General features: G+C 38.9%; 4 protein-coding genes across 7 annotated transcripts; all 4 read right to left on the reverse strand.

The window, feature by feature from the left end:
* Nucleotides 1-14,705: 14,705 nt before the first annotated feature.
* asmtl (acetylserotonin O-methyltransferase like) lies at nucleotides 14,706-23,511 on the reverse strand. Of its 2 annotated transcripts, none has more exons than XM_014473207.2 (15): nucleotides 23,456-23,511; nucleotides 22,711-22,822; nucleotides 21,903-22,034; nucleotides 21,767-21,814; nucleotides 21,605-21,669; nucleotides 21,453-21,517; nucleotides 21,168-21,276; nucleotides 19,662-19,926; nucleotides 19,382-19,585; nucleotides 16,833-16,995; nucleotides 15,959-16,152; nucleotides 15,746-15,857; nucleotides 15,519-15,659; nucleotides 15,286-15,408; nucleotides 14,706-15,006 (listed from the first exon to the last, which is right to left on the reverse strand). In XM_014473207.2, the coding sequence occupies exons 2-15, from the start codon at nucleotides 22,801-22,803 to the stop codon at nucleotides 14,801-14,803; spliced, it is 1,920 nt and encodes a 639-aa protein (XP_014328693.1). In that variant the 5' UTR covers nucleotides 22,804-22,822; nucleotides 23,456-23,511; the 3' UTR covers nucleotides 14,706-14,800. The 2 variants fall into 2 exon arrangements, with proteins under 2 accessions (XP_014328693.1, XP_023193113.1); XM_023337345.1 differs by having other exon boundaries at nucleotides 15,959-16,155.
* A 1,949-nt stretch (nucleotides 23,512-25,460) lies between these two features.
* p2ry8 (P2Y receptor family member 8) lies at nucleotides 25,461-32,842 on the reverse strand. Its single transcript, XM_005810810.3, has 3 exons — nucleotides 30,185-32,842; nucleotides 27,671-27,989; nucleotides 25,461-27,354 (listed from the first exon to the last, which is right to left on the reverse strand). The coding sequence occupies exons 2-3, from the start codon at nucleotides 27,961-27,963 to the stop codon at nucleotides 26,658-26,660; spliced, it is 990 nt and encodes a 329-aa protein (XP_005810867.1). The 5' UTR covers nucleotides 27,964-27,989; nucleotides 30,185-32,842; the 3' UTR covers nucleotides 25,461-26,657.
* A 98-nt stretch (nucleotides 32,843-32,940) lies between these two features.
* On the reverse strand, nucleotides 32,941-38,126 carry LOC102218128 (UPF3A, regulator of nonsense mediated mRNA decay). 3 transcript variants are annotated; one of them, XM_005810813.2, is made up of 10 exons: nucleotides 37,929-38,126; nucleotides 36,560-36,666; nucleotides 36,366-36,472; nucleotides 36,059-36,157; nucleotides 35,769-35,879; nucleotides 34,996-35,051; nucleotides 34,758-34,916; nucleotides 34,521-34,654; nucleotides 33,562-33,862; nucleotides 32,941-33,181 (listed from the first exon to the last, which is right to left on the reverse strand). In XM_005810813.2, exons 1-10 carry the CDS (start codon nucleotides 38,067-38,069, stop codon nucleotides 32,993-32,995), a joined length of 1,404 nt encoding a protein of 467 aa, XP_005810870.1. In that variant the 5' UTR covers nucleotides 38,070-38,126; the 3' UTR covers nucleotides 32,941-32,992. The 3 variants fall into 3 exon arrangements, with proteins under 3 accessions (XP_005810870.1, XP_005810871.1, XP_005810869.1); XM_005810814.2 differs by having other exon boundaries at nucleotides 33,574-33,865; XM_005810812.2 differs by having other exon boundaries at nucleotides 33,562-33,865.
* Nucleotides 38,127-39,132: 1,006 nt separating this feature from the next.
* On the reverse strand, nucleotides 39,133-47,612 carry cdc16 (cell division cycle 16). Its single transcript, XM_005810809.2, has 18 exons — nucleotides 47,422-47,612; nucleotides 47,190-47,244; nucleotides 46,151-46,248; nucleotides 46,014-46,052; nucleotides 45,769-45,906; nucleotides 44,987-45,146; nucleotides 44,794-44,888; nucleotides 43,633-43,766; nucleotides 43,212-43,291; nucleotides 43,073-43,122; nucleotides 42,919-42,992; nucleotides 42,717-42,842; nucleotides 41,900-42,052; nucleotides 41,623-41,686; nucleotides 41,475-41,536; nucleotides 41,059-41,194; nucleotides 40,616-40,706; nucleotides 39,133-39,924 (listed from the first exon to the last, which is right to left on the reverse strand). Exons 1-18 carry the CDS (start codon nucleotides 47,467-47,469, stop codon nucleotides 39,671-39,673), a joined length of 1,857 nt encoding a protein of 618 aa, XP_005810866.1. The 5' UTR covers nucleotides 47,470-47,612; the 3' UTR covers nucleotides 39,133-39,670.
* Nucleotides 47,613-60,948: the final 13,336 nt, after the last annotated feature.

The following is a 60,948-nucleotide window of genomic DNA, read 5'->3' on the forward strand; positions in this document are numbered from 1 at the left end:
GCTGTAGCATTATGTAAATTTTGGCATAATAAGAGCATCCTGAATGTTTTGAACATTGCCTAACATGAAATAGAACAAATGCATGAAGAAGACAGTTTTTTGATTGGTTTTGTTTTTGTTGCTATTTTGGACAAAAATATGAGCAACAACAGAAAACTCTGGTCCTAACGATATGATACTTTCAAATCACTCGAACAACCCCAATTTTTGTAAAAGAATTATAAATACCTAAAGCCCCAACATAATTTCAAGAGTTTTTCATATAGAAGTTGAAAAACAAGAGAAGCACTTTATGGAAAACTAAAAATGACATAAGCCTAACTTCACCAACAGTCTATATACAACAGTCCTTGGAGGGCATCTCCAGCTGTCACAGACTGAAATGCTGGACGGACATGTCAGTCACAGGACAACATGGACAAACAGAGGTCAAGTGGACACCATAAAAGTCACAAATTAGACATAAATATATGTATTTTTCGACAACCTGAAATTATATGTTTTGCCACGGAGGACCAGCAAAACACTGCATGAGTTAATGGTCACTGAAGCATCACTAATTGCTACCTATTTAATCAGAATATATGAGCAGGCTGTAAACATTCAGACACCGAAATACGTGACATATAACAACGTCTAGCAATTTGTATGAGTTGCTTGGTTATGAACATCACCTGTTTTTGCTAGCAGGGACATCGCTACTTGAGCCTTTTTCCTTAAGATGTCTTTTTTTTTTTGGCGCTTAAACTGTTTCTTGCAGATAAACTGTACAACAAGTCAAGAAGTGAACCTTCGTGACAACAAGCATCAGACTTGCTTTGGTTTTCAGCAGAGCCGCGTTTCTCCGGGTGTCTCCTCGTATGACCAACGGCGGACGATGATAGCCCGCCGCGCCGCGATGCGCCGCGCCGCGCCGCGCCGCGATGACGAGCGCCGAGCTGAGCACGTGAGGTCACAGCCAATTGTCGCTAATGGGAGCGAGATCAGCCGCAGCAACTAGCAACTGTGCGGAAACTCTAACCTTATTATTTACAAAGCCGCACCTCGCTCCTCATCTGTCTCAAACAGAGGTTCGCCGTCAGTGCGCGCGGGCTGAGCAGATTATCACAGTGAAGGGGAAAAAGAAAAAAAAAGATAAGAGGGGGTAAACAAGCTATACTGTAGCTGTCAAAATATCATCCTGTCTGATTTCTCTCCTTTGCTAGCGCCTGACTATATGTAAACACAAACACACACCCACACAAAGACGCCGCATCTGAACACACAACCACAAAAAGTACACCCCTACACACACACTTGTAATTTTACCCGTCAAAAATGTTGGAAAACCTGTCAGACTTTCACAAAGGGAAGCAAATATATTTATTTATTTGACTTCAGAGTAATTACCGGCGTCACCGCGGTGCTCGGCGGTGACGTCTCTTTATGAAATCAGGTGTCAGAGTGCGCCGCGCAGGTAGAGGAGAGACGTGTCAGGGAGGAAATGTGACTCTTTTTCTCTCCTAAATCTTTAATCAAATTAAAGAGGTGAGCATTTTCTCCTGCTTACTCCTCGTCGTCTCTATCACTCTCTCTCTTTTTTTTTTTTCCTTCCTGCCTTCCCCGTCATAAGAGATGGGTAGAATACCGAAACTGCCAAGTATACATCCAGATGCCATAAAAAATATTGCTTGTCAGCGCTTCCACAATCTTTGGTGCCGAGGAGTTCTTTCCGCCACAGTGCGCGCGCGTACACACACACACACACACACACCCTCACACACGCACACACTACAGCAGCTCAAGGAAAACGTCAGAGCCGGGAATTCAATTGAAGGTATTTGTTTCCATTTCCGGCTATTTGGCAAAGATGAGCCTAGATAAATATGTAACTCGCTGCTGCCCGAACAGAAGCGGTGGCTTCAGAGGAAACACGTTACTCCTTCCTCTTTTTTTCTTTGACTCTAAATAATTGAACAGAGGGGCGGGGAAAGGCCTCTGCAGGGTTCATATTGAGTTTTTAACTTACTTTACCAGCATCTGCCTTCCTTTACGCACGCTTGCACACGCGCGCAGATCCGATGGCAACGAGACTGTGTAAAACGCACTACACTTTGAACTTTTTTTTTTTTTGAAAAACAAAATAAGCGTGGAGGAGGATGAGTGCAGGTACAGTATGGCCAAACTCCGCTGGGTTTGCAGTTGCGCGCGCTCCTCCTCCCCCTTCCTCCGCCTCCTTTTCCTCTTTCGCGCGAACACCACCAGGCGCCCCGGGGCCCTGATAGAAAAGATATGACATATTAAAAAAAAAAAAAGAAGAAGAGAGGAAAAAAATAGAAGTAGGGAATGAAAACAACTTCCCTCATAAAGAGAGAGAGAGAGAGAAAAAAAATAATCTCTTGTGTTTTACATCCCTCTCAACAACGACAGCTTCAGGGACAGTTTATGTGCGCGAGACAAAGACACTTTGACACTGTCAGCTTCTGTCACTGAAGCGCGCGCTGGTTGGCGGCGAGAGGCAAAGTCGGAGCAAAGCGGCCTGCTCAACTCCCGTCGACGCGCGCACGCACGACGGCTCGGTCTTTTGTGTGCGATTCAATGTCTAGAGGGCCTTTATGGTAATGAACGCGAGGTCTTCCCCTTGCTAAAACACATCAATAAATAAAACATAGGAGCGCCGCCATTGTGGCTGATTCACAGGCACTGCCACTTTAAGGGAGCATAGCTTAGCTGTGATGCAAACACACCATCATAAACACTTAAGATGAACAATCCACCTGAGACTGAGCAGCAGCCCTTTCATCCACAGAGAGGGAGAGAGATCCATAATTAAGAGAGGAAAGTGTAAAGATGTAATTGCTACGTTGTTGATAATCTTGATTACCATTATTAAGTAGTTTTAAAAGATACATGACTCTGAGCCATATTTAGAGGATCTGACTTATTAATCAGGCAGCTGTTTGCAGTGGCGCTTTAGAGAATTACAGGAGAGGTACAATAATAACTCAGCATGAGCGTGTGTGTGTGTGTGTGTGGGTGTGTGTGTGTGTATGAGTGAAGAAAATGTCCCTGATGTGCAGCTGGAGGAATTTCATTGGACATTTAAAACAAAAACAAAAAACAAAAAAGCAAAACCTTCACGAGGTCGTAAAGATCTCTGCAGTGAGGAACTGAGCTGACTCAAACAATTAACACAATCAAAGTCCGTTTAAATCCAAAGTCCGTTTAAATCCATGCCATACAAGCTCCCATTTGTGTGTTTAAGATTTTAACACAAGCGCTCGCTTCTCTGGTCATATTTTCCCTCTCGCTAAAAGCAGAGGTTGTGCTGTGGGGGGTCTCACCCTCAGGTGTGAGCTTAGCTCACATGGGTTGTTTTTGGATTTAACCCACCTTCCTTAAGCCACCTGTAGGCTCTTTAAACAACAACACTGAAAAGGGTTCAGTAGAAGAATAAATACGGTTTAATTTCAAGGGAAAAAATATGTCTTGAAAGAAATGAAGTCTAAACACGTTGAATTCAATTTAACATGAAGTAATGATAGTCTATGTCTGAAAGGTTTTGTCTAATTCTGTTGAAGCTTCAGCTATTTCATGTAAAAGTATCTCAGCATAATAAATCAGTTTATCTGGTATAAATAAGGAGACCCCAACCCCTACATCCATGCGTGTGTGTGTGTGTGTATATGTGTGTGCTATGCAATGATAAAGTTTGTAAAAAGAAAACATGTATACCATAAATAGTCATAAAGGCTGATACAGAAACATACCATAAGGGTAGTGTGTTCATGGTTTCCTGTTAATTCTTGCAGAATATTTTCCATTCATCAGCCACAGTCATGCGAAGGATCAAAACCTGTTAGAGTGTCACATCTGAATGGCAGAAGACACGCAGTGTAATTCATAGATCATGTTCTTTATCCTCCCACAGCAGGATGTTGAACGAAACATTTTGGATCTTTGTGATCAGGCTTCATCATAGTCACACTGCCCTCCATTGGTCAGTGATTGAACTGCAACAGCTGTGCGGAAAGTAAAGCCATAGCGCTGATGCACAAGTTGTGGATTTGTTGCAATTCAAGTTGGCTGCGTATAAGTTTGGTTAATTGATGCGTAGCTCTGAAGACTCAAGATTGGTGAGGTACGAATGTGAACTTTCAAACGTGTTGTTCCCAGTGGGATGTAAAGTGTGGCTCATGTTTGTCAGATGGAGGCACAGCAGATTACATTTTGTCCCGGGACTACAGAATTAATTCTGTATTTCCTTCTTTTAAAGTGTTCAGACAAACCTCATTTTCTTTCTTCAGGGTATAATGTGCACTAGTTTTTTTTTTTTATATGTACCACTTTTAACAAAGGTATATTGCATAAGGAACTTTAGATTGCGCGCACACAGTAGCTAAGCAGAAACTAACATTTATACTGTTTTGATGTTTAGTTAACTTTGATACTGGTAAACAGTCCAGTATCTTATGCAAACATCAAAGATTTAGTTCTTCCTCTATAAGTGTGTAATTTGCGAGACTATGTCTTAAAGTCCATCAGATTTATCAAACTTCCCTTTTTGAGCTAGGTCCACCCTAAGAAGCTATCAAAATTGATATCACAAGATATTACTTGAGATCAATATATGACTTTTAGTTCCTAACTTTAACCACCCTTTAAGTCCATTAAGCTAGTACGTTGGTAAAACTTTTGCTTTAAGTGTTTTTTAACACAGTAATGCTGTATTGATAATTTAGCTCCATAAACTCCTCCTGGACTGCCTTTAATTCTGCCCCCTGATTTGCAAAGAGAAGAACTCACGAAGGAACGCAAGACAAAACGACGTGCAGCAACTATTTGCATAAAAGGTAAAAGTCTAATATATATTCAAGTGGCCCCCACTGCTTTCAAGCAATGAAAAACTTTGAAAACTAACGGAAGAAAATTGGTCGCTTTTTTTCTCTCTCTCTCTCTCTCATTAAGCTGCGGTATTCACTAAAGCAAATTTGAAAATACATTTAAGTGCTCATGGCCTGAAGGGAATTAGGAAAGCTGCAATTTTAAATTCTTCCCCATCAGTGTCAGAACTTCTGCTTCAGACTTATGTTGCTCTTGGAGCCATTTGATGCTGCTGGATGGATGTTTCTCGTTTGCTTTTTGGGGAAGTATACCCGGCTCTAGACAAGCGGCAAAGACACAAGAGCTGAGAAGAAAGTATAGAACCAAAAGACGGGTGTTTTAAAGATTAGTGCGACAGCGACGAATGTATGAGTGAAAGGCTGATTAAGCTGGAGTTTGACTGACGTCCCCGTATTATTCACTGCACCTGTTTGCACGGGAAACGTTGTTATGAGCGCAGACGATGGCCGAGTTCACGTAATTCTCAGAACAGCCAGTCCACCTATAACCCAAGCAGATTAGTGGCCAGAAGTGAAAACAGTGTGTGTAGAGGTTCAAGAGATCAGCCTGGTAGAGATTGAGAGCAAATCTGTCTCAAGAAACCAAAAGGAAATGCTGAAGAGAATGCTTTTTTAAAAAAAAATTTATTTGACTTTGAAATAAAATACTTGGTCGGGTTAATTATGTAAATCCCTGAAAGAAAAAATGTTTAATATTTAAGCTTCTAACATGTGACGGCAGCCTTTTCACTGCAGTTTTTGTGGTGACATTTATAGGATGTGTGATGCTGATTTAATAGCCCATCTGGCATATGTGAGAAAGACATTTAGAATACTCAGGCGGTACAGTAGCAGTAATATATGAACTGCTTTCATCCAAAACAAATAAATAGCTCTGATTTCAGATATATTTAGTTGTGAAGGCTTTAGAGCCAGGAAGTATGTTTCTCCCAACTTATGAAAAGTGCAGCTTCTGCCTCAGTTTGCGTCTCTGATGTGCACTGATCAGCTACAAACATATGTTTATAGATTTTTGTAAATGCATTCATGCCATATTAACCTTTTCACAGGAAAAAAAAAAATCACACCACATTTTGCATATTTTCATTGGGAAAATTAATAAAACACGCAGCCTTTTCCTTACCCTTCACAATTATGCATCATTTAGTGTTGGTCTTTAACGTTAAATGCAGACACATCCAATACATTTGATTATTATTGAAGAGATACTTTATCTTAGTAACTCAAATCTCTAAGAGAAGCACATTATATAAATTAATAGAAAAGACTCTTTGCCTTTTATTACTTACTGGTAATACAAAACGACATTTAAGATTACACCTGATCTATGGGGTGGGGGGAAAAAAGTAATTCACAAATGTGGGCTTAATGAGCAGCATGTCTAATCCCTGGTTAAACATTGTTATTTTCTGAAGATACATTGAATCTGACAAATTCGCCTCATCTGAACTCATTTTCTAACTTATTGAATACGACCGTCCATCGGGCTTGTATCTCGACAAAAGTTCAAAGGGGTGCTTTTGGAAATGGACAGCTAAGCATGGAAACAATCTGCATTCATATTCGCGATCATTGCTCTTATGGTTTCAGTAGCGTAGTATGTTTTCTGCAATTTCAGCCAGACACGAAGAATAACTGCGCAATAAAGGCCGGAGGAAAAAAAAAAATCCCACATCACCTAACACATCTTCCTTTTCCAGCTTGGAATATTGCTCTTATTGACAGTGACAGACTTAACTAGTCCCAGACTTTTCCATCAAAGACACTTATTTCTGCTGCTGCACATGCACAGGACCCGGCAGCACATATATTTGAATTTACAGGCCGGACTCGAAAAACGCGAGGGTGGTATTAGTTGACATAACGAAAGCAGAGCAACTTTCTGAAAGGTTATATTCATCTCCTGTTGTTCTTGTTGCCTGAAATATATGGAGGTCATCTTAAGGCTTCGACCAGAACATGTGTCACGACTATTAAAACGTCATATTGCGATTGCATGCAAGCGTTTTGTCAATGTGAGCAACACATGCGCGCACATAAAGTCAATTAGAGAGCCCACAATGCCATTCTGAGAGCTTAAAACAAAGAGCACAGTGATTACGAAGGGAATATCAACAGATTTCAGTGGTGGAAAAAAAAAAAAAAAGCTAGAAATCCCGCGTAGCTGTCGCAGACGCCTGACTAGAATAATGAGTGGCCGATGTCTGGGAGGCAGGTTGAGGCTAGGCTGATTTAAAAAACCGGCCGTGTTTAGGATATTGTCCTGATCGAAACCAGATGGTGCTAAAAAAACATACTCGTTTTCATTTTTCATTACGAACTCATTGGGTAAAAGTCCTCCCAGTTTACGGCCGCACTCATTGGAAGGAAGTTTAAGACCATGTCAGGATGCCAACAATGAGTTTCTCAATGAAAACTCAAAAGTGTGGAGTTTACGAGGAGCTTGGCAGGGCATCTAAAGCCCCCTCGACAAAACCCATAAAATCTAACGAGAACGTGCTAATTTAACTTGATTCTCCATGAGACTTCGTCATGCTAAAGAACGCGCTATTAAAAGTGTTTTAAATAAACGTCTGAAACCCGGTGCCCCTTGTTAACATGTATGCCTGTACTTGTACGGTGTTGGTCCCTCAGGACCAGGAAGATGGTTTGGCAGGAGGGTTTTGGGGGGCGGGAGAGATCACGAGGAACAGGTCAATACGGGGAGTAGAGGGGAGAGAAGCAAGCCAAGGCAGACGGAGGAGTCAAAAGCAGCCCGTCGAAGTGCTTTGAATCCGGTGGAATTCCTCTCCTCCTCCGCGGCTCCTCTGGGAGGCGTCAGGAGCCTGTGGAGAGAGCGAGGTAAGACGGGGCCTGTCAGGAACAAAGCTCCAAATTCACATGATATGTTTAGCTAAAAGGGTGAAAGAGAAATGAATCAAAGCTTGGCGGGATCAAAGAAGCGCAACAATAAAGTCGAGGCGGTTGCCATGGGACCAGCAGGAGATGCATATCATTTATAAGTTGCTCTCCGGCTCTGTCAGATGTGGAGGGAATTGGCTGTTATTGTTTGGAGGGGCGAGGTGCCGCTGGAGGGGGTTAGGAGCAGGGGGTCATCGTCACGCAGCGGGAGGAATGTATCTTCCCGCTTGTTTTAAACAGTGGTTGCCTGTGATCGGTGTCAGGGGCCACACCGGAAGCACCTTCAAGCCTTGTGATAGCAGACAGCAAGACAGGCACAACAACAACTCCGCTACACACACACACACACACCCGGCGAATATCGCATCACCACAAAACCATTCGGGGGCTGAGCATTTGCTTTCCATGTTACATCGTCAGGGCTTGTGATCAGTCATTTTGCATGAATGGAGAATCAAATAGATGTTAACCAGAGAATTACGTTTTTGACTTAAAAGTTGTAACAACGGATGTGAGAGCCATGTTCAAGAATAGCCGTGATGAGGATGACATCTCAGTGAGCAGATTTAATCCTCATATTTAAAAAAAATAGACATTTACTTCAATGCAAAGATAAACCGCAAATATTTACAGATGACCTAAATCTAACTGATTTATCAGTGGATCTACACCATAATAGATGATGAATGTTTTTTTTTTAAAATATGTTTAACTTTCTGTTTGATATAAATCTTTGTCTATTATTCAGACCAATTTCTGCTATTTTGAAAACGAGACATTTTCCAGGTTTCACTTGGTTTGGGGTATTGTGTATTTTTGCATGCTGGATGCATCAGGTCTGGACACAAGGCTGTATTAGTAGCACCTGGACTATTTAACTCTGAGCCAATTCTGAGCCAAGCTGTTGTACAATACGCTTTAGGTGTTGTCTTGAAAAAAAAAAATAAAAAATCATACATGCCTGGTTAATAGTTTATTGATGTTTTCATCGATGTGAAAGTTACCAATTCTTTCTGCTAAAAAAAACAAACAAAAAACACTCAAAATCACAGATGGTGACAAAAAGCCAGATGATCCCTTTTTCTCATCAAGGAGTTTCCAGCACCTTTTATATCAATCTATTTTGCACCGGATAAATAATGTTCAATGTTTTACGGCGGCTTTCAGCTTCGAAAACGTAGAATTTTTATCTTGCATTTCTGCGTGGATCTCGTGGTTCGTTCCTTATAGATTTTCTTCCAACGTTTTCTTGAATCTTTCGAGTGCCACAGATGAAGTGAGCTTTAAACGGTAAAAGATCGGTGTTGTATTTCTACTATTGTTCCTCGGTTGGCAATTTCGTGGGGTCCTCACAAAATATCTGCAGTTTGACTTTGCACATGTTTGGCAAAAAGCTTAGAGAAAAGTAGATGAGATGAACTGAGAGGTTCATACTGAACCCTTGCCTTAAAAAAAAGCAGTCTATACACTGAGCTCTTCACCTCTGAGCCTGGTTTAATAATGAATGCAGCTTTCTGTAGCTGGCAACACAATAGTTTGTGTAGATTGCTGTATTGTTCCACAGCACAGCGTCTAACATACAAGATAATAAATAATCATCAGTTTTAGTCAACTATTCACTGTTTGCAATAAAACCTTAGAAATGCTCAAAGCACAATTTAGAATAATAAAAACAAAATTTATTTAAAGTTGCAAAGTGTGTTTATGTAACATGCAGCCTGTCAGTTAGTGGAGCAAATAAATCCTCTGAACTGAAATACTCATTCTCTGAAAACATTTTACGTTTTACTAAATTCACATTTCTTCTTCTTCTTAAAAAAAAAAAAAAAAAAGGAGTTAGTCAATGCGATTGACATGAGCATAAGCATCCCAATGTTATCTTCTATTTCTTGGTGTCTGCTCTGTGTCTGTGTATGTGCACCCATGTAATGATGGAGCCCACTCGTCTGCTCTTTCAGACGGCACCCATGAGGAATCCTAAAATAACAACAAAGCGCCCTCAGTCGGTTTGATAAAAGCTGATAAAAGCTCAGTCACCAACCATTTTGGCTCAGAGAGCTTCCGGCCCAACCGCATCGCTGAACGACAAGTCGCACCTCGCTAAGTCACAAAAAGGGGTGAGACGCTTTCATATCTGACCACAACAATAATTGTCTTATCGCAATGTGATTCTTGTTGATATTTTGTCAGGGTTAGATGTGCTTTTGTTTTCATCCGAATGGTAACCTCTCCGTTACTTCACTGTTGATTCTGACAAATATGCACGGCTGCTTTAAATACATGTTTTCTGTGGGATCCAACATTATCTGTATGTTTAAAAAAATAAAATAAAAAATGCACTGGAAGATTTGATGTTGCTCTCGTAGACATGCCCCCACAGGACCAACTGCTGCTAAAGCTACAAGGCCCAATCAACATCCAGCTGTGTCTTACAGATGTAAAGTTAGATCAATACAAATGGGTAAACACACAGATTATATAATGACCTCCGAAAATCACAAATTAGTAAGTCTTTGCACATTTTCAAGGAAACCTGCTAAAGCTGCTATCTGCCTTTGTCATCTCTTTACTGCTTCTATGACTTATGATGTATTCCCACTACATTTATCTCATGTGTGGCTAATGGGATTAAAAATGGATGTAAAAATTTATACTGTGCCACTGTGTAAGTACAGAGTCAGTAATTTTGCTGTGACATAAATTCCTTTATTCTTTTTAATGTTCTATCTGCAATGTATGAGTTGTCCCAAGTGGTCAAAAAATTATAAGCTCAATTAACCAGATTAAAGTCATGTCTACACTGCCATCTTCAGCCACTTCAAGCATTCGCCATGCCGAGGTGAGTGAATCTCAGTAGAAACACAGTGCATGACCAGCATAGCACGAGATTAGGTAATTAATATGAGAGCTTGTTTGTGGGGTTTTTTTTTTCTCAAATTAAAAGTTAGTAGAAATTTAATAGCTGACTTAGCTGGGATCACATCCCATTTGCTAGAGTGTCAAATGTGTAGAATTGTTGCTCGTATTTCCAATACATCAAAACACACTCTTTAATTAAACTAAATTTCCATTCATATATTATATTTATCGATGTTCTGATTGATCAAAACTAATACAATGAGCATTAACTTAATCTAAAAAAACATTGTTTTAATTTCCAGTTTCACTTCCGGCATTTTTCATATGACAAATGCAGCATTTCAGCAAAAATACACAACATTTTGCAAATAACCACACGGAACAGTGTTTTATAACCTCCCCTAACCTCGTGTTATTGAAATTCTATGTGCCAAAATAAAACTACTTCAATGAGGAGCATCTAGTTTATTTTACCCAGTCCCCAACTACTAGTTAAATCCACAGTGAACATCCCTCTGCTTTACCACTGATGTCAAGCCAGCAAGCGGCAAGAAGCAGAGAAGGACTCCATTGTTATTTCTAACTGGTAGAAGCCCTCAGGTTATTTTTCCTCTGCCTTGAAACAAATCAATGAAGCACAACTCACTTTGAACAATTGCACATTTGCTGAAATCAGATGTGGGCCGAGGAGCCAGCCGTCATCACGTTCGCTCCTGTTTGTTGACAGAGGGGGACTTTGATAAACAAGCTCTTTGAAACAGGTGCCCAAGCATGAGTTTAGTTTTTTAAAAGGCAATTCCTAAAAATGTGTTGATTAGAAGATATTTGTTATTCTGGATCCAAGCATTTGGACTCCGCAGACCCTTCCTGAAGTAGCTGAAAGATTCTGGCAATAAACAAATATTGTTTATTTTTAAGATGCCGCAAATGAAATCGAGATGGGCAATTAAAAAAAAAAAAAAAAAAATCAAACATAATTATTTAATCAAATTATTTGTTCTGGCTGTTAAGCAAAGTCCTCATAAAAAATGTAACGGTAGAGCTGTGGATGTTTTATTTAGCTAACGTTGCCCTCAAGTGGCGTCCTTGCAAATTGCATAACATTTCAATTTGATGTCAAAAACAAACATAATAAATCTAAACCCTTGCTCCTGGTGTTATCTAAAAGGTTCTGATCACATCATTCATGATAAATGTGAGTTTGCTTTCATAACTGCTCTATTACTATGCACAGGACGTGTTATCACTGGCCGCTCGGCAACACGCAGTCAAGCCAGTTCACAAACTCGGCTTATCCTCTCTATCAACATATGGAAGCGCTTAAAGGCCCCTATCTGCTAGCAGCAAATGGTCTTAAATCAGTCATTTTAATATCAAAGCACTTAACACTAGAATGATGATTACTTGCAGGTGCATAGCCATGCTGCTTGTCAAGACTGCATTTGAAGAAAATGACTGAGCTCTTATCCGACACGTACAGTACAGCCAGCGCTCAATACGCAAGATCACATTACAGAAGATTACTTTGGAGTTTCAGCAATTTTCCCAAATTACACTGGCCTTTGGTCTCCGCTAAACTTGATTGACTTGAATGGTTTTCATTAGGACGCGCAGCAGAGTGTTTGCTGTGGATGCCGGTACACGAGGGGAGAGGCATTTTGGAGGGTGAAGCGGGTCCAGCTGCTGGGACACTCAAGAGTGGACAGATATGCAAAATACCCTTTCTTGGAAATGCTTCATCGTGTTTTCAGGGGGTGAAAGGAGGGGGTGGAAACAGACTTTGCTTTGATTTGTGACGCTCATCTGTATTTCAAAGGCCTGAAATTTTCCCACAACATTTAACCCGTTTTGCTCTGGTTTCGTTTGATGCCTTTAAAAGTGAGAAGCGACACGACCTCGAGTTGCTCAGTCCATTTCACGACACAAGAAAAGCATTGCAAACATGTGATTTTTGAAATGGCCATGGTTGGCTTTGTCAATAAAAAAGAAAGAAAGCAAAAAAAATGCATCTTGTGAATTACTTTGGTGTCATGTTTGAACTTGAGTCCACCCTTCTCCTGTCTCTCCTTATCCACGCACTGAAACCTGAGAAATGGAAATCAGTTGGATGTCACGGAGAGCCTGGATACGAAATGACAAGGAAATAGCAGTGAATAACACTGACCACCCTTCTTACCCTCCTAGGAAAATACTTTAAAAAGCGATCCAAAATGATCCACGTTGTTTATCAAAGCCAGTGATTCTCCCTGCGGCTCTTTGGCTGCTTTAACTGCTGCCTCCAAACTGAAATCCAAGAAGAAGATCTGTAAGGAATTAGGGGATGGTGTCCTACCCTTTTACAGATTACAAGGCTGTTCTTCCAGACCAAATGCACACAATGCACATTAATATCCCCAACATGGCAGCATCAACCTCAATTCTGATAGTTCTCTGTCGTTCTTTATTAATTTGAGCCCAGCAACAGATATGCAGACGTTGTGGGGTAGGGCAATTATTCTGTCAATAGGGATCTCCATATGTTCCTTTGCTACTCTCACGCAGATGCAGTGGTTTTTTAGCGCCATCTTGAGGAGATTACTTGACCCTGCGAGAAACTCATGGACACATCATCACAAGTGATGAGTCGATCAACAGGAAGGATGTCAAACGGTGAAAGAGGTGCGGAGACAACATACTGGTTCTCTATGAGAAAAACAAGGAAGGGGACGATCAGCTCCTGGGGGTCATGACCTGAATGCAAGTCCTTCACGCTAAGCAACCGTTCAATAGAGAAGGAAACTGACACATCCATCGCTCCGGACACTTTTTGCAGATCTGTTGTGGAGTGTGTTGAAGTATCGCATCTCAGTGTGGTGCTCCAGCTGCACTGTTTCATGCAACAGGGCCCTGCAGAGGACAAGAAGCTGAGCTGAGAGGATCACTACCCTGGTCAGAAACAGACTCTACATCGTCTACATGAACTACCTGCTAACATCAAGTGAACAAAACCGCAGCAGTCAAGCCCCAAACTGCTACGCAGCTTATTTATTTGCACTTTATATCATTTTTTTATGTAATTAACGCTGCATTTCAAGCCCTTAACTGTGAGTGTGTGTGTCTCTGGGCTGCCCCTGTCCAGGGTGTACCCCACCTCTCACCCAATGTATCAATGTATGCTGGCGATAGGCACCACCTCCCCAAGGATAAGTCTGTATGGACAGCTTAGGTACAAAGTTGCAGAGGTCTAATATGGAGCTAAAATTGATTCTGTTGATATATCATTAAAAGTATTAAAAAATTAAATGACCCCAACCACCTTTTTAATTTACATCCTGTTTGTTTCACATGCATGTTCACAAATAATATCATAGTAATAACTGCAAATTGTTATTTCTGATGACAGCTCTGTTTTTAAAGTCTGAAGTGTTGCATTAAGCTGTGGTGAGATGCGGTATAAATGCAATGCTCATCAATTCCATGAGGCAAGGCGAGATCAGGATTCAATTTAACAACTCAAACTTTAAATGCTTCTAACATTTTTTGCGGACTGTGTTCCCCGCTTTGTCCTTAAATTTTTTAACATTAACAAGTTAAAAAATTTTACTTGACAAAATTTGTGCCCTCCAGTCAAATTATATTATTACTCATTCTAATACTAATTATTTTTCAATTGCGCAAACATGTTCCTATCATTTGAGTTTGCTCCAAATACATTTAAGTGCAAAACATTAATTCTGCTGCTGTGCATTTCCTAACCTCATTTCTGACATAAGGGAATTTTACATTATTATTGAATCAAAACAAATATTACTTCCAGCAGATATAGTTGCGAAAAGACTCATTATGTAACAAAATGTTTGATGAATAATGAGAATTTTCAAAGTCTGGATAAAGTTACTGGATATAGGAAAGTGTTATGGAAGGACATGCAACTGTAAATGTCTTCATATTTAGAGTTGGCATAACAGAATAATCTTAATTCAATAATCTTCAGAATAGTACAAAATCTGACATCCCATACATAAAGAGTTCAGCCTGAAAAAAGGAAATCTTTCACTTGTTTTCATATTTAACAAAAAAACAGAAGAGTTAAGTGTTTAATATTGGCAAAGTTCAATGACAACCCACATCATAACCTACATCACAAAGGTCTAAATGTAGGTAAGGGTGCAAGTCTGTTATGCTTTGGTGCACAGCATTGCATCCAGAAGGCTGTTTGTGTGCTTCACTTGTGCCGTTATGAAACCGTGGCCCTTTAAAAGCCGACTGTACTCCGCCGCACTTCGCTGTTTCCCCTCGCTCATGCTGAGAGCCTGCAGCAGCCCTCGGCTCGGGCCGCTTCTGTTTTCATCCAGAAAGATCTCGCTCAGCAGGAGGCCGCAGCCTGGCAGCAGAAAGTATATGCAAACATGCAACGTTAAGAGCACAAACAGAAAGAATAAATCACTGTACAAGCACGTAGGCGCTGTAGCTCGGCTGTTTCCTTACACGGGTCTCACAGAGAGCAACTCCGTTATGCTAACAAAGCAGGGGTTGATTTTTTTTTATTTTATATTCCAACAATAGCTTAGTGCTTCTAATTGTTTTTTAGCAGTATCACAACATTAAAGAAAAAGAAACTAGCTCCAATTTGCCTTGTTTTAAATGACTTCAGCTTTTATACCTGGAGTGCATGCTTCTGAAATTCTCCTCAGCAGAATATGCAGCTTCTCATCGGTCAGATCATGGAGAATCCTCACCAGGACGTACAGGTCTGCTTTAGGCAATTCGTCCTTTAAGAAGTCTCCTGTCCGAACAGCAGGGAAACAGGGAGTTTACAGTCCAGATGAGAGCTCTAACTCTATTACACATACAATACAACATCTAGTAACTGAAATTACACGGTTAATAACTAACCAGCTTTGAAAGTGACCCTTTTGTCCGTGTGTTGCCGCTGAAACGGTGCACTCATCTCCACAACGGCAGGCAAATCGAGCACAGCTACAGACAGGTCGGGGTGGATTTTAATCAACTCGTACGCGATGGCGCCAGTGCATCCTGGAAAACCGAGAAAGTCGTAAGCAGAGGAACCTTTTCTCATTGGGAAAACGGTGAGCTCGTTTCCTCATCCCTTCATTTCTTACCCCCCACGTCGCAGGCTGTTTTGTAGCTGGAGAGGTCAAAGGCCGTTGCCACGGCTGTAGCTGCAACTTTAGCAGAGCTGTGCATGGCATGCATGAATCTCAGTCTGGGTTCCTTTGAAAAAAAAGGCAAGCCGTAAATCAGTGCGTTAAGCTTTTTTGCAGAAGGTTTCATCTGCACCGCATCAATCAGATAGTGAACTGCAAGATAATCACCTGACAGATCTCTGTAGATGACTTGACCTTCCCACGCTGGCTAGTTCCCTCCCGCACCGCGCTTTCGAGGTGAGCGAAAACAGGCCACAATGTGTCGTTACAGTGCTGAATGTAGGCGTGCAGCGAGAAATGAGAATCTGAGCGCAGGAAACATGAAGCCGCATCTGTGTTCTCAAATCCAGGTTTTGGGCATCCTGCTTTAACAAACAAACAAACAAAAAAACTGTATCTCAAAAGATATCATTGAAACATAAATTCCGTAACTAAATTCTAACAATGAAACTTATATGTAGATTTATTACACACAGAGTAACTTATTTTAGTATGTTGCAGCCCTAAATAGGGCAACATGTGGTTGATCTTTCAAGTATTCACGACTGAGAGTCCGTGCCTTCTGAATGCGCTTCATAATCCTCTCAAGGGAGGCGTCATCTCTGCATCTTATATGTGCCTTTTTCTACCACATTTTTTCCATCCACTCAATTTTCCATTGGTAAACCTTGGCATGGTACTCTGAACAGCCAGCTTCTTTACCATCAGCTTTTATAGATTACCCTCCGTTTGAAGGATGGCAAAGACTTGATTACTTTTTGTGTGACATTCAAATTTTCTAAGAGGCCGAATATTTGAGTGTTTATCAACTGTGAGGAATAAATACATGTTGACTGGAGCAGGCTGATTGTGAAAGTGGTCACAGATAATATAACAATACAACAGAAAACAAAAACAAAAAAAAAACATTTGAGATACATCACTGTGTTAAATGAATCTAGATAGCATATACTTTTTGAACTAAATTAGCCAATTTAGCCATTTTAAACCTAATTAGTAAAGCTGCTTAGGCAATATAAAGAACGTCAGAGGAATGACTAACCTGTATCTCTGGTCTTCAGCAGTCCCAGTGACACACAAGCTTCCAGCAGCGTCTCTGTCCCCTTCACAGAGGCTTTGATCTCCTGGGCTATCTGCTCTGCGTCCAGCCCAGGCTTCTTGTGCAGAACGTCAAACAAGCCGAACTTCGATGCTGTGAACAGCGCCTGGGACGTTTTTGGGAGATACAGCAACGATGCGTGGATTACGAGATGTAATAGCATTTAGGATAGTCTGGTAGGCGAAAAGATCTACAGATGAATTAAGTAGCGCACTTTCAAAATGACACTCGGCAAACGAATGCACAAAAAGCAAGAACAGATGACACCAAAATAAGAGCAGGAACAGGCACGGACTGAAGAACCACCAATTCTCCTCTTGCAGCAGCAATATTATTGAGACCCTTAGTTTAAAAAAAAGCAATCTATGAACAGCATCGATAAATCAGACACTGATGTCTGGGTCAAATTAAACCCTTTTAGAAACTCCTGATGAAAATGTTTCCACAGAAAAAACAAAGATGTTGGATCACGACTCAGGAAAATAACAGGCAGTCAATATCAGGTGATAAAAAATGTTAAAAAAGACATACATATTTGTGCTGCTCTGTTAATTTCAACATTATTTATTCTTTGTGTTCTTCTTTCATAGCTTGCTTGTTAGCATACATAATGAAGCTGCAAGTGTTTTACAGCAGAACACTTTTAAATAATGAAGCGCTGATTTATCAGAGTCATGGTTAAAGTTTAAATGATTTCATTGTACACGATGAGAAAAAAGAAAAAAAGCAACCAGAATACTACAAAAAGTGGGATATTGGTATCATACAAATCCATTATTTTTTAAAAATAATATAGGACTTTGCAAAAAAAAACAAAACTGTAAAATTTATATCCAAAGCAAGAAATTGTTAACCTCCACACAATATTCAAGAAATGTTTTGTGACAGGGAGAAGGGTTATAATTTAAGAAAAAGGAAAAAAAAAACAACACACACACACACACACACAATGTATTAGAACAACCGAAAAGAGTTCTGTATATCAGTGGGTGAAAAGATTAAATGATGACCGCTAGCAAAATACAAATACACACCAGCTTAAAAAAATGACACAAAAAAGGAAAAGATGTTGCGTCAGTTAATCAGCCGGTGATTGAAATTAGCAAAATTTTCCACGAGCGTCAAGTCAAACAGAAAAATGATCATGAAGGGCATCAAAGCCACAACGTCCCACTTACTGAAGTCTTTAAACAAACCAGCGAAGCGCATGCTCTTTTTCGGCGTACGGAGTGAAAAATCAGATAAGACTGTTCACACTTTTAACGCCAAGTGTGAAGAGTCAAGCTTCACACTGTTCACTTTTACATGAATTTCCAAGAACAAAGTAAAAAAAAAAAAAACAGGTTTGAAATGGGCCCCAGTTCAAGTTGTACCCTGCCTCTTTTCCAATGCGCTGCACTATTTAAACACAAGCTTGAGTTGTAAAATGCAATAAATAAATGAACCCTGGTATGCATTGTTTTTGCATTAACTTCAAAACAGAAACGTATAAAAGCAAAAAAAGGTGTGACTTGCTCACCAGCTGTGAGCTTCCAGAGCACCCACCAAGCCATAGATGGTATAATTACAAATGCAAGACAAGTAAGACATTGTGTGGTGTTGACAAAGGTGATGCCCTGTGTAAAAAAAAAAAAAAAGAAAGTTTTTTATAAGTGCTACCTAACGGAAAGTGAGAACTAGAGGAACAGGCGTGATCTGTTGAAGCATGAGAGTTTTTAATGTGGGGTGCCAGGAAGAAGAAAAATGTCCGTGTGACTGCGGAGGTGTTAAGTAAATCTTTGACATAAGAGTGCAGCACTGATTGAGTGACATACTTCTACACCAATGACATGGACCACATTTTGGAAACAACATAAATCAAGTCATAACTACCAGGCTGAAAGAGATCAAAAGGGCTGAGCAAAAATGAAGCAGCATTTGATGAAAGAAGTGAGAGATGAGATTGATGCAACATGAAAAAAAAAAAAAACATTTTGTGGGAACCAGTGTTGCAGCAAGCACTCTATAGAAAGCAAAAGAGAAAGAAATGTGCAAATCTGTAGGGGGATTTCTGAAACATTTTACAAAAACAGTTTGTCCCCCCCCCCCCATTTTGTCATTATCCTCTTTGAAAAACCCGAAATATCTAACTTACTCATCAAGAGACACAGAGATATCAATCTCAGTCGTGTTTTATCACCATAAGCGTGTTTTGATAAGCACAATGAAGTTGCTAGGAAACTTAAAAAAAAAACAAACAAAAAAAAAAAAAACAGGAAGCAACACAACTAAAATATACGCGCAAAAGTGCAACTTGTAAACCACATTTTGGCACCTGGCTCAGTGTTCTCACCAAAACGGCAACGTTTTGCTTTAAAATTAGAACAAATTTGCAGAAAAAAAAAAAGAAAGAAAGAAAGACAAAAAGAGTGACCAATAGTCTTTACTGCACAAATACTCTCAATGAAAACTATAAGCTAGAAGGTAAAATGTATGCTGGAAACTCCTGTTACCTTTGAGGCTTTGAATCCATCCATTAGCTCACAAATCAGCCCCAAGTCTCCCTTTTTAGGCTCGGTTTGGTCAATGACGGCTCCATCTCTACTCCTCATTACGGACAACATGGTAGTTTCAGAATTATGAAGCTTGATCTCCCCGGCATCCTGTTTCGACAACCTATTGACCTTTGCCTCACTTTCTCTGTCTTTCTTTTTTACCTGTAAGAAGCACAGTTTCTGTAGCAAAATTAACAAAAGACGAACAGCACTTGTACGCACAGCGGCATTGACGAACCTTATGAAGTGGGCTGGCCGAAGGGCTGCTGTGTCTGGGGATGGATGTGGAGGTGTCTTTCTGCTCAATTAGAATTGGGGTGGAATGACGGTCGTAGACAGATTCAGTTGTCTCAGGGTTGACGAAAGAGCAGTGGTTGTAAATAATGTCTAATTGTTTGCAGAAGTGGTTGAGGGGAAACCCGACAACGTTTAAGAAGTCTCCATGGACGTACTCCACCAGCATGCCGCCGAGAGCTTGAATGCCGTAGCCACCAGCTTTGTCCCTGACACACACACACACACCCACACACACAGAAAACATTTTACTTTACAGTATTACATATACTGAAAGCAGAAATATATGATTAGATAGAGTGTGTGTTTAAAACTAAAAGTGCACACCACCTTGTGCAGACCTTTTTCCAAGGTGAAACATGGTGGTGGCAGCATCATTCTATGTAGGATGCTTTCCTCCAGCAAGAACATGAAAACTGGCCAGACTTGCTAAAACAGGGCAATCCTGAAGGAAACCCTGGAAAGCAACCCTGAACATATAATCTGAGCTCTAGACCAAAAGCAAATGTATCCTTTGCAGTGGCCCAGTCAAAGTCCAGGTATAAATCTGATTAACAATCTGTGGCAGGACTTGGAAGTTGATGTTCACGAATGCTCTCCCATCCACTCTGACTCATTTTATCTTTCTTGCAAAAAGGAAATACCACGTAAAAATCTACATGTAACACTGGAAGTGACACGAACCATGTTTAGGGTCAGTCTCTGTCTTGGTGTCTTCTGAACAAGATGACGGTTGGATGAAGCAGGAAATGGACTGACAGATTGATGTTTTGTTTGCAGCAGTACTTGCGCTGATCTGATCTGCTGTGGTGAAGAAAGAGCTGCGCTTTCAATTTACATCTACGGTCCGACCATCACAGACGGTTATGAGGCATAGATCATAATTGGACCAAAGAGGTGGTGGAAACAAGCAGCCGAAATGAGTTTCTTCTGGAGGGCTGCTGGATTCAGCTTTAGAGAAAAAGGGTGAGATCATTAGCGGAGCGCTCAAAGTAGAGTTGATGATTCTCCACATGGGAAAGCGTCAGTGAAGGTAGTTCAAGGTGTCTCCCTTTGGAGGTTTTCTAGGTTTGTCCCATCGAGAGGAAACCCCAGGCAAGACCCAAAACTCGCTGGAGGGATCATATAGTCCATTTGGCCAGTGGATGCCTTGGAATACCCCTGGATGGTGCTTAGGAGAGGCATGTTCAGGGTTCCCGCTTGGTCCTGTTGCCCTCGTGACCCAGTTTCAGATAACTGATTGATGGATGGGAGGATAGAAAAACCTTGCCAAATCAAACGAGGTGAACGCAGCCTTAACAAATTTCAAAGTCCAGAAACGGACGAGTTCATGCACCTCACAGTGAGTTAAAAAAAAAACAAAAAAAGAACGATGGACTGCTGGGTGATGTTACCACACAGTGAGTAGATATGACATACTGAATCCCAGAGTTCAAATTTCTATACTCACATGGGCTCACCACTATTGATGTACTCCCATAGCATATCTTGTGAGAGATCTGCAAACTTAACCTTTGTTTCTTCATAGAAGTCTATCATCTGGTAGTCCAGTTCATCGTCTGGGAGGGGAGCAGGAAAGGTTAAAAATGACTTTTAAACATTACTTTGAAATAATAATAAAAAAAAATTTTCAAAGTTAAAAATAAAAAAATCTCCTCAACTAGACTTTTTTTTTCTTTTACTTTAAGTTTAAGAAATGTGCCAAAAGCCAAACGGTTAGAATGTTAAAACATACCGTCTTTTTCATGACACAAGACAATGGCAACTCCAGTAAATACACTGTGCTCTTTACCACTCAAACTGAAAAATAAAAATGAAATAAAAATAAAAATCATACTTTTTTTTTCTGTTTTCAATGTAAATTGTAAGACAGTATAAAGTCTATACCTAGATAGCATCCTGTACGCATCCTGTTTGTCCACCGGCTTTTCCAGAATCATACCATCGACAGTCTGCGAATTATGGCCCAAAAACATGTTAGCAGCTAGATCCAAACAAGTTTAAGATAACATCATGTGGGTAAATTCTGCAACGCTTTCCTCGTCTTACCACAATTGTATCTGCTCCGATCACCATGTCAGGAGTTTTCAAGTGTTTCTGAAGCAAGTTAGGTCAGAATATGTACATGAGAACATTTGCTTAAAGGCAATTTTGCATATTATAATAAGAAAATAGCCAAACTCACAACTGGCATCCTCCTGGCCACCTCCAGGGCCTTCTGCTTGGCTGTCTCAACAGCATACTCATGAGGGGCTTTGAAAAGTCCCTTATTGAGAGTTTCTTTAAACCAAGATGGCACCACCTCAAAACGTAAACCCTACCATGCAAGAGAGAAAAATATGATTGAACAATTTAGAGCGTAAGCATGTGTGTGTCTAAATTAATAAAAAATAAAAATAAAAAATGAAAGCAGGATGTCTTTATCTCTGAGGCAAACTTGTAGAAACCGCACAATTTTTTCACAGTCTCTTAAAAAGACAATCCATTTGAACAGAACGTAATTTTATTATATAACTGACAGCACGAGAGCAATATAATTCACACATGTGCTGTGATACTTTTAATAAATTTTGTAAATCTGGTATTTGTAATTGTATTTTCAATACAATCTGCTCTGCATCCCCAGAACCAGAACCAAACGAGGAGAAGCAGCTTTCAGCATCTATGCACCACAAATTTGGAACAAACTTCCAGAAAACTGTAAAACAGCTGAAACACTGACTTCTTATATATCTCGACTAAAAACCCACCTGTTTAGGATTGTATTTGAAATGTAATCAATTACAAATTTATTGATGGAACTTGACTTAATGCTGTGTTTTGATTGTTGATTCTATGTTGCATTGTGTTTCTGTGTTTGTAATGATGTAAAGCACTTTGGAATGCCTATAGCTGAAATGTGCTATACAAATAAAATTTGATTGATTGATTGATTTAATAATAGTAGTTTTGGGGGCTGCTTTACTTAACCAAATACATACACAAGCACTTACCGCATTGCGGAGTATCTCCAGTCTTCGAGGAGAGGAACTGGCCAATACAACCAGTTTACCAGAGAGCTTGGAAATGACTGGATTTAGAACCATGGTGGCCTTAGAGTTTCACCTGAGAGGTGAAAGGAAAGAGTTAAGTGTTATAGATGAGGCCACAGATCTATCAGACACACAGTCACCGTTTAAATAATCGATCAACATGACTTCACCCTTTGCCTTCAGCTCATCGATTAAACTATAGAAGTATATCGCAATAGATGCTGCGCCTTTAGTGTGCGATTTTATTTAAACGTTTCTATCCTATTTTTACTTATTTCATTTTACACACATCATCAATGAATATGTTGCCATAACAACAAACCTTCAGCTTCATCACATGATGTTCAGCAGTGAAATAAAACCAGTGGTCTGCTGTAAGATTTGCATAGTTTGGACAGGTTGTTTATAGCATCTTTGTAAGGTTCTGAATAAACAGACTAGCATTTGCGGCCACTGAAATCAGTTAACTATACCTGTGTAAAGTCATTTATGTATTTATGTAAAGTTATTTGTGTAAATTTATGGTTCATAACTCCCACACTCACACAGTTCAAGCAGCACTAGCTCATATCAGCTAACTTAACAGAAACCGTGACAAAACCAGCAAGGTTCACTTCTGTGACTCGCTCTGCTTAGCAAGCAAGAATTAATTTGAAAAATTACGCATCATTTAATTCAACAGCTGTTCGCTGGTCTCCCGTCTTACCTGCAGAAGCCAGGAAACATGGAAAGAGCGACTAGCTAAGATGACCCGAATGACGGCTGCGACGTGATGACGTAGCCTACACGTGAAATGCCTTTGGGTGCGCGCCATTCCTTAGCCGGCGTCTAATGGAGCAGATTCACCGGCGAAAGCGGGGAACTCCGGCTTTTGTTGATCGAGTAAATATATGAAAATATTGCCAGGCAGCGAGCGGAGGCTGAAAACACTCCACTCCATAACATTTTATATATGTGTAATATATATGACATATAAATTGATCAAATTTGTTGAATGTCATACCCTATGCGGTAACACTTTATTTGACGGGCTGTAAATAAGACTGTCATGACACTGTCATAAACATGACACAACACCTGTCATGAACATGAGTAAGTCTTCATGAATATTTATGACCGTTGTCATAAAGTGTCATTCGATAAATCATGACACTTTTAATACAAAGTTGACATTATTTTTATAACATAAAGTTACATAATTTTTAAAGTTTAATCGGTAATACTTTTATAACAAATTTATGTCAGATCATGATTTCTTGGTTATTGTCAAGTTGTCATAACGAAGACATTTTGAATAATGTCAACTTTGTATTAAAAAGTGTCATGAATTACCAAATGACTCTTTATGACAGCAGTTATAAATATTCACAAAGACTTACCCATGTTCAAGTTTATGACGGTGTCACGACAGTCTAATTCACAACCCGTCAAATAAAGTGTTACCCAAAAGGGTTTATTGATCCCCACGGGTGAAATGCTTATTTCAGTTCAGCTCGCTGGCCTTGTGGATCAGTCTGTTCAGACTGTTGGTGTCCTCCACTTTCAGCCTGTTGCCCCAGAACACCACAGCAAACAGGATAGCACCTTCAACCACAGACTCAGAAAACATCCTGCACAAGGTCAAGCAGATGTTGGAGGACCTCAGCCACTTCAGAAAACAGAGGCAACCGTGGCCCTTCCTGTAGAGAACATCAGTGTTTTTAATTCAGTTCAATTTACAATCAATATGGAGTTCCAGATATTTATACTCCTCCACAATGTCCACACTGACGCCCTGGATGAAAACAGGGATCACCCACATCCTAGTCCTCCTCCTCAGATCCACCACCAGCTCCTTGGTCTTTGTCACATTGATCTGCGGGTGGTTCAGTCCACATCATGTGACATAGTTGCCCACAGCAGCTTTCCACTCAACCTCATCATCACCCTCACTAATACCACCAACCGCAGTTGAGTCATCTAAGAGCTTCCGTAGATGACAGGCATCAGTGAAATAGTTGAAGACCAAACTATAAAGGGTGAACAGGAAGGGGGTAGAGAAAGTCCCTTGCGGAGCCCCTGCGTTGCTGACAACGCTGTCTGACACACAGCGCTGCAGGTGCATTAACTGTGGTCTGCCAGTCAGCTAGTCCACAATCTGGGACACAAGCAGGAAAGCCACCTGCATCAGCGTCAGTTCTCATCAAGTAGACCTGGACTGATAGCATTGAGGGCACTAGAGAAGTCAAAAAAAATAGTCCTTCACATTTTATGTTAAAAGAAAAACTTTAAAAACAACATAAAATTATGAAAATGGATTCAGAATATTGGGTGATAGTATAACGCCTGGAAATTGAATTAAAACCTCAAGACAACCACTGCCATGCAGCTGTTTATCTACTTCGATGAGCTTTGGCCCCTTCATTCAAAGTATTTAAATATGACTTTGGTGCTGCGTTATACAATTTCTTTTTACTTGTCTGGCACAATATTTGAGCACCTAAACCTTGTCAAATACCTCTATTTGCATATTTTTAACTCCTCAGCACATCTCTAGTCTCACTGTTAAGGTACACATCCACTCTACTGTTTACTAACGAAAAAAGTAATATTAATAATGACGAAGATAATATTAACAGCAATAATAAAAAAAAAGAGAAATCACTTTATGCAAAAAATCCTGAAAACAGAGAGGAAATCATTTAATATATTTTAATGAAACATAAGGACAACATTGCCAATTTCATACATTTATACACCACAAAACACTGACATTTTTATAAACAGATAAAAAAAAACAACAACCTTAAGATAAAACTTATTTGGGATGTTAGGCTAACATAATATGTACATTTTTACAACAGTCCACATTTCTGGATGCTACATATTTTTGCAAAAATAACAGCCATAATGTGATGTTAAATATCAGCACATGCTGTTGGTTGACGTTTATCACTCTTTCATTTAAACAGCAGCAAATCCTATTGTAACGTAAAAAGTTCAAAATCTTATTTTAGTTAGTATGTATTCAATAACAAGGTTCTACACTCAGCAAACTTTGAAGATCTCACTGTCTGAACGTTGTTCAAAAACCTACAGTATGACTCCATTATACGTATTTTTGAACAAATTTAAAAACAAGCCATCTGAGTACAGAGTTTGCTTATAATAAAGTATAATCATAAAACAGTGAAAAGAATTTGTTTTATGAAGGCTTGACTATAAAGTGATGTTACGGGGTTTGAAGTTGCTTGTTTACAGTAAGCAGGGTAAGGATTAGTGGACACAGATAACTAATTTCTGACCTTTATGCTTGATACATTTTATTTCATTGTACTACCATATAACTTCTTAAGACACTTTTTGACATCCATACTTGTTCAGCCCAATTTATATACCGATATTTGGATAGATTTTTCATAGGATTTTTGTAAAATACATTCTGTCTGTGTAAGCTGAGGAACTGCCCGTTTTATGCAACAATACTAACAGTCACTAATTCATATGAGTGTGTATTATTGCAACATCTGCAGATATCAGGTTACAATTTGCAACACCTATGGAAGATCTGATGATTGGTGAACAAGCTAAATGACTGTGGGACAAACATACATGCTTGTGGCACTCCGCAATTTTCCAACCACTTGATTACATTTAAAATGGAGAAAACACCCAAAACTATGATTGGACCAATAACATTTTAGTCCCTATCCAACAGCTTAAACCTTAAAAGCTATTGTTAAGGGAAGAAATAGATGTATGAATATTTTGCAATATGGACCAAGAACGTATGTTGCAAGATCCCAAAACCCCTCCTTTCCTTTAGTGACTTGTTTTCTTTCGCAAGTCTTTCTTTAGTTTTCACATTGTTAGGGTAGTTACGGCATCGCAAAGGCACCTGAACATGTTTCTTCACCTTCTAAATCTGCTTATCCAGAGTACAAAGTCTCTTTGTTCTCCATCCTTATAGAGTCTGCACTACTCACGCTCTGCAGATTCATTATCTCTCTCAGCTTCTGCCTGAAATCCTTTGAAGCAAAGTAATAAATGAAAGGATCCAAACAGCTATTCAGACAGCTAAAACAGAGAGAAAGCTTGTAGGCCATGTACACAGACTTGTCATAGAAGAGTCTAAGGACACTGTGAACCAATAAGAGGATGTTGTTTGGAGCAAAGCAGAGCACGAAGACCAGCAGAACGACAACAGCCAGACGTATGGCTCTCCCTTTCTGGACAGTCTTGGAATCACTGGACAGCTTGTGTATGACGCTAATGTAGCAGAACATTGTGACACAGAAAGGAAAAAGGAAAAGAAAAACCACCATGCTGAACAGGAAAGTAGCCCAGGCACCCACGGACGGCAGCATGCTTTTTTTCAGCACGTCAAAGCATGTGGTGATCTGGAGCTCCGGGACCTCAAAGGTCAGGTCGGTGGTCATAAGAGGGTACAAAACACCCAGGACCAAACCCCACATCAGAAGGCAGCTGAAGACAGCAATAGATTTTCTCCTCTTGTTCTTCCGGAACCTCATGGGCTTCACGATGCCCAGGTAGCGGTCAATGCCGATGGCCATCATCGTCAGGATAGAACAATACATGTTGGTGTAGAAAACGAGGGTCATGAAGCTGCAAGGGGGATGCAAAAAAAAAAAAAAAAAAAAGCAAAAGACTGTGTTTGATTACAGGGTGTGACACACACAGCAGGGTGTGACATTTTCGCAACAATTAAGAGACTTAATCTGCTTTCAAATAAAACAAAGTTACTTTCAGAGTTCAGATGGTTAAACATTAGAAGTAGATTGATAAGTCAAATGACTAACCTGCTAATTTTATCTGACCAAATATTAGTTTTTAAAACAGCAATTTTATTGTAGTGATAAAGTCTAACCATTTTTTTTTCCAGTGGAAAAGAAATAGAAAGTTCTTCTTGAAGCATTAATACCTGCACATATTGGACCCCAATTTCCAGTTGTATCCTTGGAGCTGGTAGGCGATTTGAAAGGGGAGGGCGGAGCCAAGAGCCAAGTCGGTGAGAGTTAGATTAATCATGAATATGATGGAGGGTGTTTTTGGGGAGGTACGAAACAGCAGGAGCCACATTGATAGGCCATTTCCCACCCAGTTGATGATGGTGACAAGCACGTATATAACAGATATGATAGTGCTGGTGTTCACATCCCGAAACAGTGTCAGGGTGGCGTTATCGAGCTGCGTCCTGCTGGTATTCCCCTTCATGATGGGGTGGAATGGTCACCTATTACCTGTGTGTCAGAAATCAACATGAGAGTTGTTTTTATTTATTTAGTCCTTGGTAGTTATGTTCATTTTTCCTACAAGATAACATCAGAAATATAACGATGACAAGCAGATCTTTTCACGAACATCTTGTTACTTTCGTAAAATCAGAATGAAAAGGCAGAAAGAAAACATGACGTACCAGAAACCACAAGAGCGGGGGGGAATAAAAAAAAAAAGACAACTTCTCTGATGTGTTGCACGCAATGCATATGTTTCTTGGAGCTAAGGTGTGAAAATGAGATTTAGGTTCTATCAGCCTGGGTTGTTTGTGTGCGAGAAGAAAGCACATGCAAACGGGTGGAGTTTTCACACAGGAAAAGGGCATGCATGATTTGTGGTAAGGTATGCAAACTCTGAGCACCTTTTGTACAACTGCAAAGTTTTAAAATGTGGATTTCAAATTAAATCTGGCTCTGACATGTCTTCAACTAACAAGAGAAAATCATATCTTTAAGTCCCAGCGAGTGGTTTGAAGTCAGGATGTCCGCATGGGTATGGTACGCAAACACTTTCTCTCCTATGCGGTGGGTATGGTGTAGGTGGTACAGGAGGTTCCAGGTTGTCAAAAAAGCTGAGACACATCCTTGTTAACTTTGTTTCTTATTAATCATCACCGGCTCTCCTCTTAGTTCCCTTAACCATTTGCAGTCTACGCTGCCTTAGATTGAGTAGATTGCATTTTCTCGCAACACTGTCCCTTGGGGTAAGTAAGCCAATAAGGTGTTACGGGTATTTGGAGAAACATAGTGACAATTAGTTTTAGTGCACTGTAACACATGGACCATTTATTGTTTCCTTTTATTTGAAATAATTCAAAATCTAAATTGAGTGTATTGTTGCCGTCAAGCAGATCGTAAAACAAGCTCAGATTCTTAATTTGAACTTAGCCCATTTAATAGAAAAAAGTGTCTGTTGTAAATTAGAGACAACAGGCTAAACAGAGTATACAAGTTTCATTTATGGACACTATTTTGTTTATGCTGCTAATACTAAAGAGAGCTTTAAAACTGAACTACAACTAATGATTTGTGCAGTAACTTCTGGCCTATCGTCTATACTTACAGGGACAATTTTATGTATTTTCCAGCCACAAAGTGCCATTTTATAGCACAATCAAGTAACTACGTTTCCCTAAGTTGTCCTAAAAGTGCTGTATATCTCAAACATAACTTAAAAGGAATTTGATATTGCCTTGAAATTGGGCGTCTGTCTCTTTAAGAAGCTCCTGCTCTTTTTGACACCGCCTTCAGCATGTCATCACAACAATGTTTTTCATCAAGTTTTTAACAACATTCTTAAGAGCGCTTGCACTGAGAAGTAGTTCATCTGATAGGCTCAGCAAATGTGCAGTTCTGTCTGGTGTTTGTTAATTGCTGCTGATGCTAGTCTGTAGGACTCCTCCTCTCACCCGGGGCAGAGGTGCTCTGTGAGGCAGAAGCTCCTCTTGGAGACTGCAGCTCCAAGGGGGAGGGGGGGAGTTTAGGCGCCCTGAATGGCTGTCATGGGAGAATTAAGGATTTCTCAAACATTCATGAAAGAGTGAAAGCAACACTCCCGAGTCTGTTTTTGATGAGGGAATAACATTGTATCAGGAAGTCAATTTCACATAACAATTGAGGAACCAGGCTTGTAGTATTTTAAGTACACAGACGAAAAATAAGTTAAAAACAGACAACCGTGAAAACCTGATGAAAATTCTTTGAAAGCTATTCAGAAATCTTTGATCTATATCACTCCAAAGCAAAATCTGGCAAAAAAAAAAAAGAAAAGAAGAGCAATGACTCAATACTATAACATCACGACAGTAACATCTTTGATTTCCTCATAATATTCAAACTAACTCACTTTGGCTGTTTACTTATCATCATTGTGCCCGGTTGAGTAGATGTTATATATAAAAAAAAAGTACATTACAAAAAGTTAACTTCTCTGTTGTTCATGTTGAGTAACTCAGTACAAACAAGAATATCACATGTTGTCCAAGTTAGACTCCCTAAGTAATTACATCACAAATTGATACAATAACACAATGTACGGATGATAAAAGCAAAGAATTAAAAGCAAACAAAAGGTGCCACGGAGGACACATTAACACTAACACTGAATTGTAAGTAACACAAAGTTTTGGTACTGTTGAAATTTGTAGTTTAAGACCTACCTTTGTAAGCAGCGAGGCAAATTAGGCAGGTGGGCACGTGTGTGGCAGTTGTAGATGGAGGGACAGATGCTTTGACTGAGGAAGGCTGGTGAGGAAATGGGGTCTAAACTTGATAGAGTGCCACTGAGAGGAAATGCACCATGTGACAACCGTCATCCTCTCAACTGTAGTAACGGCCACATGTTTGATTCACGGGTGAAATCGAAGCTGGAGGCACAGTCATATCGAAGGCTTCCTACACAACAGATCTTCATATGTAGAACACTCGCACTCCATCATTCATCTTGCATTATTTCTCCCATGATGTCAATATTTTCCACTCCTAAGTATCTTGTAAATTTTCCGAGCACATCATACAAAAGTACAACACAGTGGATCCTTATAAAGAGCTAATGCTGAACCACAATGGAAACGAAAAACAAAAAAAACAAAAACACAAATATGTATTGTTAGGGAAATCCCAACATGCCATGTGTGATGATGTCACTTTCTGTTATGAGTACCTGCTTAACTAATACAAAAAAAGAGTGTGAGTTCACACCGGTTCAGCAATAGTATGCGCATGCAAACAATATACAGTAGATTATAACAGTGAAGTTATTTACCTTCTAAGCTTCTAAGTACACACCCAGATAAACTATACACACAAATATAAGTGTTCTGTGAGAAAGTCTGCTTTAAAGTGCGATAGTTGGGGCTTGCTCACGAGTTCATGCAACGTGTGCTCTGATGTGACTGGTTTCCTGTTGATTTTCATAGTTCTGCTTTATCTCGGGGAAAGTTTGTCAGGCACAGTTCATGTTTATCTCTCTGAAAAGGACAAACGTTAACACAGAGAATAATAATAATTTGTTGTAACACAGAATGATTTACAAGGAAGGTCTGTGTATGGCAGCACACCTGCTATACACGCTATGCCAGCCTTCAGAGTGAGAAGGGCAGGTCTGTCCTCGACAGCTCTGACTGTAAGTGACTCATTTCATGTGCAGAATAAGCAGTTTTGGAGCTAAAACAGCCTCACCCAAAAACAACCAAAATAACCGAATCCAAGCTAAACGCGTCTTAACTGCAGACATTTATTTTCTTACAGTTCAACACACAAAAAAAAAAAAAAAAAACAGAAAGCAGAAAGACAAAATCAATCACATACCGTCTATTCACATAATGGAAGGCTTTTAAAATTAATTTATTGACAGTTTATTTTGTTGACAGCAATAAAATAATATATATATACAGTATATATATATATATATATATTTTACATCACGTCACTAATCAATCCAAAATGTTTTAAATGTTATTTATTCATAACTTGTAAGGCTGTTATTTTCATCTGTTACAGTGCCACCGGAAAATATTCACAACAGCTTGTCTGTTCCACATTTGACTACAGCTTCATTTTAAAACCAATATGAGTTTAGTTCCCCTTTTTAACCTGCTCAATATAGTCCATTGCAACATAGTGACAACATTTTTTCAGACATTTTGCATATTCATAAAACATTCATTTTAATATAGTAAGTACATAAGCACGGTACCACTGTTTTGGGAGTATTTCCACCACGTTTTTAATGCATATGTCCTCTCAGGCTGAGTCAGGTTGGATGGGTCGTGTTGGTCGGCAGTCATTTTCAGGTATTTCAAGAAATATTCAGCTGGATTCAAGTCCGGGTTCTGTCTGGGTGACTCGAGAACATTCACAGTTCCCCCCCACCGACGCTCCTTCCTTGGTATTTTGACTGTGTGCTTTGTGTCATTGTTTTGCTGGAAGATTTGCTTTTTTTACCTTTGTCTGAGGTTCAGAGTATCGGGTCGGGGGGCCAAATCTATGAAAGGTCCTGGACAAGGCTTCCGTGGATGCATTACTAAAAAATGACGGTGGTGATGCGTGCCAGTTTTTGTGTTTTAATAGAATCCAGTCTTTGGGGGTCTTACAGAAAACTCCTTTGACTTCACTGCTTGGTTTTTGCTCTGCTCTGTCAACTGTAGGACCTTGTATGGACAAATGTGTTCTACTAGCAATCACGTTCAGCCACAACATTCATCAAATGTTACTGCCGCTCATCAGTTGTGATCCGATGTAGTGAATACTTATGCACCTACTATATTTGTTTGTTTTCTTTTCTTACTTACAAAATTGTCGGAAAATGTGTTTTAACATTTTTATAGAAAACTATAACTAAACTAAATATAGTAAGGTATTTAAAAAAAAAAACTACACTCAAATCAGTTTTAAGACAAATCTAATGCAATAAAATATGGAAAAGCATAAAATGATACTTTCTTGTGGCACTGTAGTTGATTATGTACAAATAATTACTGACAAAAATAAATAAATAAATCGTGGCATTGAAATTTGATTTTATAATCAATTTATAGTCTGCTGGTTGCCTGCACATATAATAAAGGACATTTCTTACCCTACTTTTTAAAAGATCTGTTGTCTGTCAGTTTTACCAACAATAGCTTTATGTTAATAGAAATATATATGACAACTAAAAACAACACAAATCACAAAATATACTAGATGTTGGAAAGAAGTTCTCATGCAGAAGGCAAGGTCATTGCCTTGAAAGTAAATTTTTCCTGGATGTCTTAACTGAGACGCTTCTTTACCACAAAGAGCGAGAGTAGAGTACCTTAAAAGTTGACAGGCCTGAAAGCCAGATAGTAGGAAGAAAGTTCCACAGATACAATTTCATTACCAACCTACAAACAGGAAGAAAGAAATCAGTCAGCCATTGACAGCAGCTTCCTTTCAATACTGATTTTTATGCCCCATTACTTTCCTCTTGAGACCTAGAGTATTCACTGCTCGTCTTTGCTTTTCTCAAACCCCCTTTCGATCCCCGCTGTCATGGCAACAACCTCATAACAATGCTCCGTCCTGCATTCGGGGGAATGGCCGATAGGGAGGCAGTCATAGCCTTTATTAGCCGAACTCATGCGCTTCCTGTTGCGCGCGCCGGGCTGATAAAGCTGCATGGCAGGACGGTCCTGCAGGATGGGAGAGAGAGCGATGTCAAAGTCAGTATTCACAGATGCACATAGTGTGTAATGCAAAAACTACTTGTAGATCTTGAACTCTTTCACATTTTGTCTCACTTGTGACCTGACATAGGTATCTCTCTCAGTGTGTTCAAGATCACTGCCCTGGAAGGTAAACTTCCACCTTAGTCTTTTGCAACTCTATGCATTTTGCCATTAATTCTCACCCTTTGCCCTAAAATACCACAGAACCTTCTGAAAAACATGTTGGAGATTTAGTGAATCAGAAAACCAAACACGAGTATTTGTGTTCCAATGCGATTTCCTCACAGTCGTTCAGCATCACGAGAGACATCTGGAACCACCTTCCTGTTCAATCTCATGCTCACCTTCTCGCTCACCTTGTTTCGGAGGCGTTCCTTTCTGTTGCTCAGGTCCTCCCTGTCCTCCTTTCCCATTTTGTCTGCCCCGTCAGGACAGTAAGAATAGCCATGATGATGGCCCTCTTTCTTGGCTCGGTCCTGGCAGTAGCCCTTCCCCCATTTGGTCTCGTCTTTCCGCCGCATGAACTTATCAAACTCGTAGTGGTGTCGTTGCCGTTTTCTCTCCTCGTCCTTACCGCGGTGATCCTTATCTCTCTGCCTGCGGCCGTGCTGATCTCTCTGCTCTTTGTCGCTCTCAGCCTGACCTCTGCTGGTCAAATGTATATTGAAACGTGTATTACAGCAAAGCTAGCAGTAACACAAAGGAGCATTTCAGGGTCATCGCTCAAGCCAATCAAATACCAGTATAAAATCAATAAAAGGTTTGTACAAGCAAATAACATAAAATTGACGGATATTTAATGAAGATATTAGCTTCACAGCTGTACCCTTAATGCTTAATGTAACTTATTGCACTTCAGCCTAAAATTTAAAGATTGATAACCATAATTTTTCTTTCATTGTGGAAATATTTACAGCTGTTTTGAAATACTGAAAATACAGTAACAGTAAAAAAAGTAGCTAGTAGTGAATTATGTCCACTTTAGTAATCAAAAAATTGTTTTCAAAATTCTCACATTTTCCTAAAAGTTACATCAATACTTTCTTTAAATATTAGCAAGACTTTGCTATGTTGGTTTAAAGAAGATTAAATTAGTTGGACAGTAAGTGACACACTCAGATCAAATGAGGTGGTGTTTATGCAAATATATCATTAACACAAATACAACTACAAGAGAAGTACTTTTTGAAAACTTTTCCAATGTGGGGAAGGGAGGAAGTTGGGTTGTCCTTTGGCTTTCATTAAGAATAAAAATCAACTTTTGCAAACTACTTGTTCATTTCATGGATTAGGTGTTTCTTACTTTTCTTTTGGTTCTTTTGACTTCATTTGCCCTCCCGTTTTCTCCCACTTGCCCACACCTGCATCACAAGGCTCACTTTTTTCCTTCATTCGGTCTGAATCAACGTCATCGTCTCTGTCGCTCTTCTTTAGGAGCTATCAATGCAAATATCACAAAATACATTGCTCTGAGATATTTAGTTGAAATGGAGAGACAAAAAGCTGGTAAAAGGTATTTTCTTCAGAAATGATGAGCAACCTTAATTTTGATGTCTTTATCGGACAGTTTCTTCTGCTTCTCTGCCTCTTTTCGCTTGCGTCTCTCCTCCTCTCGCCGCTTTCGTTTCTCCTCCTCCCGTTGCCTTTTCTTTTCAAGCTCCCTTCTTCTTCTCTCTTCCCTCTTCTCCTCTCTTATCCTCTGGTGAAAGCGCGATGCACAGAAAATGATTTCTTTGTTTGTTTCAGCTCTCGCCTTTACAAACATGCTTCTGTCTCACCTGTTTTTCGATTTTCTTATTTTTGATGTACTCCAGGAGAGGTGTTGTTCGTTTGGCTAAAAGCAAACGGAGAAAGAGTCAAAAATTGAGTTGATTTTTTAGAGTAACATTAACTTTAAGTAAACTGCAAAGAAATGCAATAATTATTTTGTAAATTTTGGACATGAGGTAACTTTTAGTATTTTGGATGCAAAAGATAAGGAGGAGCTGGTGAGTGCATTGTCCAAATAAGCTTATTAAATAAGCTTTGTTATTAGTACTTGGAATTAGAGTCACTCACATAAAATTGATGTGGATATTAAAAAATATACCTGAAGTAAAACCTTTGACATGTCTAGAGAAATACTTTTCAATTAAAACAACACAAATTAATTCCAACAGAAAAAAAGAGCAGATAAAAATCTGTCCTGCAAATACAGATCGGTGTTTTTCTTTCTTCGTTTCCCAACATTTAAACTTTAAAAACAAAACAAAGCATCACCTGTCAGGCAACAAACAAATATTAAACACATAAAGTAAATATAGTGAAATGTAATTTATCATATAATATTAATATCATCTTACTGTTGGTATTTGGGATATGAATTTTATTGAAAAAAGTAAGTATGATAGGATTGTGCTTTTCAGTTTACTTATTTCTCTACTGTATATATTGTCTACTTGCTATTGAATTATTTTTTTCCTGATTGTAGTAATATTAAAAATGATAAGACCAGAAAAAGGCTAAAGTCAAAATAAAAAATATAAAATGTCCAAAATGTGTGATATTGTACCAATGAGCTCTCTGGTCTTAGCTTCTATCTCCCCAAGAAGTATCTCAGGATTAGCCATGGACTTCTCCTCATCACAGGAGTAGTTTTCCAAAAATCGCTTGTATTCTGGATCTAAGTGAAATTCAACGAAGAAGAAGGAAAAAATAAGGGACATGAAATACAGTTTAAAAAGTCCATATGCTAAACTTGTCTGTGCTGAAGTCATTCTAAATTCATGCAAGAATAATGTAAATGCCACACAAGATTAGTACATTTAATGAGAATTGATCTATTTTCTTCTATTTTCCTACCTTCTTCAATGCTTCCGGCTTTGGCATCTTTCTTCTTCAGCTTCTTTTTGGAAATCTTCTGGAAAGGCGCAAACTCTACCACAGCAGGATATTCCTGACCTGGGTAAATATTGAAATACGAGTCGAATTAAATAGACCAGCTGTCAAAAGGTAACAATGGCAACAAATGTTCTAATTCACCTTCATAAAAGTCAACATTTAGCTCCAAAGATTCTGTTTGTTTTTCTTATAGCTGAACGCCGCAAGTCAACATTCAAGGCTAAAGCCGTCAACGCAGTCAAAATGGGCTTAGAAAGACTTAAAATACCCTTGTTGTCAATAAAGACATAGCCATCAAATCGATCCCTGAACAGCAGGATGTCTTCTGTGCTTTTAAAGTTGATATAAGCTCGGGAGAAGAGGTGGGGATAGAGACTGTAAAGGCAAAAACAAAAACCGGTCAATAAACAAGGATGAAAAAAGTGGACTATTGAACCACAGGACTATAAAACCTCATCATACCTTTGATCTGCTGGGAAAAACTCAAAGTAGTCATAAGACGGAAGAGGACTGAGATGCTCTTCCAGTTGTTCCTTTGACAGGTTAGGAGGGAGTCTTCGAATAACCACCTAAAAAAAGTGGAGGAAATGAATTTTACATCAAAGCAACTGGAGCTTTGACCTCCATAATTTAAACCTTCACAGTGAACGTCACAGTCACGATACGATCTATGCCTTAAAGGTCTTTCTGATGACCTTCTTTGGTGTAAGAATGACTGTCACGGTTGCGATCAGTTCATCTGATAACAAGTCAGTAACCCCATGTTACTGATAAGAAGGGACGTGACTGAACACAATCATTATTTGGATGATATATACATCTCTGCTGTTTGGAAAGCTGCTATTTATTGTCTCCCCTGGTAAACATGTAAAAAGCCTTCAAATAAATTAAGCTCTTTTCTAGAGAGATTGTGGAAAGTAGAATGGTGGAAAACATACTGAAAAATGTCACAGAACAACATTAAGTGTTGTTTTGGCAGAAGGCTGCACAAGCCAGTGATAGCATTGATGCATTTTTAACACATACTGTAAATATAATAATAATAATCATATGGAATGACAAAGACTCAACACACAAAGAAAAAAAGCAAATACTAATCAGACTTAATGTCGATGGCAATTTTCATAATTCATAAGATTGGAAAATCAATGCCACCGTACTGATACACGATATTTCTTGTGTATCAATACATAAACATCAATAGCCTTATGTTCAATGCACAGAAGTGGAGCTCAAAATGAAAGGACTCACAATGCTTTACAATATATCAATGCATGTCAGTTTGTTTAAAAGCTGAGATTCTTTAAAAGGTGGTTCATTAACTACAAACAACATTAAAACTGCTGTTTTAACAGATTTTGATTTACATATTGTGTGAGACATCAAGAGCTCCTGGGTTCCCCCTGCTGTTCCGGGATGCTAAACAGTGACTTAGTTATACATCGGCTGGTTCTGGACAGTATGGTAGAATACGATGCAGTTTGCCACTTCTTGAAATAAAGAGGGGGGGGGGGGGGGGGGGGGAATTAATAAATAAGCTTCGTATTTATTTATTTTTTTTTATGAAGGAATAACAGGATATTCCTCTGTGCAGCGTTGACAGGATTCCACTCGACTGTCACCTGTTAATGTTAGCCTCATAGCAGAAACATGCCCAATAACTGCAGCACAGAAACAATTCAAAAGGAAAAAAAAAAACAGAGCCGTAGTTTTCCCACTGCTTCCTAAAAGTCCCCTCTTCTGATCCTGTTGCTATCCTTGGTGCTGAAACATCCTTTCCTCCCCCTCGAGTCTCCATGTCTGTTCGTAAACAACAAGCTCGGCTACGTACCTTGGTGAAAACCTCCTTCTTCTCTTCTTTCGGCTTAGCGTTGGCGGGAATGTTTTCTTGCTCTCTTGGGACGTCTTTTAATTGTATCTCGAAGATGCTTTTCTCCTTACCCGCGGTCATTTGGTCCTTATCAGACCTCATTTCTTCCCACCGCCCTCAAATTCGCTTGGTGTTAAGCGTTACCGCGTCCTCGCGAGACTACAAGGGTCAAATATCGCGAGTAGTAAGAAAATGCTTTTTTTAATTTAACGGTTTTTACAACGCTTTCTGGTTATTTAATGGTGTGGAACATTTTCTGAATTCTCTGTTTACACTCTATGTGAAGGAATACTCATCCTCTGAAAAAAATAAAAACGAACTTCACCTGAACTTATCCGGTTTGAGGTCAGTCTGTATCAGCTGCCTGGAGACTGGTGGTTCTGTTTGGCTCTCGGATCGAACAGGAAGAGCTATACGGAGCAGAGCTGCAGGAGCCAAGGCCTCCAGACTGGCTCCTCACCTGCCTGTAGGAATCTCGGAAGGGAACTGGAAATAAATGCTCCTCTGTCACAACCCCTTACAAGGTTGCATTTCACCAAAACAAAAAAAAAAAAAGTCAAGTTTTCTACCTCTAATTTTTCACTGTGCCCATAAACTCACCATTAAGTAATGTATTCTTTCCACTGTTGGTATCGAGACGCTGCCGGGGCCCCTCAGGTGTGGATACCGAGTTCTTCAAGTTGGGGACAACAGAGGAACAGGTTTCCGGATCTTAACAGATCCGATCGTTGGTGTAAATGCCGGTCGACTTAGACGGAGTACAGCCCGTTTCTAATCCAAATAACAGGTATGACATCCATTGAAAGGCCTGCTAATCTCGGTTTGCACACAGGATTTCGGATTGTTGTCACCAGTGGCGGTTTTTGTATGAATGAATCCCTAGGTGAGCCCCTTCTTCCGTTGCCCCATTCACAATTGAACACACGCCTTCTCACCGATAAAACATCAATAATATTGATCAATATTGAATAGGATTTGGATATACGGGTGAATGAATGAATTGATTTCAACAAACCCAAGAATATATATATATATTTTTTTCCAAATAAAGGTTTCTTAAATCACAACCCGTTTTAAACATCTATGTATTTAATCCAGATTTAACCAGTTGGCATAATGCGTTTCCACGCTTTTCTAAATTTTACTAAATCACATTGTACACACAGGGACAGACAAAAACAAGGCATACTAAGATTTTAAGATAAATGCATGGTTTATTGTAGTAATAACCAAAAATCAAATCTGATTTTTCTCAGCCAGCTCTTTCTTCAGAGTGAAGATCCACAGGTTAATCAGCAGGGAGGATCCTGCCTCAGGCATTAGGCAAGTGACTTCAAACGTCCTTGCGTTGCGAGGTGTGTGGCTGTGTTTGTTCCTGTCAGGGGGCCACATGTTCCCAGTGTTTTTAACCCCCAAGTAAAACATATTCAACCCTTGAAACAAGGCATGTGTTCACTTCCCCCTCCTTTAAAGTGCATTCTTGTGAAATTGTGGTAAACGCCATGTGCTGCATACAAATTCAGTCACTTATGTTAAAAATTTTCACAAGAGCATTCTGATACAAAAATAACACACAGAATGAGGAGTCCACATGGTGGAGGACATCTGCTAGAGTTTTTGACCGACTGTTGTCCTCGGGGCGTGGACATGTGTAGCTATGACGACCAGTTGCTACAACAGTTCCACCGCCTGAAGGGATGAAATCATGTGCTGGTGTCTGATAGGGTGTCCAGCATCACGTCGCTCTCGTACATGTCGCACTCCAGCGTTAATGAGAGCCGGAGAGGCGTCTCCAGCATCATCTTTTCCTGATTGGACGCCGGCGTCTCCAACATCGACAGGTTAGTCTCTTCCGACCTTGGCGTGGCTTGAAGGTCAATCGACTCCGACGTGTTCAACATCTTCATCAGCGTCGGGGTGTTAAAGCTGCCTCGCACTTTGTCATTGATGTCGGTGCCTTTTTGAAAAAAAATATATATGTATATATATGTATATATATTTTAAATTTGCAGAATTAATGCAAGTATTGTTCATATTTATTGTTTTATATGTTTTTATGGGTATTTGAATTCAACAACTGAACTAAGATAAAACCATTTTTAACCACTGCTAATATTTTCCTACAGTGCTTTGTCTGGTAGATATTCTAGAAAATATTATTGCTACTTAAATTGTGGACGTTTACAGAATGTGATAGAGTGGGAACAACTGTTAACAAATGGGCTAATGTGACATAATCGTCAGCAAAAAGTGAAACATTCTAAGGCTTTACTACCGTATCTAATCGTGGGGCCCTATGAAATCTGTTTTATTACTTTACTGATATATGTTTTTCCTGAATTTCACTCCCTTTTCTCCATTTTACATTCTAACTATATTAATTATCCAAAATGTGTGTAGATTTTTGAATGGACAAAATCTAACAAAGCAGCAATCATAGGACCCTATCTAGCCATCTAAAGTCATTCTTAGCACATTATATCTACATGTCTTACATTAATGTGAACATTTATGACATTTTATTTTGTTAAAACAGCTCCTTAAAACATGAAGAAGATTTGGTCTTTCAGACTGAGTGAAATTGCTGAAAATATTCAAGAGTAAAAAAAAAAATATATATATTTATTTATTTTCGATATAACACAAACCTATATATGCGTCCGTGTCCCCGATGTACATCTCAATACAATGGCCAAGCATCGTCACTGAGAAAGTGTCGTCCCTTTTCAAACCGAGTGCCTATCATAGAAAAGAACAAAAAAAATAAAAAATAACTCTGGCAACAGAAAAACAAAAAATAATCTACTTCAATCCAATCCCAAGCCACTTTTTTATACCCCTGTTAAAACTGTAACCACGCACCAATAAAAACATTTTATGAATTTTCTATAGTTTACTTGAAATATTTTGCTTAAAACTAATTTGAGAGCACATTACTATAGATACTTGTTCAAACTAAAGTGCTGTGATGTACACGTCCTTACAAATACTTCTTACACACTTAAAACAACCTCTCTGGTTTAAACAACAATGAACTATCAACCACAATGAAACTGCACCAAGTTGAGAAATCAATGTCTTTTAAACCCACCGTGTGAAAGTAGTCGATAGCACTTTCAAAGTCCCCCATGAGGCTGTGCACATATCCTATGGCAGAATAGGTGGAAGCATGCTGTGGGATCAACACTAGAGCTTGACGATGGTACTCCAGAGCCTGGTCGTACTTTCTAAAACATTAAGCACGTTTCAAGAAGCTGTTATTCAAAGACTGAATTTAATAAGTCCTGTATTTATCACATGACACAAAGCATTCGTTCAATACTTTCAACTGTTCCAAGTTTCAATTTTTTAAACAAGGATGCTTTTTTCCCCACAACCTTAGCAGAAGCTTAGCAGTTAACAGATTAAAAAGAAATCTATAGTAGGTTCAAATACAGCTTACAAGATGTTGATCAGTTTATATTAGGACATAGAACCCCCCACACACAATTTATTGACTCTACTTACTTCAGTTTTCTACACACGTGACCCAAGTTGTTCAACAAAGGCTCCCACTTGTCCACGGTAACCTTAAATTAAGTCAAAAAACAAATTATAAGCAACGCTTACGCAGAACGTGAATTTTAAAGCCATGTATTAAATTGAAATGAATCACCTCATTCCCTATGGCTTTGATTTTCTCCATTGCATCCAGAAATAACCTTTCTGCCGTCTTCCACCTGCGCCAGTCGAGGAGGCAAAACATGCAGATATTTTATAAAACAGCAGCTTATGCTAGCAATGTTTGCAGAGCATTGTTTGGTTATTTCGTCAGCAGTGGTAAATTCAGTAAAAAGGATCATCAAAAAAGCTGCACATAGACTAAAAATTACTTTTAAAAAATAGATCTATTAGGAATACTGCGTCTTGTTTGACTGGATCAATATACTCACTCTCCATTTTGAAATGCAACCACTGCCACCTCATGTATGACAAACGGGTCTTCTGGGGCGATACTAAGCGCCTGGCTGAAAAACCGTTCCGCCAGTTTGGAGTTGTTAGTTAGACCGTACTCCAGCCCGATGTAGAGCATGGGTAAGTGACATCTGTGGAAATCAAACAGATTTAATGTAAAAGGAAAATATGTAGTATTGTAAAAGAAAGTAAAACTTGGCAAGACAAAAAAAAAGAAAAGAAAAAAAAAATGGGACCATGACAATGTAAATAAACTTGTTTTCAAACTGTTTAAAGTGATCAGGAGGAGCCATTGTAATGGGTCTGAGTTTGATATCATCATCTTGCAGATTTGAGAACTTATTTTCTTGAGATGGAAAGCTAATGATCCAATAAATTAAAATCCAAAAAAACATTTCTAAATATGTCTGTTTCTTATACATCCCTTGAGGTATTTAAAACTTGCTTTGTTGTTGCCTTTTAGCGTATCCATGTAAGAAAACGTCTGAGTAAATATTTTACTAATTATCCCTGCTCAATTGCTTGTTACCACAGAGACCAAACCATATGGCAGCAATTCAATACATTTAGGCATGAAGGTGTACTGAAGAGAATTTACTGAAGTTCATACTGACCATAAAAATCAGGGGAAAAAAAAAAAATCAGGGGGGGGAAAAAAACAAGATTTAATGCGACATGATTATTGGTGTGAGTAATACAGAATCTGTTGATCAGATTCAACAGATGTTTTTAGGCCAGTAAGAAACTGGCCTAAAAACAAGAAACAATATCCAGTGGGAACCGGTTGCTACCTACCCTTTCATCAGCTGAGCAGCAGTGAAGTATGCAGCCATGGCTTGGTCATGCTCACTTTCCACTGCAAAGGAGTGACCATAGGCGATCCACGCAGGTCCATAAGTTCTCTCTAGAGTGGTGGCTTTGCTGCAGGAAATAAAAGTTAAAAAGAAACCCAATTTCAAGAGGAACGAAGCCTTTTCTTTTGACTGCAAATACCTACCTAAGGTATCGCCTAGCGTGTTCATTTTTGTTGCCAACCATGAGATAATAGCACCCAACCGCAAACCATGAAACCTGAGAAAAATGTCATTTAGTTACAAACACAAAAAAAGCCATTGCTTGAATTTTTAAAGAAAAAAAAAAACAAAACATACTGGATTGTTGGGGTACAAGTCCACAAGTCTGTGTGAGAGGTAAAACAACTCTGCAATGAAAAAGGAAAAAACTGATCAGTCCTATTAACTCTAATAAATGTTGTCTGTAAATGTATGCACCCTATGCAAGTTAAATTACCATTTGCTTTTCCAAGCTCTACCAACGTTCCTATGTGAACTGGTAAACAGTTGGCATGGAAAGGGTCTTTCACCATTACCCTGAAAAACAAACATCATGCTTTAAAAAAAATCCCCCAAAATATCACATGTTCTGAGTCAAAGCTAGAGGTTAGGAGTCTTTTAAACTTCCTGTTTTTATGAAGTGGGGGGAAACAACAACCTTCCTGACAAACTATCACACCTTCTGTTTCTTCATTGTTTTTGTCATTGTTTTTTCATGTACTATTTGGTTAGTACATGAACCAAATAACAGGAACTCTGTGACTGCTTATCATCACAAAAGAAAAATGTTTTATGCAAATTTTCAGTGGAAGTACACATTTTTTGCTCAATAACACCCAATTTACCAGGAAAAAAAAACCCAAACAATGGACACCTACGTTGATGTGAGTTTGTAGCACATCTTGAAATCACAGTTATAATAATGCCTCTCAGCAAGAGACACGACTACATCCAAGTTGTCTTGGAGACCGTTGACCATCTCCGGCACCACCAGATCGCTGGGCTTGTTATACTGCAGAGGAACAGAAAACAAAAGCGCGTAAGATGGATGTTCTCTGTATTATCACCGAGAGTCAGATATGGAACTGAGAGAGAGCAAAAACAGGAAAAAAGGTTCTGATAAAGACTTATGGAAATGCGTTACTATTTCAAAACAAAACACACAAAGTCTGGCCTTTAAATGGCTTTTGAGCTGAAAAACAAACAACTGGGTAAAAAAGAGAGAAAACTAGCAAAACATAAAGATAACTTCAAACACCCGGTGATGGTAGTTAAAAAAGCAAATAATCTGTTCAGGATTCCTTTGAAGGTGATGTAGATTAAATATTTTCTGTAAAGCAAACTAAAGTCCTCAAGGTCCGGTGTCACGCAACTTTTAGATGTGTCTCTGCTTCAACACACCTGATTTCAATAACCAGGTCAATAGCAGGACTCTGGAAATCTTGAATGAAGAAATCAGCCATTTGATTCAGTTCAGTTCAGCAGGAGACACACATCTAAAAGTTGCAGGACATCAACCCTTGAAAACTGGAAGTGACGATGTCTGCTCTGAAGAGTCATGAAGAAATCTGTTTCCACTCAAAAATACTGAACACTTTTAGTAATATCTGAGTTCACAAGAAGCACATGTCAGAAAAAAAAGAAAAGTAACGATATTCCAAAAAACTTTTCTACTTTCCAAGTTGAAAAATGATTAATACAAAATAGAACTGATGCACCAATCAGAGATCAGATTAATTGGATTAATTGGAAAACAGGATATTGAATGGTCATATACTGAAAAACCAATTTTCCCTGTTTTTATTAAATACAAAAAAGCTAAGACTTTTCACCCTCTCTAGTTTTCAAATGCATCAACCAACATATACTGTATCCTTGGGTGCACTTTGCTTAGGAATGTGTGCCTTGATACATAAATGGGGGTTATGTTATAATTCCCTAGATTCAAAACCATTATATATATCAAGACATATTTTTGCAATTTATGTGTTATGTTATTTTTTGTACAAACAAAAAAAATCAAGTGCAGAGCCTCCTACCTTCTTTAATTTGTTCTCAAAAAGGAAGTGTAACAGCTCCTCTTCTTCCTCAGTGCACTGCTGACTTAGAGGAAGCGAGTCCAGGAAGTCCTTTTCTATCGCAGGAATGATGTTTATGGGAATGTGAATTCATAATAGAAGTACCAAACAAATAACAGGTGGCAAGGAGATTATCGGAACAGATTAACCTCACCTTCCTGTGCCGTCAACATGTGGTGGGATGTTAAAAGGTCAAAGGCTTCAAAGCAGTAGACATCAAGTTTCAAGGCCTCTTTGTAGCTGAGGGTGGCCAGAGGCCTGTTGTCCATGGCATCATAGATTTTGCCCCGCAGGAGGCAGATAGAGCTACTGATCTAACATTTTTCAGAGGGGAAAGAGAAACAGAGGGGAAACTAAATTCGGAAATTAATTAATGTTTTTTAAAAAAGAAATAACTGTTTTAAAACTGTGGTTTTCTAAATCATTTAATTAAGCATTATGCTTAAAAATGATTGTTCTTTCATGCTCTGGTGTCATAACAGTTTATACACTACATTACTCCTTAAATTTTCTTGGAATAAGAAGATCTGTCCAACCACTCGTAGTTGAAACCAAATTATTCGCTAATTTCCTAAAATATTGGCACAGATATTTTAGAGATGCTTCAGTACTTTCTCCAAAATCAGAAATTTACATGCACCAAAGTTAAATGTGTCTAAACACAGAAAAGACAGTTGATAATATCAAGGCTTCTGGAAGCTACAGATAGGTCAAGTCACAACATAAAAGTTATGTGGAACTCCAAAAGTTTGGTTCATCTTTGAGCTAACTCCTTGCTCTAATCCACTCTGCCTGTTTGGACATGCTTTAAGTTGGGAATCAGTGACATCTATGCCTGTAGAGTCTACAGTGTAGACTCTACTTACTGCACCGCTATTTAGGTTGACATGTAAGATGTTATATTTGTGGGATATTTTCAAGTCAAGTTTAACTTACAGAAGCAGGCGACATGTCCCATTCCTTTGCAGAGTCTGTCCCGCTGTCATCCTTTTCACTTTTATCTACTAATTTCTTGTTAACAGGCTCCTCTGCATCCAGGATATCCAAGGCCTGCTGGAACTCTTTGGCAGAATACTAGTTAAAAAAATAATAATAACAAAAGAGATTCACCTATGTGATCATCCACAATAATACACACGCATGAAACACTTTGCAACTTCCATATTTTTTAATTTACTTACGTGACACCTAGCAGCAAGATACTGACAAGCTCCATACAACTATGTGAAAGAACAGAAATCTCAATTTACAGCTCATCTTTTTCAGACAAGCTCACTTTAAATGTAGGTTGATGTGAAAAGCTTCAAATGGCGCCTACCTTGTCGAGTTTCCTTGAACGGAGGGCGTGTGAGGCTCTGTGGTACTGTGAGGTTAAGTAAAGGCACTGAGCTAGCCAGTAGATATCCTGGGGATCTTCTGCATGCCAAAGAAAGAAACCCTATCGTCACATTTTCATGCAACAATATTATCGGTGAGAGGTTTAAAAACATACCACTATCATTAGAGAGTTACTCTGTTCAAGGTGCCTTACACATTTGTGATGTCAAAATGTCTACACCCTTCTAGATTCAAAACGTCGCTACTTTTAAAATTAGACATAGAAAATTCATAATTTATGTCAGATATGAATGCCGTCCATAAAGTCCAATAAAAATGATTTTCTCTTTACCATTTTCATTTTCTCAGCAACACAGAAATTCTGATCAAGTTACCTTTTCAACTTTCGATTATGTTACCAAGTCACTTAAAACTGAGCGTGTTAATAACGTCAGTACCCTCAGGTTTCCTACATCGTCTCTTTTGTTCACCCAATGTTGGCACAAGACGACTGACTGTAAACACAGCAGGTAGCTTAGAGGATAAGCAGCTCATACCTGACCAATTGTAGTTTTAACAGAAATGCCTTATTAACAGGAACGGGTGGTGCTCTTTCAGTTTCACAGCATAACTACTGTTTCTATCTTATAAGTGAGGAAAAAGAGCAGCAGCTTTTCTCTTGAAGAGTGAATAAATACAAAGATCTCAACAGATGAGGAAGGAGATAAGGCAAGAGGCTTCAAATAGTAGTATTTAAGACGATTTCCTTTTTTCCTAATTGATCAATAGGTCAATTTCACTAAATTAATCCCACTTCTCCTCCTTTGATCAGACCTTGCTCTGGAGGGGAGGGCATGATAAAACCTTGACAAATGGAGCGACGGTCAACAGGTTACCAAGATGCGCCCCGAATCCATAAGTCCGCCCGCTGGACAGGTAAGGGGTCAGTACTCTGGGTTTAACGTGCGACAGGCTCTGAAGGAGCAAAAGGTCCAGTCGTTGTACAAATTAATTTAACAAGACAACCGACTGCTACTCACCATGAGAAAGGGATGCTATCTTGTCGGCCCAAAACAGCGCACTTTGATACTGTTGCTATAAACAAGCACATAAGAAAACACAAGGTTAGTTATATACGCAATTTTCACTTAGATTAGAGTTTTCGTTTTGTTGTTAACCCGGTGAACTATAAAGTTTTTTTTTTCGCTAAGTGTGTTGGGAATTAGCATCTGCTAGCAACACAGAAACCAACAAGGGCTTCAGTTGACTCACCTGGTCAATGTACTGCCGAACTCGTTTTCTGAGTCTATCGAGGTTCATTTTGTTTTGTTTTAAAGTTGACGCTGTAATCTGGTTTAAAATCGTGACATTCCCGTTGAAGGAGAAAGCTGCACAGTTAGCCTCGCGCTAACTAGTTAGCCTCGGAAAATCAAATCCGCGGCTTCTCCCTGCAGTGTGTGTTCTGCCATAAAGTATCGTAAAGAAATTCGAGTAAGACAAACAGTTCCGCCTCAATGCGTTCCTTTAAAAAAAAAAAAAAAAAATCAGCGTGAATTATAATTATTCACAGAAGAACACCAAAAGACTTAAGTTTATACCATCGTCGTTACATACAACTTTAACATTAATGCACTTGTAAACACAGTTGAATCACAACTGTAAATGGTAGCGAAAAGCAACACCAGGAGAGACCTACAGTATATTACCCATAGATACATGGTTATGGTGACAGCTGGTCAATTATCCCCCCTCTTCATTTGGTTTTAAATCACCACGTTTATTACATTTTTCTTTGTACTGGACAAATACATTCAAATTTGGGGACAAATATATTTACAGAACAAAATACATTCTCTTAAACTTTTTAACACATGTAAATCCTTGGAAACACTAAGCTATTTCTCTGAGGCATATTCATTTGCACAGGGAAATAATTTGTTACTTCACTTCAAAGATAAGACAACATATTAACATTTACTGCAGGCCATGGACACTTCATCATCTGTCTGCAAATGTAAACTTTTTAAAGTAGTTTAATCAGCTGGTGCAACCACAAGGACTACATGAGCCAATGGCAAGACAAAGGAACAAAAGAACAATTTCACTCCATTGTAACAAAACAGCTTTTGTTTTGTAGAAACTTTGTTTGAATAACTGTTCATGTAAAGAAAAGCTGCAAACATCTGGCACAGTAGCACGCGTAAAGGGAATACTGATGAATGAGTTCCATTCAGATAATAACATTTCATGAATGAACATCCATACAACACTGACCTCTGCTGTCCAAATGAGGCTACAACAACATTTGGTCCAACAGCGACGATTTTTGGAAGCAATTTAAATTCTATTGCAGAATGAACACCTATTTGCAATACCAGGTCATGCTTTGTATACTAAAAGCGAGATAGTTGTACCTGCAGTCACAAGAAACATAAACCTTCCACATTCAAATTAACTAAATAAAAATTATTTTAAAAAATTGCAGTTAGGTCTTGTTTGGAAGAACTTTCTGTGATTAATCTCCCAGCACAGTATCTGTATTTCTGCACAGAAAGAGAACTCATGAATGAATTATATGCAGAAGGGTTAGTATTTCTGTAATTTACCATGAAATAAAAGAAATCCACAATGATTTTGTGGCCAGGGGCTAAACAGAAACATGCAGTTTGGAAATGTGGCACATTGTTGCTCTTATGACGTATAGCATGCTCCCATGGGATGACCATAATAACAAAATCTCAGCTCCATTGTTGTCTTTTGTGTGTTTAAAGAGGCAAAAATGACCAAACACATACAAACAGTCACATTAAGAAAAACACAATTCCTGTTTCTTACAGGTGAAAAAGATTTGTTGAGATGTTGATGTTTTGGGGACTTTGCATAACTTTTGTCTTGAATGACATGCATCTTTATTCATTACAAAATCACACAGTACAAAGCACAAATAACAGTTTTCTTTTCAAGGCAAAACTCTCTGCAATCTCTGAAGGTTATTCAAGAAGGTTGCTGCTCCACGAGAGAAAACAAGACATTGGATTTGTTTTATGCAAATGTCACAGATTTATACATCTCCAAAGCAAGGCCTCCTCTGGAAAAATCAGATCACAAACGTATTTTACTCTGCTTGGAATATAAACTCCTTGTTTATAGGCAACCTGTAATGAAGAGAATTATGAAGGAGTGGTCACTGGAAGCTGAAGAAACTCAGCCTTCTCCTCTTCTTACCAAACACATCTTCCTTTAATCCACAGTTTGTCTGTCACACCTCAAATGTTTTACCTCCCACCTCACCTCCCGTTTGTCTTCAACCAAATCAGGAAATGCTGCTCCTCTTTTTGCCTCCTCCTCCCACTTGTCTTGTTTCTAGAAGTCAAGAGAAGAGGCAGCTGGAGGCACTGAAGGCTGCATGTCGACGTGGTGTCAGCCACAGATCCCTAAAGGCATGTGTGCAAAGCAGTTCTGTGGGATTCCGTAGCACCTCTTCAACCTTAGCTCGACCCGGAAGAAGGCTCCAGTTTTATGGAAGACATTCTGCGTTGTTCCAGAATCAAAGAAAACCCACCCATCAGTCATCAGTGGCTATAGAGAAACAGAGCTAGGCTCAGCACTATTTCCGTCATGAGAGAAGGAGCGGAGGAGTGTAAATACTTCGGTGTTCACCTGGACAACAGATGCAATAGTAAAGCTGTTTACAGTAAGAGATAGAGGACATTTTACTACTTGAAAAAACTTAGGTCCTTCAACGTTTGAAGCAAGATGATGTATATAATCTACAAGTCTGATGTGGAGAATGCAATCTCCTCTGCAATCAGAGCCAGGGACTTGCAGTATATAGAGTTTGAAGTTAACTGACTGCACAGCTTTTTAATGGATTTCCAGTTGGTCATTATAATCATAAAACTTTTTAAATTCAACTTTAAGTGACTTAGGAAAAAACAAAAAAACTTTCCACCATTACCTGAAACATTTGCAGGCTCTGCAGGCACCTCATTAATGGAGCTTGTTTTCATGCCCAGTTCACTACGGCAGGGGACGCTGCCAGTTCCAGGAAGTCTCACTGGTGGATCTTCCATTGCTCTCTTCTGGGAACAGGTGCAGAGAAACACTGGGCTCTCTGGGACTGGGGAAGTACAGTAGGATCTCCAAACACTCCATGTAACAAATAAATGAGTGTGAATTTGCATGAACAATTATTGTTGATAAAGTTAAATATCGATCTATTTTATAATGCTTTCGTTTAAAAATCTCTCCACTTTGATCATTAGCTGACAATGAAGATAAATTTATCAAATTTGCCATTCTTTTTTGCACAAATTCAGCGTCGGGTCGTTACTGTGTTTCTGCTGATTGGGGAAAAACAAATTGCTTAATTGTCGCACATGTTCTTTTGCTTTTCTGTCTATCCCTGTTTCCCAATCATAGTAAGATCAGCAAGAAGAGGCTGCGCATCTCCCCAAGGTCAGGTTCTAATCTGTGTGATGGTTGTGACTATGGTAACAGGTCCCAGAGGAAAACTCTGTTTAGATGTGGCTGCTTCACAGCGGCTCCAAGCCTTGCTAGGATTACAGACTGTGCACCTGCAATCAAACATAGTTACTTTGTTGTTGCAAATTTGCTAAAACTGTCAGATTTTTAAAAAACAAACAAACTACCATTTGTAATAAAAACAGATCACATTACTTTTTTGGAGCATAATCTATTCAAATTTTTTTTCTGAAGAACAAAACAAACAAACAAACAAACAAAAGCAAATATAAAGAAAAAGGAATATTTTTTCTTTATGTTATGCAGTATTTTCTGTATTTTCTACCTGAAAATACATAAAATACAGAATATTGAGTTATATCAATAAGTGTAGTCACTCATCATGGGCATGTTGGGGTGAACTGAACACTCTGGCTGAACAGTACACAGGTTATTATATATATATGTTGGATATTTGACCAATCATCTTGGCAGAATTGTATGAGTTCATTTAAAATTAGATTCAAATTAAACTTAATCCATAGATTTTCCAGCGCAGGGCCCATTCCTGAAGCTTAATGTTAGCCAGCTACTAGGTTACGGTGAATTTGAAGGTTTTGGAGGTAATTTTCCATTTTCATTTTTCCACCTTCTTTTTCTGCAATGTATCAGTACCACTCAGACAGAGTGAACCAGAGCTAAGGCATGGGGGTACCACTTCAATGCCTGTGATTGTACTGTGAAGACAGCAACACAGTAACGGCTTAAGCCTGTCAGAAAAAGAAGAAAACAACTCCAACTCCTGTGCAGTTGTGAATAAAACTAAACTGGCAAAAGTGTAAAACCCACTTCTAAAGATGTTTTGAAGTCAACACAGTTTTCAGTGGATAGGAGAAAAGGAAAGACGCTAAGCCCTGCCATGCTATTAATGGTGTTGAGCTACAGCAAAATGGATGCTGTGACCGGTAAGCAGGCTTTAACTCTCTGAAAGTGGCACTTTTGATGGCAGTTTGGCACATTTCTGTTCCCCTGAATGCGGGACGTTTCCTCCATTTTCATACACAATCCAGGGAAGGCGGACATCCCACGTACATCTGTGCTATGAAAGGGCATAAATAATGGAAGCTGCAGACTTTACATGTTAAAAAGTGCCCACAGCACCGTTACATAACAGCAGAATGGTTTATGAGAATAACAAATTAACATGAGTAAAAGCCGAGTACAGGGACGTGCTTGACTTACCTTCTCCAAATATAACCATAGATTTGTTGCCAGGTCTCCTGATCATCTTTGTTCATTGACGTCTTTAGTGCTTGATGAAATAGGTAAACGTTTTTTTTTCCCAATTAATTATCTCTTTATTTAAAAAAAAAATACAGGGCAACTTTTACATTGCTGTTTCAAATGATTTGCTTGTTTTGGTAGAAAGATATAGATCCTGACCTAAAGAACAAGATCTCGGATGTGATTGACTGACATGAGCTTCCTCCTTAATGTGGCTGGACTTAACCGCAGAGACAGGATATAGAGCGTCATTTTGCAGAGGGAGTTAAACGTAGAGCTGTGATCTGACTACTTTCGAAAGGAAGTCAGATCACATACTTTAGGCATCGGATCAGAAAAACACCTGGACCTTAGAGATTTCAGAGATTGGGTTATTGTGAATCTGTATGATTGTCTTGTTTTAAAATAAAGTAGAAATAATTCCCTCACTGTAAATGGATTTTAGTTTTTTTTTTTTTTTTGGAAATTATTGAGGATGAATTGACATTAAATGATGGACATACGAATCATTTAATGTCTTGCTCTTGCCAGGTAACATAACAATTGTTGACAATCTACTTCTTGCATCTGCTACTGATCTGTGAGATGAATCACGACAGATTGGAGCACAGCATCGTCTTTCAATTTAGGCTGATTGAATAGATTTGACTATATATTATTATAATGTTCAGGAACACGATCACTAAGTGAAACACATTACATAAAATAACTACACACAGATGTTTTCAAATCTTTCTTTTTGATAATTATACTAAGCTTCTGCTTTTAGCTAACAAAAACATCGCATTTAAAATTAGATTATTACATTAGACCAATAAAAAAAAAAAGTCATTTTGTTACTTTTACTTTGACAAATGTCTTTTATTCTAATTTATTGAACATAACTGGCTGCACAGCGGCTGGAGGGAGAATAAAGAAGAAGTAATTGCTCATCTAGTTGCCACAACAGAAACGACTCACTAGCATGGCTACACAACAGAGGTATGTTAGAATAAACTTTGACTTTACTGACATTATTATATGTGGGAACGCGTTCTGTTGCAGCCATATCAAGCAATTTGATAAATGGAGAACACATTTTGTGGTTAAAAATAGAAGTTGTGTTATCGCTCAGGAAGTGAACTTGTTCATAATACCAATTCTTACTGCAGGGGAAACTCCCAGAGAGATGATCATAAAAGGCCAAGATTTGAGCATGCACTTTATTTTGGGCCATCTGCAACATTGAGACACGAGTGTCTGCATCCCTTGAAGAGGAACTTTAGATGAGGGTGTGTAGGGGAGAAAGGCCAAAGGTGGGGCAGTTTCAGGGTCAAACAGTGCTTGAAATTAGAGTGACCACTGCAGCATCTGTTGCTCATTCCATATTCACTGACTAACTTGACCCTTCTCGATGCATGAGAGAAAGGGGGGGCACACACAGTTGGCGTATCTCGCCTCACTACAGACAGAAACCAAAATCCATCTCGCGCTTTTCAGTCGCATGTCTTTGTGACAGATGTTTCCAAATACGGACATCAAAGCATATTTTCTGAAAGCAAAGGATGCCTGTCCCAAATTGAAACGACAAATAAAGCTTGGCAAATAATCCCACGCTGATCCTAATATTTCAAATGTTTAGAGGTCTCATGAAACAAAAAAGTTTTAAGAAATGAAGACCACACAGGGAACTGAACCAACACCAGTTTATTCAAAGATCAGAGGGGGAAAAAAAACTCTCTAAGCAGACTTTTCAGATCATCTGGCTTAAACCCAACAAAAATAAATAAATAAATAAATAAATAAATAAATAAATAAATAAATAAATTACAGATGCTTGAAAAAATGTTCACACCCTTGAAACATTTACAATTTTCCATGTTACACCCAACAGGCTGAACGCATTTTATTGAGATTTGATGTGATAGAACGACACAAGAGAACACATGACCATAAGGAGGAAAGACTTATGTCTCTCCTCCTTATACTTATGTCTCTAACAACGTTGTACACAACTCAGTCAGATTAGATTTAAATTTATTTTCAAATCTGGAAGATTTGTTCTCTGAAACACATAGCCTTTTGAACATGGACCATAAAGACCAGAGCGTGTTCTCTCACATTTTCTGTCTGATTATGGCTTGTGCTTAGTTTTAAACTTGACGTATAATGGTTTTCTTTCAATGATAGTTTTCTTCTTTGGATAATAGTCCAAAGCTTAGGATATTGTCTTTAGACCTTATCCCTGTTTTAAACTTCTCCACCACTTTATCTATGCAGAAGCTTTTACTTAGAAGAGTAAAGGGGGCTAAACAGTTATTGAATTCACGGTTTTCGGGTTTTCGGTGCTTTTTTTTTGTTTTTGTTAACAGTTCGTTATTCCGTCAAGAAATTTCTAGATTGCGTTCATTCACCACATATGTCCTAATAAAGTACATTGATGATTCACGGTTGTTGTTTTTTAAAAACGTGGATAAAATCTTAGTGCTATGATCACCTTTGCAGGGCAGATGCAGCCATGTCACCGGGCCTTGGTGGTCATCAACCACTGACTGTTTCCTCACTAAATGTGGGCTAGCCCACCTATTCAGCAGTATGTGCTTGAATCCTCACTGGGGCCGGTGTCACCGCCCTCATCACTCCGCTGAAATGATTGCACTTGGCCACAATAGATTTTAAAGAGGAGCTAGTTATTATTTGTGTGGGATCACTCCATTTGTCCCATTGGTCTTTCACCTTCAGATTCATAATGTGGGTGCTCTTGAGAGGTTTTAGAGATGATGTCTAAACATCGCATACGCTGTCTCACAGCAATATGAGGCAAAGTAAATAATGAAACATATGCAGATGGTATCTATAGTAACTGTAAGTAGGTCTTAATGACCTTACATATGAACAGCAGTAACAGTTACATGCATATAGTGACTAGAAAGTTGCATAACGCAAAATAAGCAGTTTGAACTCGCTGAAGCACAAAGAATAGTTCAGGGCCCTTCAGCTCAGTGTAAGGACAGCAGCAGTGGTGCACAACTTGTTCCAGGGCATTCACTGGACAAAACTCAGAGAATTAACACACATTTGAAGCTCTTAGTGTGTGTGTGTGTGTGCGGTTTTTTTTTTTGAGGGGGGGGGGGGGGGGGGTGCATGCGTATGCCTAAATAAAGTCTTTGCTAATGACTTACCTCTCGCAGCAGCTGTTCATCTCTTATGAATGTTTTCTCCAAGCACTGCCAAACACATCTCAGCCTCCTTCTCTGATTGGCTGTTGGAATGTGAGAATTGCTTGATAGTTCTTGACACATGACAAAAACAGACATGAGGTTATATAATAAATTAAGAGGAATTAGGTACATAATTGAATACTGTCCGCACTTTCAAAATCTCCTATGGGGTTTACGTTGAGTAATTAAAATCCAAATTGTTGAATTTGTTTGCTTTTGTCGCAGTTGCATGTCTTTTTTGTTCACTCGTTTGCCCACTTTTGTTTAGTTATTCTTTAGTTTTTAAATGATGTAAAAAAAAAGAGAAGATTCAAGAGAGTGGAATAGCAACACAAATATTTAAATCCTTATCTTGATAAAAAAAAAACAAACCCAAACAAACAGTTTTTAAATTTATATCTCAGGACACTACAAGTAAGATGAATATTAAAAACAACATTCTTCAAAACATAGTAAAAAGTATCCTTTTTCAAAGTTTATAGCCATCTCTAAATGTTTTACTATTCTAAAGGGCATACTAGATGTTTCCTCTCCCTGCTATTTGCCTCTGCCGTCCTTACTGGCCTTGTTTGCAATTATTGCTGCCATTAACTTTATGCTCTCTGTCATTTCCTTCTCTAGCAGCCACACCTGTACCGGTGATTCTGTGTATGGCTGTATCCTTTTTTCCTGCACAAACACACTGACAAATATACTGCAAGTATTAACTTTGTGTTCTTTCCGTCTTCATACTAGAACTTTACTTTTTCAATTTTCTGTTTAACTTTTAATTAACTCCTCTTTTCGAGAAAAAGGAGCTGTTATTCTCTCCGGCATGTGAGCCCAGTCTGCTTCTTAGAACAAAACAAGGGCGCCAAATTCTGCTGCTGAAACCTGAAAACAGAACTCCGGCTCCTAGAATGATTTAAACTGAGAACAAAAAAAAAAAATTCTTCGAGTGTCAAGAGGGAGGACAGGTTAAAAGTAAATTCCTATTACAGAAAGAGGCATGTGCAAAGAAAGACAAAAACTGAGAACAAATCATCATCATAGTCCTCATCATGATTCATTCAGGCTGCCCAACATAAACAAATATAGCCATTACTTTAGTATTTGGGACAGTCTTTAACTTTCATTTGTATGACTTTCAAATAGACGCATGCAGTGTTTCATGTCACAACGTAAAAGTAAAGAGGGTGTTTTATTTTTTTTCTACCACCACATGGTTTGAGGATATCTGGGACAATGTGGAACTAAGTGTTTTGTACAAGGTCGTCCTGAATCTGAAGGTGTGTGGATTGGATTGCCAAACTGGAGGATATTGCTGCTTTCTGTTAAAGATCCACAGCAGCTAGAAAATAGTGCCGACTTCTAGCAAACTCTATATATGGAATTATAAAAAGTATATAATTAAAATGCTTTTTAAAATTAATTTTGTAGAACCCAAACCTTTAATGACTTGTGCTAAATCTTTAATTCTTAAAATCATTTGGAGGCGATTTTTATTAAGTGGAATATGTCTGTTAGCAGTCTGTCTTTATCATTTTTTATCTGTTAAATGTAAGTTTTAGACAAAAAAAATTCCTCAGTTTGTAATAGATCCTATTTCTCTTACGTCACATCCATTAAAAGTGCGTGCATAAAAAAATGAGTTATATAATTATATTTCACACAAACCTCCAAATGATAATACTCAGTCATGCCACCTTCACACACATGCACCCCCTCCCCATTTGTGAACCTGTTCAGTGTGTACAATAAAACCACAGCAACTGTGCACGAAACTGAGACCAGTTCGTTTGTGTTTACGCATCTTAAATCAAGTTATTTTTTAAAAAATTTCCATCGCAAGAAAACAAGCTTTTAAAAACGCCCAAGGGAGCCGCTTTCTGCAGACTGCAGGGCTACGCAATCAAAAAGTAGTATTCTAATGATCCCTGACACAACTGTCAGATGATATCCTCCAGGGTGCGATGATGCTTTACATTACAGTGGGGGATCAATAGGAAAGATGACTGCAGAGGGAGAAGGAGTCAGGAGCCTGCGGTGCACAAGCATTAGGCTTGTGCTAATTCCTCTGAGTCTACTTGACCCCATGAAAACTTAATTTATTAAAAAAATTATTCCATACTCCTTATCTAAGGAACTACATATACACTACACCTCAAAAATATTCACAACCCTTTAGTCTTTTCCACATTTTGTCTCATGTAGGGTAGACAACATACAAGGTTGTCTGTATAGGGTAAAACTAATACTGCACACAAAACTGAGATCACCATCTCCACTGTGAAGCTCGGTGGTGGCAGTCTCATGCTGTGGGAATGAGTTTATGTATTTTTTTGTTTGGTAGCAACAGAGAAGTTAGTCAGAGTTGATGTAGAAACGGATGGCAGTAAATGGAACAATCTGAAAACCCAGCTGGGGTTGTAAAAGATTTCAGACTGCGACAGAGGTTCACCTCCCAGGGTAACCACCTTACAGATGCAGATAAAAGAATGTTTTGGATCGAAGTATATGAATGTTTTTTACTGGCCCCAGGAGACATGCTCCAAAAGATTTGCAGTTATATCTGCGTAATATTGAGTCGGGTGGCATGAACACGATTAATTTGTAAAGATTCTGAAAAGCACTTTCCCTTTCAATTTCCTATCATGTGCTAGTTTGGGTGTGTCTATCTTATGCAATTTCAATAAAATACATTGAAGCGTTTGGTCGTTATGTGACAAAATGTAAAGACATTTCCAAGGATATGAATATTTGGGTGGCAGCTGTTGTCTTGTGAATAATGAGAATAATGAGAAGTTGCTTTTGAGATGCTATTAAGGCGTTGAACAATGACTTAATGTAGATTTATCTAGGTCATGGAAGTGGGTTCAACAACAACAACAACACCAATAACAACAAAAAGTCTTCCAACATAAATCCTTCAGTGAAGTCATCTGGTAGACTCAGCTTGCTTTTTATGCTCCTTATGTAAATGAAAGATTCATTGATTCTTTTTATTTATTTATTCCAGTCAAGATTACAGCAACTTCGCTTAAAAAAAAGTGATAGTGTATTGTCAAGCAGGATCTTAGGTTGTCTGAGTTGGTTTTGGGTTTTTCATGAAAAGAGCCTCGAGGAACCTTCTTGTGAACGTGAATGACTGAATAGCATTTGGGGTTATCCAAAAAATCTCTTCATAAAAAACTCAAATCTCAAAAATTATACTTCACACATTCCCTATACACATTTCTTATCCCATCTGGATAAAGCAAAGATTTATCCAGGTGCTGGGCGGTTGAGCAGTGCAGAAGCCGTAGTCCTCAACACAGTTCTGGCGTTGTTTCTCTTTACTGCATGTCTTCCCCTTCTCTGTTCTCCCTGCTTCCTGTCCATTTACTGTTAATAGAGGCCACTATGGCATAAAAAACAAAGATAAGCCACAAACCCTAGAAAAGGGCAAGACATGTAAAACTCAAAAATTCAAATGAGCAAAGTATGCTATTTGCAATGATTGTATAAGATAAGCCTAGAAAAGAATTAAACAAAGCAATACATATTATGATCTGTATGCTTGAAAATCTGAAAAAAAAAATAAAAAATTAGAAACATTTCTACTGAAAATCCCCATAAAAGGAAGAAATTACATTTTAAACATGTCTTTTATTCCATTATTGTTATGTTCTGTGTTATTCTGTGTATTTATTTTGAGTTTCTGCGTCTGAGTCTCCGTGTTGTCCTGTCTTACCCTTTGATTGTTCCCTGTTGTGTCTTGTTTCCTTGATTACTCCCTGTGTATTTAACCCCACCTGTGTACCTTGTTCCTTGTCGGGTCCTCGTCTCATTTGGTGTCATCGTTCTGTCTCTGTCTTGACGTCCATTCGTTCACCCAGCGCTACCTGTGGTAAGCCCTTGTTTCTGCTTAGCAGTGCTGCCTGGGGTATTGGACTGTTTGTGTTATTTGGGATTTCATCATTAAACCGCCATTATTCATCTTACCTGGGTCTCCAAGCGTCTGCCTCACCACCACCTCACATCACACCGTGACAATTATTTTCAGCATTTTTCTTTTCCTTCTGGTTTGATACTGAAGGCTGGCAGTCTGAATGGCAAAATTTGAAACACAGATGTAAAAAAGAAAAAGACACTTTGTCCTAAATTCTCTGGTAACAGTTTTGCAATTCAGTTATTAAAGATGCGCATGAGGAACACATGCTGTACCTTCACAACAATCTTTTGTCTTTCTTTTCCTCCATCTACACCAGCACACTGAACAGAACAAGCCTCCTTTCACTGAGGCGTTCAGTTTATTTGTTTCTACTTCTTCCAAACACCTGTGGGAAAAAAAAAAGTCAGAAGCAAAAACTAGTGGGAGTTACTCTGACTAAATTTATCGAAGGGGCAACGGCGCACGCTCAAAAGATGCTGCCAAGATGTTTAGGAATGCCTAACTCTTTTAAGATCTCCCAGAAAAGAGAGCTGCATTTTCCTGCTGATCAGACTGGAAAGGTTAGAAGCGCTCATGAAGGGCTGATTAAAAGTGTATTTCAATGGCAACGCAATGACTCTGTGGTGTTTTTATAAAAAGCGCATTTATTTTGATCAGAATGAGAATCTGGTTCTTGAATTAGACCACGCAAACAAAACAGATTTAAAATAACTCTGAGCCTATGGAAGCAAAACAGTAGTTTTCGTTTCACTTTCAATTTCTGAGAAGTGTCCTGTAATTGTACAAGTCCATGCAGATAGAATCGAAGCACGTGTATTTAGACACAGACACACTTTTGTTCATTGCTTATTGAGATCAGACCAGAGGAAAACAGTAGCTTATGTTCCTTTCAACTGTGATGGAAAATCATTAACTCCTTAGAGAAAAGTAATTAGATGGTAGAGACACCATGGGGAACACCGACGGTTTCTCTTTCCTATGGGTAGAAGCAACAAAACAAAGACAGTTAAAATGTTGTTGAGAGCCTATTGTTGATTTTTTTTTTTGATAGCTTGTTTTGACACAAATACAACGTCTTGCAAAAGTTCAGAACATTTGAACTTTTCCAGATTCCGTCATGTGAGGAAGAATTTCATTGTACTTTTAACAGGATTCCAAATGATGTACCAACACAAATGAAGTGGAAGAAAAGTAAAACCTTCATGATTTTCCAACATTTTCAAGAAAAATCCAAATAGTGTGTCACTTGTTTGCATTCACCCATCTTATCAGACGGTAAACATGGTCCACCTTTATCTTATGTAGTCTAAACACAAACATAGCTGCACTGTAAAAAGCTTCAGGAGCTTGCTTCCTAAAACTAGCAAACAAACAGCATCAAGGAGACCAAAGAACGCATCGGACAAGTCGGCGATAAAGTTGTGACGGAGGTCAAAGCTGGGTTAGGTAACACAATATCTCAGGCTTTGAACACTTCAATCAATCATCCGAAAATAGAAAGGGTTGGGCACAACTGCAGACCTACCATTAACCATCCACTCCAACATATAGCAAGGAGAACATTAATCAAAGAAGCAGCTGGGCCTATGCTCTGGGGGAGCTGCAGATGGCTTTGATGGGAAGACGGCAGGAGCTAAATTCAGAGCTAGATGGCAGAAAACACGCTTATTCATAAGTGTATTCCTATAAATACAAATTGGAAAAATTATATATAGCCACTTTTCAGCCAATCTTATTTTTCTGAGTTATTTTGCTTAAAAATTCAGTCACTAGATTTGAAAAGCGGGTGGGCGATGTAACCCCAGAAGACTTGCAGCAGGTCCTTTGGGGATTTTTTTCCACCTTTAATAGACTTTTGCAAAATCAACTTTTGCTGCTCTAACTGCGTGAAAGGGTGATTCTGCAAAGTCAGGGGCTGAAGAGAAATGTGTGCCAACC

The sequence above is a fragment of the Xiphophorus maculatus genome, chromosome 7, assembly GCF_002775205.1.
Source record: "Xiphophorus maculatus strain JP 163 A chromosome 7, X_maculatus-5.0-male, whole genome shotgun sequence".
Classification (NCBI taxonomy): Eukaryota; Metazoa; Chordata; class Actinopteri; order Cyprinodontiformes; family Poeciliidae; genus Xiphophorus; species Xiphophorus maculatus.

Bases quoted from the DNA above. Each gene is read 5' to 3' on its own strand.
- LOC102218128 (XM_005810812.2), bottom strand. From the start codon at position 38,069: ATGAGGTCTGATAAGGACCAAATGACCGCGGGTAAGGAGAAAAGCATC. The intron at 33,866-34,520 runs GTAAGAAACACC...ACATTTGACCAG, and splicing joins TCAAAAGAACCAAAAGAAAA to CAGAGGTCAGGCTGAGAGCG. The intron at 33,182-33,561 runs GTGAGCATGAGA...CCCATCCTGCAG, and splicing joins GAAACAAGGTGAGCGAGAAG to GACCGTCCTGCCATGCAGCT.
- asmtl (XM_023337345.1), bottom strand. From the start codon at position 22,803: ATGGTTCTAAATCCAGTCATTTCCAAGCTCTCTGGTAAACTGGTTGTA. The intron at 22,035-22,710 runs GTAAGTGCTTGT...CTTGCATGGTAG, and splicing joins TGGAGATACTCCGCAATGCG to GGTTTACGTTTTGAGGTGGT. The intron at 15,660-15,745 runs GTAAGAAATGAA...TCGGTTTTCCAG, and splicing joins AACAGCCTGCGACGTGGGGG to GATGCACTGGCGCCATCGCG.
- cdc16 (XM_005810809.2), bottom strand. From the start codon at position 47,469: ATGAACCTCGATAGACTCAGAAAACGAGTTCGGCAGTACATTGACCAG. The intron at 46,053-46,150 runs GTAGGCGCCATT...TCTTTCACATAG, and splicing joins GTTCAAGGAAACTCGACAAG to TTGTATGGAGCTTGTCAGTA. The intron at 41,195-41,474 runs GTAAGTAGAGTC...TTAATGTTTTAG, and splicing joins CACGTGTGTAGAAAACTGAA to AAAGTACGACCAGGCTCTGG.
- p2ry8 (XM_005810810.3), bottom strand. From the start codon at position 27,963: ATGAAGGGGAATACCAGCAGGACGCAGCTCGATAACGCCACCCTGACA. The intron at 27,355-27,670 runs GTATTAATGCTT...TCCCCCTTGCAG, and splicing joins TTGGGGTCCAATATGTGCAG to CTTCATGACCCTCGTTTTCT.